This window comes from Peromyscus leucopus, chromosome 5 (assembly GCF_004664715.2).
Source record: "Peromyscus leucopus breed LL Stock chromosome 5, UCI_PerLeu_2.1, whole genome shotgun sequence".
Taxonomy (NCBI): Eukaryota; Metazoa; Chordata; class Mammalia; order Rodentia; family Cricetidae; genus Peromyscus; species Peromyscus leucopus.
In genome coordinates this window covers 93,992,879-94,064,967 of record NC_051067.1, presented here as the reverse complement: position 1 = coordinate 94,064,967, position 72,089 = coordinate 93,992,879, and the positions used below count along the sequence as shown (strand labels likewise).

General features: G+C 38.7%; 1 non-coding gene and 1 pseudogene across 1 annotated transcript; both read left to right on the top strand.

Annotated features, from left to right (window-relative positions):
- The first annotated feature begins 26,044 nt into the window (after positions 1–26,044).
- On the top strand, positions 26,045–26,151 carry LOC114709929. The gene has a single exon (XR_003736995.1). It is a non-coding gene; the product is annotated as a U6 spliceosomal RNA (small nuclear RNA).
- A 1,420-nt stretch (positions 26,152–27,571) lies between these two features.
- Positions 27,572–69,403, top strand: LOC114709920 (annotated as a pseudogene).
- The last annotated feature ends 2,686 nt before the right edge of the window (positions 69,404–72,089 follow it).

The following is a 72,089-nucleotide window of genomic DNA, read 5'->3' as shown; positions in this document are numbered from 1 at the left end:
GATCCTCTCCCCCAACCTTCCTTCCCCAACTCATCCCAGTATCCCAGCCTCAACACCAGCAGACATTAGCTAAGAATGTCTTCGCCACACCAGCTGAGCAGAACAGACACAGGTAAGCTCGCTGAACTCTCACCACTTCCCCCTCCCCTCCAAACCCAACCCCCAGTCTCACCCCTGTCTCTGCAGCAGAACACCTCCACTGCCTTCCTTCCCCTCTGCCCACATTGCTCCCACAGACCTTCCCCTCCTCCCCTCCTCTCTCCACATGTTGCTTCATCCCATCCCCAAACTCCAGCAGGTACTTCCCACTAACCCACCAACCACTCCTGCCAGGGCAGCAGGCAAAGCTGTCTGTAGATCTTCCCTTCTTGTTTTTTAGAAACAACACTAGTGCTATAGCAGACCTTCTGGGGTGACCTCTCCTCACTGTCTCCACCATTTCAAGGAGACAAAATAAGCAGGTCATGATTGAATAGTCAGATTCTTCCCTCCTATGAACTCCTTCAGACCCCAGCCTATCGTCATTCCTACATGTCAGCTCCCAATACCCAAAAGCACATTTTAACTAGAATCTCCAGTTTCCACAACTACGGGGTCCAAAGAAAATTTTCTACTAGGCAACACACAGCCATCATACTCTCTGAAAATCCAGAGAGGAAACAGGAACCAATGAACAAAATACCCACATAACAAAGACAAATCCAGACATATACTCATCCCAAACCCAGATGCCAGGATGGCAGCATAAACATAACAGTCAGGGAAACATTCCTCCACTAGAGCACAGCTACCCTATCACAGCAGGCCCTGGATATTCCAACATAGCTGAAGCACAAGAAAAAGACCTTAAAACTGACTATATAAAGATGATAGATGTTCTCAAGAAGGAAATGAATAAATCTCTTAAAGAAATTCAGTGAGATTCAGGCCAGGCGGCAGAGACAAGCAGACGCAGGTAGGCCTGCGGCGGGGGCCCGTAGAGGTAGACGGGCCCAGCAGCAGCCCGCTGAGGTAGACGTGCCCAGCGACGGCAGCCGACAGAGACATTCAGGCCCGGGCGGCAGCCGGCAGAGACATTCAGGCCCAGCGGCGGTCCACAGAGGTAGACAGGCCCGGCGGCGGAGACAAGCAGACGCAGGTAGGCCTGTGGCGGTGGCCTGTGGAGGTAGTCGGGCCCAGCAGCGGCCTGCTGAGGTAAATGGGCCCGGCGGCAAAGGCCGACAGGGACACTCAGTCCCGGCTGCAGCCTGCAGAGACATTCAGGCCAGGTGGCGGCCCCCAGAGGCAGACAGACCCAGCGGCAGCTGACAGGGACATACAGGCGGTGGACTGCAGAGGTAAACAGGCCCAGGGACGGAGACAAGCAGACGCAGCTTGGAACAGGGACACCCCTAACTCCAACATCTGGGGAAGAAGCTATCTCGGAGGGTCAGAACCAGAACGAATCTGAACACTCTGTCTGAGGACAACCCAGGGCCCAGCTGCTGATCCTGTGAAACCCAACAACTTGGAGGTGTTGGTGAGACTACCCTGCTCAGCTGAAACCCTTCTGGGAGAGGATTCAGATGCCTACAGTTTAAAGTCTGAAGAAACAAGATCAGCTGAGGAGTTGACAAATGAACAAAACGTAACCTGGGAACACAGAAGAAGGCGCTACCCAGACACCAAACCAGATCACCAGAATCATAAGTATATAATTCACCGATCGAAATCAACTGCCCCTGAAGAAATAGCCCAATAGCACCAATTTAACCAAGAACCACTACTAAACCAAGACTAAAAATTAGAGCAAGAGAGGCACTCTCAGACACAGACACCACCTGCACCTCACAGAGGAAGAGATGAGTAGACGCCAGTGTAAAAATACAGGCAACAACATAAAGACCTATATGGCAACATCAGAACCTAGTGATTCTACACCTGCAAGACCTAAACATACCATGACAGAAGAAACAGAAGAAATCAACCCTAAAAATGACATTAAGAAGATGATAGAGACCCTTAAAGAAGAAATAAAACATTCCCTCAATGAGGAAATAAAAACTTTCCTTAAAGAAGAATTGAAAAACTACCTTAAAGAGGAAATAAAAACTTTCCTTAAAGAGGAAATAAAAAACTCCCTTAAAGAGGAAATAAAAACTTCCCTTAAAGAGGAAATGAAAAACTCCATTAAAGAGGAAATAAAAAACTCCCTTAAAGAAATGGAAGAAAAAACGAACAAAAAATGGGAAGAAATCAAATCAAGCCAAGAAAAAGCAATTAAACAGATGAAAGAAACATTCCAAGATCTGAAAAATGAATTTGAGACAATAAAGAAAACACATGCTGAGGGATTGCTGGAAATAGAAATCCTGACAAAACGAACAGGAACTACAGAAACAAGCATAACCAACCGATTGCAAGAGATGGAACAGAGAATCTCTGATGCTGAAGACACGATAGAGAAAATAGATTCGTCAGTCAAAGAAAACAATAAAGACAAAAAAAGTCCTAACACAAAACGTCCAGGAAATTTGGGACACCATGAAAAGACCAAACCTAAGAATAATAGGGATAGAAGAAGGAGAAGAATACCAACTCAAAGGCACAGAAAATATATTCAACAAAATCATAGAAGAAAACTTTCCTAACCTAAAGAAAGAAATACCTGTGAAGATACAAGAAGCTTACAGAACACCGAATAGGCTGGATCCAAAAAAAAAGTCCTCTCGCCACATAATAATCAAAACACTAAACACACAGAATAAAGAAAAAATATTAAGAGCTGCAAAGGAAAAGGACCAAGTAACATATAAAGGCAAACCGATCAGAATAACACCAGACTACTCAATAGAGACTATGAAAGCTAGAAGATCATGGACAAACCTCATGCAGACACTAAGAGACCACGGATGCCAACCCAGACTATTATACCCAGCAAAACTCTCAATCACCATAGGCGGAGTAAACAAAATATTCCAGGATAAAACCAGATTTAATCAATACCTGTCCACAAACCCAGCCCTACAGAAAGCACTAGAAGGGAAAATTCAACCCAAAGAAGCTAAACACATCCATGAAAAATCAAGCAATAGATAATCCTACACCAACATACACCACAGAAGGACAACACAACACAACCAAAAAATAACAGGAATTAACAATCACTGGTCATTAATATCCATCAATATCAATGGTCTCAACTCACCTATAAAAAGACACAGGCTAACAGAATGGATAAGAAAACAGGACCCATCCATATGCTGCATACAAGAAACACACCTTAACTCCAAAGACAGACACTACCTCCGAGTAAAGGGCTGGGAAAAGGTTTTCCAAGCAAATGGACCTAAGAAACAAGCTGGTGTAGCTATCCTAATATCTAATAAAATAGACTTCAAACTAAAATCAATCAAAAGAGACCAGGATGGACATTACATATTCATCACGGGAAATCCACCAAGGTGAAGTCTCGATTCTAAACATTTATGCTCCAAATACAAAAGCACCCACATTCATAAAAGAAACACTACTAAAGTTTAAAACGCACATCAAACCCCACACATTAGTAGTGGGAGATTTTAACACACCACTCTCACCAAAAGATAGATCTACCAGACTGAAACTTAACAAAGAAATAAAGGACCTAACAGATGTTATGACTCAAATGGACCTAATAGATATCTACAGAATATTCCATCCTAACACAAAAGAATATATCTTCTTCTCAGCACCCCATGGAACCTTCTCAAAAATTGACCACATGCTTGGACACAAAACAAATCTCAACAGATACAAAAAAATTGGAATAACCTCCTGTATCTTATCAGACCACCATGCCTTAAAGTTAGAACTCAATAACAACAAAAATTATAGAAAACCCACAAACTCATGGAAACTGAATAATGCCCACCTGAAACATCAATGGTCAAGGAAGAAATAAAAACAGAAATTAAAGAGTTCCTAGAATTCAATGAAAATGAAAGTACAACATACCCAAACTTATGGGACACTATGAAAGCAGTGCTAAGAGGAAAATTCATAGCTCTAAATGCACACATAAAGAAGATGGAGCAATCCCATACCAATGAATTAACAGCACAACTGAAAGCTCTAGAACAAAAAGAAACAAACTCACCCAGGAGAAATAGACGCCAGGAAATAATCAAATTGAGGCTGAAATCAACGAAATAGAAAACAAGAGAACAATACAAAAAATCAATGAAACAAAGAGTTGGTTCTTTGAAAAAATCAACAAGATAGACAAACCACTAGCCAAATTAACCAAAAGGCAAAGAGAGAGCACCCAAATTCACAAAATCAGAAATGAAAAGGGAGACATAACAACAGACAATGAGGAAATCCAGAAAATCATCAGATCATACTTCAAAAACCTGTACTCCACAAAAATGGAAAACCAGGAAGAAATGGACAATTTTCTGGATAAATACCAAATACCAAAATTAAATCAAGACCAGATAAACCATTTAAATAGACCAATAACCCCTAAAGAAATAGAAACAGTCATCAAAAGTCTCCCAACTAAAAAAAGCCCAGGACCAGATGGTTTCAGTGCAGAATTCTACCAGACTTTCAAAGAAGAACTAATACCAATCCTCTTCAAAGTGTTCCACACAATAGAAACAGAAGGAACACTACCAAACTCTTTTTATGAGGCTACAATTACCCTGATACCCAAACCACACAAAGATGCAACAAAGAAAGAGAACTACAGACCAATCTCCCTCATGAACATTGATGCAAAAATACTCAACAAAATATTGGCAAACCGAATCCAAGAATACATCAAAACAATCATCCATCACGACCAAGTAGGATTCATCCCAGGGATGCAAGGATGGTTCAACATACGGAAATCAGTCAATGTAATACACTATATAAACAAACTGAAAGAAAAAAACCACATGATCATCTCCTTAGATGCTGAAAAAGCCTTTGACAAAATCCAACACCCCTTCATGATAAAGGTCTTAGAAAGAATAGGAATACAAGGAACATTTCTAAACATAATAAAAGCAATTTATAGCAAGCCAACAGCAAACATCAAATTAAATGGAGAGAAACTCAAAGCGATACCACTAAATTCAGGAACAAGACAAGGCTGTCCACTCTCCCCATATTTATTCAATATAGTACTAGAAGTTCTAGCTAGAGCAATAAGACAACAAAAGGAGATCAAAGGGATACAAATTGGCAAGGAAGAAGTCAAACTTTCACTATTTGCAGATGATATGATAGTATACATAAGTGACCCCAAAAACTCTACCAGGGAACTTCTACAGCTGATAAACTCCTTCAGTAAAGTGGCAGGATACAAGATCAACTCAAAAAAATCAGTAGCCCTCCTATACACAAATGATAAAAGGGCTGAGAAAGAAGTCAGAGAAACATCACCCTTTACAATAGCCACAAATAATATAAAATACCTTGGGATAACACTAACTAAACAAGTGAAAGACCTTTTTGATAAGAACTTTAAATCCCTAAAGAAAGAAATTGAAGAAGATATCAGAAAATGGAAGGATCTCCCATGCTCATGGGTAGGTAGGATTAACATAGTAAAAATGGCAATCTTACCAAAAGCAATCTATAGATTCAATGCAATCCCCATCAAAATCCCAACACAATTCTTCACAGACTTGGAAAGAAAAATACTCAACTTTATATGGAAAAACAAAAGACCCAGGATAGCTAAAAGAATCCTATACGATAAAGCAACCCTTGAGGCATCACCATCCTGGACCTCAAACTCTACTATAGAGCTATAGTAATAAAAACAGCTTGGTACTGGTATAAAAACGACATACGGACCAATGGAATCGAATTGAAGACCCTGACATTAATCCATGCACATATGAACACCTGGTTTTTGACAAAGGAGCCAAAACTATACAATGGAACAAAGAAAGTATCTTCAACAAATGGTGCTGGCATAACTGGATGTCAATATGTAAAAGATTACAAATAGATCCATATCTGTCACCATGCACAAAACTCAAGTCCAAGTGGATCAAAGACCTAAACATAAATCCAGTTACACTAAACTTAATAGAAAAGAAAATAGGAAGCACTCTTGAACGCATTGGCACTGGAGACCATTTCCTAAATAAAACACCGACAGCACAGACCCTGAGCACAACCATTAATAAATGGGACCTCTCAAAACTGAGAAGCTTTTGCAGGGCAAAAGACACAGTCAATAAGACAAAAAGACAGCCAACAGATTGGGAAAAGATCTTCACCAACCCCACATCTGACAGAGGATTGATCTCCACAATATATAAAGAACTCAAGAAACTAGACATCAAAGCACTGAACAGTCCAATTAAAAAATGGGCTAAAGAGCTAAACAGAGAATTCACAAAACAAGAACTACAAATGGCTGAAAGACATTTAAAGAAATGCTCAACATCCTTAATCATCAGAGAAATGCAAATCAAAACGACTCTGAGATACCACCTTACACCTGTTAGAATGGCTAAGATCAAAAACACCAATGACAACCAATGTTGGAGAGGATGTGGAGCAAAGGGAACACTCCTCCACTGTTGGTGGGAATGTAAACTTGTACAACCACTATGGAAATCAGTATGGCGGTTTCTCAGAAAATTAGGAATCGAACTACCTCAAGACCCAGCCATACCACTCTTGGCATATACCCAAAGAATGCTGATACATACCATAAAGATACATGCTCAGCTATGTTCATAGCAGCACTATTTGTAATAGCCAGAACCTGGAAACAACCTAGATGCCATCAATGGAAGAATGGATGAAAAAAATGTGGTACATATACACAATGGAGTACTACTCAGCAGAGAAAAACAATGAAAGCATGAAATTTGCAGGCAAATGGATGGAACTAGAAAAAATCATCCTGAGTGAGGTAACCCAAACCCAGAAAGACAGTTATGGTATGTACTCACTCATTGGTGGATTCTAGATATAAAATGAACAATCAGACCACAACCCATAGATCCATAAAGGCTATATATATATTGAAAAAAAATAGCCAAATGAATGGAAACACATGAACTATGAACCAAAGGCTGAGGGGCTCCCAGCTGGATCAGGCCCTCTGAATAGGTGAGACAGTTGATTGGCTTGATCAGTTTGGGAGGCATCTAGGCAGTGGGACCAAGTCCTGTGCTCATTGTATGAGTTGGCTGTTTGAAACCAGGAACTTATGCAGGGACACTTGGCTTAGTCTGGGAGGAAGGGACTGGACCTCCCTGGACTGAGTCTACCAAGTTGATCACAGTCCTCGGGGAGGACTTGTCCTGGAGGAGGTGGGAATGGAGGGTGGGCTGGGGGTATGGGGAGGGCGTGGGAGGGGGGAGAATAGGGGAACCCATGGCTGATATGTAGAACTGAATGGTATTGTAAAATAAAAAATATATATCACAAAAAAAAAAAAGAAATTCAGTGAGACACAGGTAATTAGAGGAAATCAATAAATCCCTTAAAGAAATCCAGGAAAACACAAACAGTGGAAGGAAACAAATAAAACTGTTCAAGACATGAAAATGGAAATAGAATTAATAAAGAAAATAAACAGTGGGAATTCTGGAAATGAAAAATTTAGAAATTTGAATAGGAACTATAAAGGTAAGCTTCACCAACAGAATATAAGAGATAGATGAAAGAATCTCAGGCATGGAAGCTGTGCTAGAAGAAATGGATACACCAGTCAAAGAAAATGTTAAATTTAAAAAACTCCTGACACAAAACGTCCAGGAAATCTGAGACACAATGAAAAGACCAAACCTAAGATTAATAGGAACAGAGGAAGGAGAAGAAACCCAGCTCAAAAACCCAAATAACATATTTAACAAAATAATAGAAGAAAAATTTCCCAACCTAAATAAGGACACACCTATAAAAGTACAAAAAGAGCTCCAAATAGATTGGAATATGAAAGTCCCCTCACCACATAACAATCAAAACACCAAACATAGAGGATATATGAATATTAGAAGCTGTAAGGGAACAGGACCAAGTAACATATAAAGGCAGACCTATTGGAATTATACATCTGACTTCTGTATGGAGTTGCTAAACACCAAAAAGCCTGAACAAATGTGCTGCAGGCTGTAAGAGACAGCAGACGCCAGCTCAGGCTACTGTATCCAGCGAAACTTTTAATCCCCATAGATGGAGAAAACAAAACATTCTATGATAAAGCCAAATTTAGACAATGTCTGTCCACAAATGCAGCCCAGCCGAAGGTACTATAAGGAAAACTCTAACCTAAGAAGGTTAACTACACCCATGAAAACACAGGGAATAAATAATCTCCAACTAGAAAAGTCAAAAGAGGGGAAGCAAGCCCCCTCCGCCAACAAATCAACAGGAATCAGCAATCATTGGTCATGGATATTTCTTCATATAAATGGTCTCAATTCCACAATAAAAAGATACAGATTAATAGAATGGATGCCAAAACAGAATCCATTCTTCTGCTGCATACAAGAAACACACATCAACATCAAGGATAGACATTACCTCAGGGTAAAGCATTGGGAAATTTTCCAAGCTAATGGACTTAGAAACAAGCTGGTGTAGTCATGCTAATATCTAACAAAATAAAATTCAAATGAAAATTAATCCAAAGAGATAGAGAAGGACATGATCTGTTCATCAAAGGAAAAATTCACCAAGATGACATTTTAATTCTTAACATCTATGCACCAAACACAAGGGTGCCTATGTTTGTAAAAGAAACACTACTATAGCTTAAATCACATATGGACACTTACACAATGGTAGTGAGAGATTCCAATACCCCACTCTCATCAATGGACAGGTCATCCAGACAAAAACTAAACACAGAAATACTAAAGCTAACAGACATAAAACAAATAGAACTAACAAACATTTGCAAAACATTCTACCCAAACACAAGAATATTCTTTCTTCTCAGCACCCCATGGAACTTTCTCCAAAACTGATCACATACAAGGTTACAAAGCAAGTCTCAACAGATATAAGAAAATTGAAATAACTCCTGCATCCTATCAGATCACCATGGTTTAAATCAGGATTTCAACAATAACAGAAACAACAGAAAGCCTATGAACTCATGGAAACTGAACAACTCTCTATTGAATGAAAACTCAAGACAGAAATAAGAAAGAAATCAAAGACTTTCTAGAAGTGAATGAAAATGAATGCACATCATGCCCAGACTCATGGAACACAATGAAGGTCTTTGGTTCTAAGACACAGTTTATAGCTCTAGCACCTACATAAAAAACTGGAGAGAGCTCATGGTAGCAACTTAACAGCACACCCGAAAACTCCAAAACAAAAAGAAGTAATCACACCTAAGAGGAGTAGATGGCAAGAAATAATCAAACTCAGGGCTGAAATCAATAAAATAGAAACAAAGAGAATACTACAAAGAATCAATTAAACAAAAAGTTAGTTGAGAAAATCAACAAGATAGACAAACCCTTATCCAAACTAACTAAAAGACACAGAGAATGTCCAAATTAACAAAATAAAAGTGAGAAGAGGGACATAACAACAGACACTGAGGGAATCTTGAGAATCATAAGGACATAATTTAGAAATTTATACTTCACTAAATTGGGAAATCTAAAAGAAATGATAATTTTCTCAATAGGTACTACTTACCAAACTTACATCAAGAGCAGATAAACAATTTAAGTAGACCTATAACTCCTAGTGAAATAAAAGCCACCATTAAAAGTCTCCCCTACCCTAAAAAAATCCCAGGGCCAGATAATGAATGATTGCACATAATTCCTACCAGGCTTTCAAAGAGTTAATGCCAATACATTTCAAATTATTCCACAAAATAGAAAGAGAAAGAATGTTGCCCAATTCATTTTTTGGAGGCCACAGTTACCCAAACCACATAAAGACCCAGAAAAGAAAGAAAATTACAGACCAGTTTCCCTTATGAAAATAGATGCAAAAATACTTAATAAAATACTTGCAAATTGAATTCAAGAACATGTAGCACAAATCTTAACAGGTCTTATTAATAAAATCAAACCTGGAGCCAGGTATTGGGGTGAATGCTGGAAGATCAGGGAAGCAGAACAATCCACAGCCACCTCACCTCGCCTGTTCCTCAGCTGGCCTTGTTTCCTCAGAATCGAAGCCTCTGAGTCCTCATCCAAATGGATCTCAGCTGAACTGCTACTCACAGCCTGAAAGCTTAACCAGGGTCTAGTTTCTCGTCCTCATGCCTTAAATACCTTTTTGCTTCCTGCCATCACTTCCTGGGATTAAAGGTTCTTGTTACCATGCCTGGCTGTTTCCAGTGTGGCCTTGAACTCACAGAGATCCAGAGATCCAGAGATCCTCTGGAATGCTAGGATTAAAGGCATGTGCTACCACTACCTAACCTCTATGTTTAATATTGTAGCAATTCTGTTCTCTGACCCCAAATAAATTTATTAGGGTGCACAATATTTTGGGGAACACAATATCAGCACAAGAACATGTCAGAAAAACCACCTACTATGATCTACATGACTCCAGAGATGCAGGGACAGTTCCACCTATGTAAATAGATAAATGTAGTCCACCATATAAACAAATGCCACAGGATTCTCTCATTAGATAGAGAAAAGGCCTTTGACAAAATCCAACACCCCTTCAGGATAAAAGTCTTGGAGAAATTAGGGATAAAAGGGACACATCTCACCAATCAAGGAGGTTTATAAGCCCATAGCCAACGTAACCTTAAATAGAGAGAAACTCAAAGCAATTCCACTAAAATCAGGAGTGACACATGGTTTTCCACACTCTCCAAACCTATTCAATATAGTACTTGATGTCTTGGAGCAAAAAGACAACTGAAGGAGATCAAGGGGATACAAATTGGAAAGGATGAAGTCAAAGTATTGCTATTTGCAGATGATATGATAGCATGTGCAAGTGACCCTAAAATTTCCACTGGAGAACTCCTACAGCTGATAAACACCTTCAGCAAAGTAGCTAGATACAAAATTCTCTCACAAAAATCAGTAGTCCTCCTATATATAAATGACAATCAGACTGAAAAAGAAATCAGGGAAACAACACCTTTCACAATAGCCTCAAATAATACAAAATGTCTTGGGGCACCTCTAACCAAGCAAGTAAAAGACTTATATGATAAAAAGTTTAAGTCTTTGAAGAAAGAAATTGCAGAATATATCAGAACATGGAAAGATCTCCCATGCTCATTGATCAGTAGGATTAACATAGTAAAAATTGCCATCCAGAAAATAGCTATGTATAGATTCAATGAAATCCCCATGAAAATTACAACACAATTCTTCACAGGCCTGGAAATGATTTTTCCTTAACTTATACAGAAAACAAAACACCTAGGATAGCTAAGACAATCCTGGATTTACTACAGAGCTATGTTCATAAAAAAAAAAAAAAACTACATATTATAGGCATTTAAAATATACAGTTTGATCAATGGAATTAATTGAAAACTAAGATGTAAATCCACACATTTATGGATACCTGATTTTTGATAAAGAAGCCAGAAATACATACTGGAAAAAAGACAGCATCTTAGAAAAAAAAAATGGTGCTGGTCAAACTGGAAGTGTACATAAAGAGGAATTAAAATAGATCAGTTGTAGGGGACCAGCCCTCACTATTATTTACCCCAGGAACTCTTGAGGATTGAGGGATAAGAGACTTAGTTAGAAATAGTGAGGAGAGAGACAGAGAGAAAACACAGGATAGACTCGGGTGTGCCTGGATCCTTATCCACCAACCCAGAACTTCATTCCAAAGGTCTATTAATAACAATGCCAAGGGGTGGAGCAAAAGACCTCCCCCTTGCTAGTTACAGTCACCTGGTACCCAGGCCCATGGTCCAATTAATCTCTTATGCTGTGCTGCTGGGTACAGCCACTAGGAAACCTAGTGGGCTCCAACAGTCCATACTCATCACACTGCAGAAAAAAGTTCAAATGGTCATATTCCTCAACATAAAACCAGGTACACTAAACCTAAGAGAAGAGAAAGTCAGGAATAACCTTGAAAGCATTGGGATAAACCTTACCCTGCACTATCACTTCTGTCCTTCTCAGCAAGCAAGCTACTTCCTGTCTGTTTGTCTTTTTTATAGACTTTCTATTCTGCCTTCTCATTGGTTGTAAACCCAACTACATAACTTCCTCGTCACTGCCTGTCTGTACAGACCTCCAGGTCTTCTATGGTTTGTATCGAGATTAAAGGCGTGTGTCTCCATGCTGGCTGTATCCTTAAACACACAGAGATCCGCTTAGCTCTGCCTCCCAAGAGCTGGGATTAAAGGCGTGCACCACCACCACCCAGCTTCTGCTATGGCTTGCTATTAGCTCTGACCCCCAGGCAACTTTATTTATTAACATACAAATAAAATCACATTTCAGTACAATTAAAATATCATCATATAACAGAGTTTTAATATCCAAAACATACAAAGAACTTAAGACACTAGATATCAAAAATCCATTAATACAATTTAAAATGGGGTACAGATCTAAACAGAGCATTCTCAAAACAGAAAACTCAAATGGCTGAGAAACATTTAAAGAAATGTTCAAAATCTATAGCCTTCAGGGAAATGCAAGTCAAAACTACTTTTGAGATTCCATCTTACCCCTGTCAGATGACTAAGATCAATAACACAAGTGACAGTTCAGGCTATGAAATTAGAGAATATTCATACATTGCTGGTAGGTGCACAAACTTGAATAGCCTCTATGGAAATTGATATGGTAGTTCCTCAGAAAGTTGGGAATCAATTTACCTCAAGATCCAGCTTTACCACTCTTGGGCTTATATTCAAAGGATATTCCATTCTACTACAAAGGTACTTGCTCAACTATGTTCACTGCTGTTCTATTCATAATAGTCAGGAATTGGAAGCAACCTAGATGTCCCTCAACAGAAGAATGGATAAAGAAAATTCAGTACAATTATACAATGGATTATTACTCAGCTCTTTAAAATAGTGACATTGTGAAATTTGCAGGCAAATGGGTGGAACTAGAAAAAAGTAATCCTGGGTGAGGTAACCCAGACCCAGAAAGATAAATATTAGGTATGTATTCCCTTATATGTGGATATTAGCCATTAAGTTAATGATAACCAAGCTACAATTCATAGACCCTGAGAAGTTAGGTGTGGAGGAAGGGCATGGGGGGACACATGGATCTCCCTGGAAGGGAGAAATAGAATAGATTTTATGGTGGAGTGGGGGCAAATTGGGATGGGAAAGGGAGGATAAGGGGGGGATGGGGAGGAGATATAGGGGTGAGGGAAAGAATTCAGGGAAAAACAGCTTGAATTGAGAGCCATTTGAGGGATGAAACCTCCCATTTTGCAGTGGAAACTTCCTAAAATATATAAAGTTGATCCTAATGAGGCTGCCTAATAGCGGGGTATATGGAGTCTCAACTGGCCATCTCTTGTCACTAATCAAGGCTTCCATTAGCACGACTGGGTTGTACTCAATTGAGTTGTTGGCTGAGGGGCTTCCATGGAAATCCCCAAACAATCCAGATGATTGCTAAGATAATGGGTTGCTTTCTGCATACTGACAGTGAGGCCCTGATGTGAGGACAACACCCACACAACTCACTGAAGATGGAGAAGTCAAGCTGGTGCCTACATAGGCCTTCACCACTGTAGTATAGTCTCTGTGGTGTGGGAATGTACTGTGAGGCTACAAAAAGAGAAACACAAACACCAAACCAGCAACAAAACCTATGACCTAGGGTCTGTCCTGCCTGCAAGATATGCTAGGGCAATGGTGGCACATAACTTGTAGGAGTAGCCAACCAATTTGTCTTAAGGCCCACTCCATAAGAAGGAACCCATAGGCCTAGGCTAAAACCAAAGCTACTGGTTGAAAAAAAGGTTCAATAAAAGCATTTCTAACAATATTCTGCTATATTCTTAGATCAGTGCCTTAATTCAGTCATCATCAGAGAAGCTTCATCCAACAGCAGATGGGAACAGGTACAGAGACCCACAGCCAGACATCATGAAGAGAGAATCTAAATGGGATGTCTCTAACAAATCCCTCCCCCAGAGCTCAGGGAGCACCAAGGAAGAGGAGGTGGAAAGAGTGTAAGAGCCAGAGGGGTGGAGGACACTAGGAGAAGAGTCCTTTGGAATGAGCCAAGCAAGCCTCACGTGAACTCAGGAGACTGATGCAGCAAGCACAGGGTGGACACAGGTCTGCACCGGGTCCTGTGTGTGTATCAGCTTAGTGTTTTTACCGGGCTCCAGAGTGTGTGAATGAGTGGGACTCTGATTCTTGTGCTTGCCTTTGGTGCTAGGTTGCCTTGTCCAGTCTCATTGTGATGGTTTTTGCTTTATCTTATTATATTTTATTTTGTCATGTTTGGTTGTTATCGTTTAGAAACTTTTTTTTTTCTAATGAGAGACAGAAAGGGAGTGGATCTGGAGAGGAAGGAGGTGGTAGGGATCTGGGAAGAGCAGAGGGAGGGGAAACTGTAGTCAGGATATATAGTGTATGAGAAAAGAATCTATTTTCAATAAAAAGAAAAATACTACCCCATAAATGAAGCAAATTATCATCTATTGGAATGTATGTAGCAATCAAGTCATTAACAGATATGGATTAACCTACCCTTTACATCCACAGATCAAAACACATGGAATGTGTGCATGGTCACATTGCTATTACTATGAAGCTAATAATCCAGCAGAAAAAGACACAAAATTAAAATGTAACAAAATCAAACATTACATAGTGCTTAAAAGTAATACATGCAATAGAAAAAAACGACCCTATATGTGGATTATGGTGGGACATTATTCATTTTGTTTCAAAGATGACAGCAAGTATACTTAGGGTAAGATATTTATTTCTTCAGTATTTGATAGGAGAGCATTCTAACTCATGGGAATCCAGGTCAAACAACTTGAGAAGGCAAAAGCATGCTAGTGAGTCTGGACACAATGAGGAGGCCTAGAAAACCAGAGCACTACACCAGGGAAGACAGAGGGAGCAGGCAGTGAGATAATTGTGTGACAGGATGAAGACAGACGGTGGAGTCTTTTGTTGAGAACGGGGTGCTGCACTTGAGTGACATGCATGACATTGCAGGATATTAAGCAGGGAGGAGGGGCATGATACAACTTCCCTTTTTAGAGTATCACTGTAGGTGTTCTGTAGAGCATGAATTCTGGGAGAATAATGGAGAGCTGGGGTGATAGAGTTAACAGAGTAGCAGATAGAGGATGATGTGGCTGCATGGGAGTATCTAGTCAGCACACTGAAGAGTGAGCATTGTGACACCCTATGAGGTTAAAGTTTTATTCAAACAAAATATATACACATGAGATAATTTTTTAAATACTGTGTAACACAATAAAACATGAAATGAAACTGGCTTTGTGTGTTATGTGTGTGGTAGGTTGGGAGGTAAATGAGTAAACATTTTATGTTCACTGATTTCAGATCTCAGCTTTATCATTAACTGGCTGAATGCTTGGGGTCAATAACATTGCCTCTCTGAACCTCATTTTCTCTCGATATAAAATATTGAGTTTAGCTCAGCTTATCTCTTAAATGCTTGCTGTATTAAATGTTCTACAATGCACAGTCTAAATTAAATCAAATAACAGATATTTATTGATTGTAGCTTATAAGTAACACATGGAGCTTATGGTTTTTATTAAAAATCTGTAGAAATAATGGATATCTCAAGAATAAGAGCATTTGCCAGGGACATTTTCATGCAGAAGGCCTACACATCTAAACAAATTTTACTAGCTTTTCAGACCACTATATGGTTATATAAAAATAACATTTTAGAATGTTACAGAGTTTTGGTATTTTTTCCAGTGTATGAGATGATATCAATGTAATTCATCTGTGGCATGGTTCTTAAGAATAGCACATCACAGACTTTGAACTTGATTTTATACATCATAAACATTTCATTGAAACTAGAATAAGTATGTTCATCTCAAAACAGCTTCAGAGTTCAATTGTTTCATAAAATATGTTTATATTCACTACTCACTAATCCATTGACTGTATATTGAAATTATACAACTTAAAAATTATTTCTAAAATTTTCCTTTGAAGGAAAGATGTCCATTACTTCTAGATTTAGTATGTAACATGGTAACAATATAAAGCACTTAGTATTACTTAACCTATAAAACAACTGAACTTAACCACAGAGTAAGTTTTCTACATTTTATGAACATAAATAACTCTTAACTTTATAAAGTATCTTATTAGATACCAATATTAATATTTACTGGTTCCAAAGGTGACCACATCTCATTTTTTAACTCTATTCTAATTTCATTAGTATTGACTGTATTTCATAATGAGTTTCTTGGGATGACTTTGCGTGTGGATTTAAGAAACTCAGTGTCTCACACCTTTGCAAGATGTTGAGAACATCCTCACTGGCTCAGTGCCACATGTGGATTTCCCATGCATTTTGTCAACTGCTTTTATTTTACAAGAGAGAAAGCTACTGGAGGAAATCAGTAACTTTAATCTGTTCTCTATTTCTCCGTATCTAGTTCTTAGAAAACGATAAATGCCTAATTTGTACTTGAAAAGATGTTTCTTATTAATGCTAATATACTTTCTAACGAGAATGTTAGACAATTTGTAATGAGTGAAATTTAAATTTGCGATCTGAGTTTTTAAAGTCTCTTAAACTGGCCACCCACTGAGCAGCATGGCCAGATAGCTAAGTGCATACATTGTAGCTGTAGTCCCAGAGGTCCAGCATTTCTGGAAAGAGCTTTGAATCTCTGGATAAAGATACACAATTGCTAGATGTGGCGGCTCATGTGATAACACCAAACTGAGGCAGGAGGATTCTTGTGGGCTGCAAGAATATATTATAGAAACTCAGCTGTGTATTAAAGCTATACCTTGACCAGCCAAGGGTCTGTCAAAAGGCAAACCATTTATTATGAATATTTGGTGTTATCCAGCTTTTAATATTTCAGCTGTCTTCTGCTATGAATTCTTGCATGCCCAAATATTCCCAGACTGTTTGGCAAACAGCTCAGCTCCTCGGACCTGCTGAATGCCTAAGTAACTCCCCCCAACCCCCATGCTGAGCCTAGGAGACAACCTGGCTAGAAATGCATAGCTTTGTTTCTTGTGCAAATAAAACTCAGACCATCCCCTTCCTCCATGCCTAGGAGCATGACAGAGAGACTGACTGAGGACAATAGGGCTTTTTACATAACCAGGTGCAGTAAGGACTGGAGCGGAATTACAGAGGCAAACACAGAACTGCATGGCCAGAGAGAAGAGAAGAAGAGTGAAGGGTAAGGCAGAAACAGAGGACACAGAACCACGTGGCCAGAGAAAAGAGAGGAAGACAGAGGTTCAGTAGTGGGTAAAGCAGATCTTTTGTAGAGTTTATCAGGGCCAGGAGTAAGGAGGTAGGAAGGATATAGATGGAGGACGAAAGGATAGAGGTGGAAGATCAGGTCAAAAGCATGGGAGTTTCCTAAAACTATGAGGACAGGATAACTGGGCACAGAGAGAAGCTGTATGTAAGGACAGGGCTGAAACTGTGTAGATAGAATTGGCTTAGAAGAATAAAGTGAATGGACTAAAGAACTCAGTGTATCTAGATTCATCCTGTGCCTTATCCCTTCTGGGCGCCCTGGGATAGTATAATATTAAGACTGATCCTTAATATTGTTAGTTATTTAGCTGTGTTGTGTTCTTACCCTGCAAGGAAACGTCATGAAACACGACAGAATCCGCTTATAAGAGTTTATTAGAAAATACAGGGATAGAGAGTGTGCAGGCCTGTGGGAGAGACACGTGCGTGAAGAGGGACTGGGAAACATGACGCTCCACTTTTAAAACCGGCTGGGGGCGTGGCCAGGTCATGTCACTGCTCCACGCATGTGCGTAGATCACATGGTCACGTTGCGCGCTTACGTGACCATGTAACGTCACGGACCCTGATCACGCGAGACCCCTTAGCCCGGAACTTGCTAGGCGGAGATATCTGGGCCCACCGGGTATCCTAGCTACGAGAGACACCTTGATCCGGAAATGGCTAGGCGGAAGTGTCCGCCTGGTAAATGCGACCGTGTTGTAAACCCTTCATTCCCGACTCTTTTCTTTTCTTTTAAAAAAGAAAAAATTGTGGTTGACTGGGTACGGGGGCGACATTTCTCTCAAAGACTGCTTCCAGCTGAATAGTGGGCGTTGGTTGACTCTTGGGGGGTGGGGGCGGGTTGAGTGGTATCTTGTGAAGTCCGGGAATGATGGTGGAGGTTCTGGAATGACGTTCTGCCATCTCCTGGTTCCGCGGCTGTCCATCCATATTGTAGCTGAAGGCCTCCCATTTAACAAGATACTGTTAACATAGAGAGAGCTTAGAGAGAAAGAAGCCGGTTTTAAAAGTGGAGCGCCATATTTCCCAGTCCCTCTTCACGCACGTGTCTCTCCCACAGGCCTGCACACTCTCTATCCCTGTATTTTCTAATAAACTCTTATAAGCGGATTCTGTCGTGTTTCGTGACGTTTCCTTGCAGGGTAAGAACACAACACAGCTAAATAACTAACAAATATTATACAAAAGAGGATCATTAGGAGTTCTAGGACAGGACCATCTTTGACTGTAGAATATAAATAACACCATGTCTTAGAAAAAAATTAACAACAAAACAAGAAAAATCAGCTATTGAATAGCAAATGTATTTATGCTGCTGCTGCTGCTGCTGTGTGTGTGTGTGGTGTGTGTGTGTGTGTGTGTGTGTGTGTGTGTGTGTGTGTGTGTGTATTTAGGGTAAATACATGATGATGTTTAGGGAAACTGTTCTGATATTTGACACTACAGTAATTTAGTGTTTTATTGTAGTGAAAAATTTTTTAACATTGCCATCTTATTTTTAACTAGCTCAAAACTCCCAATTATAGTATACAAAATGCAAACACTTGCTTTTGTTTTTATGAACATATTCAAATACACAAGCCTCCTGTAGCGAGCACATACTCCAGTTACTAGGGAGGAATAATCACTCTTGATTCAGACTTGGTATAACACTCATTTATTCACATAGTAAGATTACAAGCAATATTCATCCTGTCTTCCAAATGGAAGCAGGAGTACCTCTCCAGGTGTACAGGTCCGGACTCGCCACGTCTGTTCCTCTGGATCTTGGGTCAGCCTTCCTCAGGTCAGCCACGTCTGCACTGGGGACAGGATCTCATGTCTCTGGCAGAGATGAGTCTTCTCACACGAGGGCCTGACGAGCTCTGTTGGTCAGGTCTGAGGCTTCATCTTTTATATTCTTTCCTGGCTAGGTTTCTAGTCTTATCCCTACTTCCACACATAGCTTATAGCTTATCACTACTCCATTTGTGGTTTACTTACCTCATTCTATTGCTTATCATTCCTGACCAGGGTTGTTCACCCTAGGCCTTACATGTGTTCCTTATCCTCCAATTTTAATTTTTTTAGGGTATGGCATTTAAAAATCCTATGTTTCATCTAGATAAAATATAAAAATACTAGTCATCATATATGTATGTGAAGCTAATATATATTTCAACACTTAATCTCCTGGCTTGTTCATCTGGAGATTTTAAAGGCTGGTGATGTATCATTAACAAATGCTCATTTTATCTTACTGAAATTCTGATTTTTTTCATTAAAAATTGGCATATTTTTATAAATTATTAACAGATAATTGTGTGGGGGGGTGTATTGTGATGTGTGTTATGTATACATATACACCTGTGTATGTTGGTACACTTGCATGTGTGGGCATCAATGGAGATGGGGGCCAATGTCAAATGTCTTCCTCTATTGCTCTCTACTCTATTTTTGAGACAGTTTCTCAGTGAACCCGGATCCTTCATCTTAGCTAGACTGAGTGGCCCAAAAGTGCTGCCTTGGCCCTGGAGCTTGCCATTCACCCCTGCCCCCAATACTGGGGTCACAGACCTGCACCTTTGCCCTTGCCTCCTTATGTGAGTGCTGAGGATCTGAACTCAGCTCTTCATGCTTGCACAGAGCATGTCTTCATCCACAGAGATGTCTCTGTTCCCTGCTGCTGCTCTTGAAATACTGGCTCCAGGTAGCCCCAACTGGCCTGGAACTTATGACCCAAATCATGAGCCTCCTCCTTTAGTCTTCCAACGTGCTACAATTAGACATTGTAGACAACAACAATTCTTTAATTTACATGTATATAAGCAGTATATCTATATCTATATTATATATAGAGAGAGAGATATGAATAATATATGAAATAATATTTATATTTAAAAGCTGGAATAACTATCCCATTTTCTTGATTACAGATGTGACCATATTCTTATAGTGCTTTGAAAAACCAGAGAGACATTCCAAATTTTGTTACTAAAGAGTTGTAGTCAGTACTTTTCTCAAAATACCTGTTAAGTCTTTACTGGTACAATTTAAATAAATCTTCTCCTTGTTTCTCTTACATCTTTACTTTCTCTTTACTTAAAAAACAACAACAACAACAACAAAACACAACTCAATGACTTTGTCCTTAACAGCCTGGATCACTATAACAATCAAGTTTTTGTGAATCTGAGGAGGATCTGAAGTCCTCACTTCCTTGAGCTAGGATTTTGCTTCCTCAATGTGCCAGAGTTTTATCTTGCTAAACTTCTTGGTATGAATAGATCTCGTTTTCTACTCCTTTGTCCTCCTGTACAAACCTCTCCAACCCTTAGTATGATGTCAGATCCCTCAGATACTATTTCTCCAGAAGGACTGGTTATTTGAGCGGCCTATCAACCTCTATCTTTTAGAAAGCAGTTATGGAGCCGGGCGGTGGTGGCGCACGCCTTTAATCCCAGCACTCGGGAGGCAGAGGCAGGCGGATCTCTGTGAGTTCGAGGCCAGCCTGGGCTACCAAGTGAGCTCCAGGAAAGGCGCAAAACTACGCAGAGAAACCCTGTCTCGAAAAACCAAAAAAAAAAAAAAAAAAAAAAAAAAAAAAAAAGCAGTTATGGTGAGCACCGACCTAATCTTTTTTATTAAGAGATTTTCTATTCATTTTATACACCAACCACAGATCCCCCTGTCCTCCCTCCTCCTGCTCCCTAGCCTTACCCCCCAACCCACCCCCATTCTCACCTCCTCCAAGACAAGGTCTCCCATGGGGAGTCAGCAGAGCCTGGTACCTTCAGTTGAGACAGGTCCAAGCCCTTCCCCCCTGCACCAAGGCTGCACAAGGTGTCCCACCATAGTTACTGTGCTCCAAAAAACCCTTCTCATGCACCATGGATGGATCCCAATCCCACAGCCAAGGGGCCTCCAAACAGTTCAAGCTAAACAACGACCAACCTAATCTTTATCACGACTTTCCTTAATTTACACGTAGAGATGACATGAACCCATGACTGAGAGTCACTATAATTTAAAAGTGTAATTGTACTTTTTTGGATATAGTGTCATCAGAGCCTCAAATCCCAGATTTTCCATGATTTCCTTTAATAAACACTTCCTAGGAAACTTCCAGTCTTAGTGCTCTGGGGGTTCTTGGGGCACTGCAAGGCTTCCTCATCTGAAGCACTGTAAAGACCTAGACTTAACTTTACAGGCTCTATCTTAGGGAAAGGGCCACCATCTCAGACCACCTGCTGTATTCAGTTCCAGGATGGAAACAGAGCAGTATCCTCCTGCAGACATCCTGTCTGCTGTTTATACAGGAAAGAAAAGCTTAACAAGATCCAGCTACTCCTGCAGACATCCTGTCTGTGGTTTATGGCTCTTGAAGATATCTAGATAATCCTGCTAAGCAGTCCAGATAATCCTGTTCAGCAGGTTGTGGTTCCCCGCCAAAAGTCTAACCCAATGATTTCAAATGTAGTTTCATGCCCAAAGTCTAGACCAATAGTTTCAAAAAATCACCTTGCCCCTTCTGCCCAATCCCAAATTGCCAATTCCCAGCTTGTAGTTTTTCCCTATAAAAACTCTCTATACCTGGGCTCGTGACCACCACCACATTTCCTTCCATCTGCCTTGCAGTGGCCCAAGTTGAACCTGAACCTGAATAAAAAGACCCTTATGTGCTTGAATCAGAAACCGGCTCCTTGGTGGTCTCTGGGGGTTTCATGAAACGGGTACAACAGCACAGGGATTAGAACAAAGAAGGAAAGGGTCTCCTTTCTTTTCTTAGCTTTCCTCTTGAGTTCACTCTGAATAAATATGCTTCCTTCTCTGAAAGAGCAGTGCTGGGCATACCCTGCCCTTTAGAAAAAGTCAAATGCATACTTTCTGGTATGATTTCTCGTGTTTGTTCTGTAATTCTTGTCTTTTCAAGTATTTTAATGCTTCATGTTGAATATTTACAAACTTCCTTCAGTTTCAACCTACACACACCATGCAGGGGTCAAGGGATCAGTCTTCCTGAAAAAGAATGGTTTCATTAGAACTGGGTATCATGAATAGTTCTGGCAATGTGGTCTGCTCTTCCCCAAACCTAGCTTACTAAGCAACTGGATGGAAGCCCTATCAGAAGCCAAGACAAGCACTGAGCTCTCTTTATGGCATTTTCTCTGAGGGGACTTTGTTAATTAGAAAAGAAATGTCCCCTCAGTAGTCATCTACTCACTGTAGCCGGAATCTTAAAATTCTTATTAATAAAAACAAACTTGGAGCCAGGTATTGGGGTGAATGCTGGAAGATCAGAGAAGCAGAACAAACCACAGCTTCCTCACCTTGTCAATTCCTCAGCTGATCCTGTTTCCTCAGACTGGAAGCCTCTGTGTCCTCATCCAAATGGATCTCAGCTGAACTGTTGCTCAAAAGCCTAAAAACTTACCCAGTCTAGTTCCTGGTTTTCATGCCTTATATACCTTTCTGCTTTCTGCCTTCACTTCCTGGGATTAAAGGCATGTGTCACTATGCCTGGTTGTTTCGAGTGTGGCCTTGAACAAACAGAGATCCAGGCAGATCTCTGCCTCTAGAATGCTAGGATTAAAGGTGTGTGTGCCACCATTTCCTGGCCTCTATGTCTGCCTAGTGGCTCTTCTGTTCTCTGACCCCAGATAAATTTGTTAGGGTGCATGATATATTGGGGAACACAATACCACCACATTTCCCCTTTTTTGTCTAAAATTAAAAAAGCTTATAACTAATACAAGAAAAACTGTATCCAATAAGTATATGCAATATATACAGTCCAGAATTACATTAACAATGTCTAGTCCATTAACATTTGACAGATTCAGATAAAAACTCCATTATATATATATATATATGGTCCAGTCCAGTAACATTTGATAAACTCAGACAGAAAATTTCATTACTTATCTTATTTAAAACAAGTGGTTCCTTTTTAAAAAGTAAATTCAATAATTGACCTTTTTATCTTATCATATCCATATTCTCTTTTTTCTTTTCTTAATAAATTCAATAATCTACCTTTTGTCATTTTTATATCTTCCCCTTTTTCTTTTTAGAGTAAATTCAATGATTTACCCATTTATCCTATTATTTCTTTATCTTTTTTCTCAGAGTAGATTCAATGATCTACCTCATATCTATATTCTCCTTTTTCTTTTTTAAACAAAAACTCTGAATCTAATCTCCTTGTTCAGCTTTTTTTCTGACCATTAACAATTAACATCTTGTAACCAACCATCATAAACAATGACAATATCAATAACTTATAAAACAACCAAAACCTCCCATCCCACATCTTGGGAATGTGGATGTCATTTTCTTAAAATTACTTCCTGCTTTCTGTGGGTGAAGGCATCTTTAGGGAATCCTGAAAAGAAAATTTTTGGGGTTAATTGTCAAGTCCTGAGAGAGTTAGCTGTATCATTTGTCCTGTCTCTACATAATGGGAAAATACAGGGCTGTCTCAAGTCCTTGCTCGAGTAGTCATGAATTTGAATCATCTCAGCTAGCCATCTTGAAATTGTCCTGAGCAGTTTGTAGTCCAAAGTCAATCTTTCCATGGTGTTATTTAGCTTAATGGCTTTACCATAGTCCATGTGGAGTCATCTTTGTGGGGTCCCATCATCCTTTTGAAGATTTCGAAGTTGCTGTTAGGCATGGTCATGGTTCCCTGCAGATTTTATTTATTTATTTATTTATTTATTTATTTATTTATTTATTTATTTATTTATTTATGTGCCTCCTCTCTGGTTTGGAGCAATCACAGTCTGATAAATGTCTGTCTCTCAGAACCATGAACATTCTTCCCTAGAAGTGAATATCTTCACAGCAATTTCTCCCCACCATTTGTCTTGCCAAACTTTTCCAAACTAGACTTTGCCGATGCTTTCTTGTAACACGATGGTCCCGGAAATTCTTCTCTGAACAAGCAGCAGTAAATCCTTCATCCCAGGTAGCAGCATCACCGCAGTCACCAACACGATGAGAAGCAGCCAGCAACTCGGAGCAGCAGCACTGCCTCCATGGTCCCACCACCACTGTTTGTGGCTCGGCCACGGCCACAGCTTCTTCTTAGCAAGCCTCCCAGGGCCTCAAACTCAGGATCTTCCTGCCTCTTCCTCCTTTAGCAAATCCTACCAGCATGCTCCACCACAACCAACTGAAGGTATTTCGGGATGGGGGTGGGGTGGGGGTGGGGGCGGAAAGGCCACAGGCAAGCGGCTTTTTTGTGAATTTGTACCACGAATATTGGGCTCCACATGTAGCAAGAATCTTAAAAGGTCTTATTAATAAAAACAACTCACTGTGCTACTGTTTATACTGTAAAGAGGGCTCTAGTGTTTTCTACCTATACTCTCCATTTTTGTCCTCTGGTTTTTAGGTGTTACTGACTTAAGGCAACTTTCTGGATAAGAGAAGTGTTCCTTGGTTCTAAGACACCATGGCTCATAAACAAACTAGGATAAAAATTTTTGTAAGTTCAAGAATTTATGTAAGTTTCAAGGAACTGTTAGTATAATAAATAAATTGGGCAAGAAAATGAAAATGTTGCCCTGGTGCAATAGTTCAGTGAGTAAGAGCAGCAAGCTAATGGAGAATGCTTCCATGGTCAGATAAAAAAATTCCTCAGTATTTGCGGTAAAGCCTCAACACATACCAGTGTGTGCCAATGAATAAAAAATGGGTGCTGGCTGCATCTACCGCGGTCAGTTGTGCAGAAAACAATGTTACTTTTGTCAAAAATTAAGAGCACTCAGTCTTGTTATTTCCTCTATGTGATGGTTGGTTATAATTTCCAATACAAGGAAGCTAGCAAGATGATTGGCACAGCAAGTTATGGCCCATCCTATTTCACTTTTCCTAGACTTCAGATGGCTTTTGCCATTTTCTCCTACACTACACATGTCATCTCTTACTTGGCCATCATTTGAGCTAACCCAAGTGATTTTCTCAGGAGGGTAGCTCAGACTTTTAGATGTGAGGGTACAGAGCTTAATTAAAGCTCTAGGGATCAAGCTATTAATGTTTCAGTTAATTGTCCACAAGGTAAGAAATATGAAAATACTAAGGACAACTGTGAATGCATTTCTTGGGTTCTAGAGACATCGTCTAGATATGCTCTTTTGTGGCTACATCATATCCTCATGCCAGCCAGAGCCGATGCCACTGACAGTCTGCTGATACCTTTCTTCAGTTGCTAGTCTATTGAAACAATGAGATCAAAATAATCCAATAGTAGCTTTACAGTGTTTTTCTGTGAGCATACCCTACCTCGAGCATCGAGACCCAATTTTTGTGAGTCTGCTCCTTGATTCCAGACTATGGATTTTACTTTTCAATGATTTTATCATAAAACGGCTGTATCACAATACAATGCACGCCTTAAAGAACATGCCTGCAGTCTTGCAGGACACCACATTTAACCTGACATCACAGCTACATCTTCAAGCAATTATTTTAGTTGCTTCTTGTTTGGACAGTTTCAGATAATGTGGTATGTTAGGCATGGACAACTGTTCACTGTCACACCTCCTCCACAGAATTAGTCCAAGGTAATGTTGCCTAGGGTCTCTGGATGATGAATCTGATTTTTTTGTAAATTCTTGCAGTGTAGTGCTGACCAGGGCAATGAAAATAAGAAAGATGTGCTCGCTTCGGCAGCACATATACTAAAATTGGAACGATACAGAGAAGATTAGCATGGCCCCTGCGCAAGGATGACACGCAAATTCGTGAAGCGTTCCATATTTTTTAAAAAAAAATATGGAAAATAAGAAAGATTAATAAGAAAGAAAATAAGAAAGATTCTCAGTTACTGTCAATATCCTGAGTCTTTGCTCCTTCCAGGTAGAACAGTTCAGTGTGACCACTTTTCCACCAATTCATTCATTGCTTTCTATTAGGTTTTTGTGACCAGTGACAATTCACTTATGAAGGGGCAAGGATTCTTTTGGTCCACAGTTTTGGAGATTTCAGTGTACCACCCATTGACCCTGTTGCTTTGGGGCTTGTGCAAGGCAGCATGTCACAGTAGGAAGCATAGGGTTGAGCAAAACTGCTTGTCTCAAGGGACATAAAGAAAGAGGAAGTGATCACAGTCCTAAAGTTCTCCTTAAGGGTATCTCCCAGTGAATTAAAACTTCCCACTAGACACCCTTCTTACAGAATCCAACAATCACAGCATGGTGAGCTGAGGACCAAACCTTTAACACATGGACCTTTGGGGACATTCCTCTTCTAACTATCCTCTCAGGGAAAATGCTATAATGAGAGCTCAGTACTTGTAGCTTCTGATAGGGCTTTTATTCAGCTGCTTAGTAATCAGGTTTGGGAAAGAGCAGACTATGTTGCCAGAACTATTCATGATACCCTGTTCTGATAGAGCTGTTATTTTCATAGGCCTGTTATATAAATGTTGAAATGACCAGTTTTCTGGCATCCAAAAGAAATATCATCCTGCCCACCTGCTACCCTGAGCCTTCTCTTTACAGATTCTGTTCAGAAGTCATAGTTGGGAAATTCAGAGATTGTTAGATTAACCACAGGTCCAGCCACAGACATCTTTAGATATCTGTGTCTCTGGATTTCCATCATTCTTCACAAAACTCCTTTGGGCAACCAGACAACTGAACCATTCAATACTGTATGGGTCCATCCTATTCTCACAACATTGATGAAAGGTGTATAAAGCTTTCCCACTGGAATATTGTCTTTAACTGTTATTAATCTAAGCAGCCCTTAGGTGGGCTTTACTGCTCTGGTGCATTTACAGCCAGTTTTGTTTCTTATAAACATATGGGTCTAACTCATTTGTAAAACAATCCTGGTTTTGTTCCTACCATCTGGTCATAGGTAATCTTCAGCAAGCCACATTTGTTACTAAAAGGCACCTGTTCACATGACTTATATTTGTCTAACGATCAGATTAAAAACCATCTCAAATGTGCCATTTCTATTGTCTGACAAGTTGCTGCTATGTCCATCAATATTATGGTCTGATAGGTCAGATGACAACTGGTTCATTATAGAGAACTTCAGTTAGATAACGACTCTACTGAGGCATCTTGGGCATGTGAAGATTACTTCTCAAACATAACAAAAAAAAAAAAGACATTACCTTACTCCCAAAATCTAGAAAAATTTACAATTTTAATTAGATGGTTTGCTAGCAAATGACAACCTTCTGCACCACAAGTCCTCTTCTGAATAATATGGAGTCTTCCGTGCCTTTTGGCCAGATAGCAGAGTTGATGGTGCTGCAGTCTGTGTCTGCTTCAAGACCCCTTTCCCCCAGTTCTAAGTGCCTTGATAAATGGGTTGGTGAAAATTGTGGAACATATGTGCTGTCTCCAGAATCTAAAGTGAAGTAGTAAATACTAAACCTCTCAGTGTAAATTATGTAAAGGTGGTAGCATGGCAGAAGGCAATTATTCTTAGCCCTCAGATAGAGTCAGGAATGGATCCTGCAGCCCATGCCAGGTGACTGAAGATCACTTCAGAACCCTTTCCATCACAGAGCTAAAAATTATACTTGCCTGCTCAATAGTCACATGTTTCCAAAAGCCATGTTGGTGTTTCCAACATTTCTCAGCAGCTATATTTGGCTTCAAGACTACAGTTGACAGACATTTTCAGTGGTTGACTATCATCTATCACCATTCATCTATGTTTCAAGTGAAAATTGGTGAACATGATCAAATTATGACCAGAAGCACTTCTTACCCTGCTTCATTTATAATATTTGAAGTGGGCACTGATCTCGGGCATACTACCATAAATGTGTTTTTGTTTTTACTTAATGACTCTGGTTGGGTCTAAGAGGTTTATTTTTCCTGTAGTTGGGCTTTCTCTTTCTTTTTTTCCTGTGTATCACTATGCTTGTCAGTGTGCAGGTTAGATAACTGATCCCTGCAATCTCTAAGCTGTTGATGGTCTCCATACTAGTTCATCTCTGAGCAGGTTTGTGAAATTCACTTGTCAGTAAGCTTCCAGTACCCCGCAGTGCACTAGGGGAACATTTGAGTCATCTAGGTTAGGGATTTTAAACTTTTTTCCACTCCAGCTCTCTTCCTACCTCTTAAACAATCCTGAGCACATGGATATACAACATAAGTATACAAATCAAATGTTTACTGATAAAAATTCATAAGGTTTTTTTGAAACAATTTTTGATGTATATAAAAATTCACCCCATTTTAAAGGGTAAAACAATGAGGTAGATGTGCTTTTTTTTTTTTTTTTTTTTTTTTTTTTTGGTTTTTTGAGACAGGGTTTCTCTGTGTAGCTTTGCGCCTTTCCTGGAACTCACTTGGTAACCCAGGCTGGCCTTGAACTCACAAAGATCCTCCCGAGTGCTGGGATTAAAGGCGAGTGCCACCACTGCCCAGCTAAGATGTGCTTATTTTTACAGAAAGAGTTAAATCTTGACTAAATGGTTGATACTGCAAAATAAGGAAGATATAAAATTTTTACAGTTGCTTAGTGCTTTGATTTTTATAATCATTAATGCTAAGAATGCCTCTTCATATGAATACATAGTAAAAAATGGCTCAAGTATATTTAGGATGATTTCAGAAAATTTTGGAAATTCTCTTGTATACATAAACCAAAATTCACTGAATGATTATTAAATTAAAGTCATCAACCCAAATAACAATTTTTAAAATGAAACATTCTAACCCAATCCAAATCTATACCAACTTAACATATTTTGAGGAATGATGTAAGGAAATATTAAAAGTCTTTGTTTTTCATAATTAAACCATCAAGCTTCTGTAAGAACAGAAAACCTTGTGTCTTCATTAGAACACTATAATTTACAACGTATAACACTATCAAGTCTGAACTGAGGCCTCTCAAGCAGAATTTGTTGACTGGAGGTGTGACAGCATGCAGGGCACAAAACTGTATACCAAAATAGAGGCTGCAGTGAAGTCATGTAATGCAACACGGGAAAGAACTTCCAGACACACCTCAGATATATTATGTGTTTTGAATTAATTTTTGTTCATTGGATATTCAGAAAATTTTACTGTTGTTAAATATTTCACAAACCACCACATTCAGTTCCATGATCCTATATGGGATCGCCACCCACTGTGCTCTGGATACAAGCCTTGGCTACAACTCTGTCTACAACAATCTTTACGACAGAGTTTCTCTGATAAATGTCTTCATGTCCCTTTGTAAGAGGAAGAGAGTGTATGTGCTTATTATGATACACACTGCCTTTCCTTAAGTCAGTGATCTTTGTGTTCAGATTACTAATGTTTAAAGGCAGAAGCAGATGGATGTCCCAGACCAGAAAATGAATTTACCATTTCTCCCCTTTACTCCCCTTCAGAATTGATCATGTTTCATGCTGTTGTTATTATTCAACTTCTTACTGTACAATATTATGGGAGGTCAGAAATGATGTCTTTATTATCTACTCTTAAATTTTCAGCAACTAGGTCCAGTTTCTGGGACATATAGGAACTTAATAAATACCTGTTTATAATAGGTTTTTTTTTAGCTCATTAAAAAGATAGTTGTATGACATTATATTTTATAGAAACTTTTCTTGATTGCTCCTGTTTCACCATCACCTAGTGTTGTGTTTTATATGGAAAAGACACTTGATTAGTGTTAATTGACTCAAGAAGTGAAGACCTTCCATTGGGAATTATAAGAAACACTACATATTACCAACTCTAATGGAAGGTACCTAATGAGGATCACTACTATAGACATGTTTGTGCTCAGGGTTTAAAAGTCATTTTCAAGTCACCAATGTTATCTTTCTTCATAATTGCATGTTCAATGTAATGACATACAAGGAAAATGTTATATATTGTTATATATCATTAACTCCAAAATACAGAAATACCTGTTTAATAATATCTGTAGATATTGCTCTACTTAGTTGGGGCAAATAAATAATTTACATACTCAAAACTTGAAAAAAAATGATAGATTCCTATAAAAGCAATGAAAATCATTATCATCCCAAGATTCAGTGTATTTTAAAATAAGGGTTGAAGAGGCATCCTCAGGGAATTTTCTTCACAGGAAAGGCAAAGAATCCCCCCTATAAACTTTTCACTCCATAGAAGTAAATGTAAGCAGCTTCATGGCTGGAAAATATATTCTCCTTCCACTAGCTAAATATTTCCCTGTGACTTGGATCATCTTTTCCAAAATCTGTTATGACATCCTCTTGGGATGCAGCTCAGTGGTGCCTCTGCCCCTGCTCCTCCCTTCCCTCTGAGTTGCTTGTGTCCTTTAGTCTCCCACACCAGGAGACATATGGCTTGTTTCATCTAAAGACAATTCTTATCATGCAATTGAGAGGCCAGGACCTTGACTACAGATCATCTAGTGGGAAATGACACTTTTGAAAATACGAGTAAGTATCATGTTATGGGGTTATTAATGAAATTTGAGGAGAGGAAACAAGTATGGTTGCTGGGATAAGTTTTCAGGTTTTTGCTGTGCTGTATTCATTTCATCAGAAAGCAAATAATTCTGAGAAAGTTCTAGAACAGTAACATGGGCAACATCAGAAACAAAAGCCACATGATTGACAAAGTTCTAACACTTTCATATTTGGTGACTATAATGAATGAGGGAGTTGGTGTTCCTGAACTTAATGAAATGGGTGTCCACTGGAAAGATGTCGGTTCTTTCTTTCTTTTCATTTTACTATATTTTGCATAAGGCAAAGATCCCAGCAGCCTAACTGAGCAGCGTGCCTGCGGTCACAGACAGCAGAGTCCTTTTGCTAATATCACACTGATTCTGGAGTCAGTCTGAGTTTAATGGAGGTCTGCACGAAAACCTGATTCACATTCGCTGAATTTCCTATGAATTTCTGAAAAGCTGCCAGGTCTGGTATCAGTGGAAGAACTGTATGTTAAAAATAAAACACTATCTTTTATGAACACTGAACCAACCAAATACTTGTGTATTTTTTTCCTAATTTTGGATTAAATGCTCAGAATGGGAAAAAAAACAAATGGCATGCTTTTTCTGTGTTTAAGTACTGTTAATTTTCTTCATGAAAATTAGTAGAAGCATGTAGAATTTCTCCAGTACTTACACAAGGCTTTTTAAAATAAGATTCACCTTATCTAAAGATATTTAGAGTAAATACTCATACACATAAATTAGAATAAATAATATAAAATCTACAGAAAATATTACATTTCAGTTTGATGTTTATATTTATATTTTATTTTAAGTAATTGAAACCTTCCTGAGTTCCATATTATAATGCTTAGTCTGTACTTTATTAAAAATAGGTTCTTCTCCCATACAATGCGTCCTGGCCACAGTTTCCCCTCTCCATACCTCTCAGCTCTTCCCACCAACCTCCCCTCTACTCCAGATCCACTCCTTCCCTGTTTCCCTTCAGAAAGGAGCAGGCTTCAAGAGACAACACCCAAACATGACAAAACAAGATACAATAAGACAAGGGAAAAGCCCTCATATCGAGGCTGGACCGGGTAACCCAATTTGAGGAAGAATTCCAAGAGCAAGCATGTTCTTTCATATATTTCGAGTCCTACTGCCCTCTAAAAGCATTTAGGCAAATACCCAATAGCCTATGGTTTGCCTTGAATTTGGTAAATTAAAAATTTCAGAAAGTAATCCACTTGTCTGTATAGAGTAGGGCAGTAGAAATTGCTAGTGAGAAATAATTACTTTTAAAACATTGCTTCTATTTTTGCCTTTTGTTCTCTTTCTTACACACACACACACACACACACACACACACACACACACGTCTTTGAAGACACTAATTAGTACACTAGTCTATTTTCCTTTTCACCTGAAGTCATTGTGTGTCCACTTACATATATGAATGCTCATCATGATTAATTTATGTAGATATGAAAAATACAATCACAAGTTGATTTCCCATGACTCCTCCTCCTCGAATGCACACATTCAAACAGACTTGTATGTCCTTGTGTTTTATGCTGATGTGCTGTGGTGTGCGATGGCCTGTACAATTTTTTTCCTGCTCTAATTTTAACATCAACACCTGCTTGCATGTTTGCAGATCTCTGTCACCGCATTTACGTGTATATTGGCAATATAGAATAGAGGAGGAGGAAGGTAATAGTGACTGGAAAGATGGCTTCTAATTTATTAAGAAATCAATTAACTCATTTATCTTCCAATGTAAAACCATCATGAAATCACATATGTTTCCTTCTTAGATATATTCATTTTCTTTGAACAATGCTTATGTTGTTTTGTATGCTGTTGGCTAATTGCACAAGTAGAAGCAGTCTAGCTAATTTAAAATCTTATTTAGAATTCTATTTCTAAATACATAATATTCTTGCCATATAAAAAGCTTTTATCAACACATTGAATAAGTAGAGCTGAAACAGATTTAATTTAAAATTTTTGCATGTCCAAAAAATTATATGTTACACTTAAGAGATTCACATGGCATGTTTGCATTATATTTAAAAGTTCATTGAAAATTAAAAATACTAAGCTTAAAGTATTTCTTTTTAATATAAAATTATGCCTCAGAAATTCTACTAAAGGAAAATGTTTTACATTTATGTTATTACAGATGAAAACTCACAAACTATTTTCTAGGAAGATTGAGGAACCAAGGATGGATCCTCTAGCATAAACTACCAGAGAAAAATATTTGAATCCAAATGATTTTTTTTTTGCATTAAGAAGGAGCAAAGATGTGATTCTCATGTACTTCTATACCATATATATGGTATATATACTATATACTATATATTATACATAACATAATAATACTTGTGCACACTAATGGAAGCATAAAACAATCTCCAAAGACCCTTCTGCAAGATAAAATTCTCCACGTTTATTGATGATTATTCATTTCAGAAAGATATTCAGGCTCTCAAGATATAACATCATTGCTTAAATGAAACCCACACCATACTTGCAATGCAAATCAGTGACACACTTATTTGAAGTTCATGTTGGTTTGCCTTCTGAGTACCTTTCCCCAAATAATGGTTTGGAATCTTATAGTCTACAAGTGTGATCCATTTCAATATACATACCCAAATATGCTTGATCTCTGATCCTGAAATTGATAAGTTAAATAAAATACTCTGTGTTTCGGGAACAGAACCCAATATATATATATGAAAGAGGAAAAAAAAGATTGCTATTTGGTACAAGATACTAGGTATAGGAAAAGCTTATTTTGGTATTCTTACAGTTATTGTTTGATTTTGGGCTATAGACTATTCTTAATCTCTCATTCTCTCTCTGTCTTCGTGTGTGTGTGTGTGTGTGTGTGTGTGTGTGTGTCTATGCTTGTCTCTGTCAGATCTATATCTCTGATCCCATCTCTCTCTGTTGGAGACCAAAACCTGACCTTATACATACTTAACTAAACTCTACTTTGGACTGTATCCAATGCTCTATCATAGACTTTCAGTACAGGGGGTGCTATAGAATTATCTCATGTAACTTAGTTCCTCTTAAGTTATATCCCATTTTGTGTTCTTCAAGGAAATAATAAATGAGTACCTAAAAAGTATTTTACCACCTGTCATTACATATGTGGTATTTCTTCAACTGTCGAACACACATTAGTTACCAATAATACAATGAAACTCTGATATTAATTAGGGGGAGTTTATTTAGAAGATACAGTTCAAAGGACGAGATCCATAAGACTTTCCCTTAACTTTAGAGATCAGTTGTGAGTCTCAGGTTGCCCACTGATTCAGATTCATTAATTGTAAATAGAGGTTCCCATTATCTCCTCTTCAGGCTTGGTAATTTACTTGGTATCAGCAAGCAGAACTCAAGGAGAATTTTACAGCAGGCATCCAGTTAGATCAATAGGCACTTAAGCTCAGGACCAAAAGTGTCTGAGGGCAATATCTATCCTTGTTATATTGGGATATAGCAACTTCCAGCCATGGATATGGTCACCAACCCACTGTTGATAAACTCAATCTCTAATCTTCCTCTTACCCTAAGAAGTTAAGGACAGGGCTGAAAATGGCAAGTATCTATCTGAGCTTGATTTTTTTTTTTTTTTTTTGATTACCAGAAGAGGTTCATAAACTGCCCTGTTTAAGGCAGGAGCATCTATTATGCCCTCCCCTGTACTCCTCAGTATCCCTCCAAGTTTTCTTTAAATCCCTCTTGCATTCTCTAAATGTAGAATAAATCCAAAGTGACTCTTGTCAAAAATAAAAATAATACAATTTAGATGAACCCGGGTGCATGCATCTGAAAGACTAGCACTCAAGAGACTGAGGCAGGAGGATCATAAGTTCAAAGTCAATTTGAGGAATAAATATAGCTAGGCACAATCTAAATAAATAAATACCACTAAGTAAGGGCAAATTAAACAAATGCATTTTCTTGTAATAATTTTATCTTTTTTTTTCCAGAGCTGAGGACCGAACCCAGGGCCTTGCTCTTGCTAGGCAACTGCTCTACCACTGAGCTGAATCCCCAACCCCTGTAATAATTTTAAAGCATTATGTAAATGTGTGTGTATATATGTATGTATGTAATTTTCTTAACCTCATTTGTAACACCATATCAGAATAAAATACAAAGACTAGAATTAGTTCAAAGCATAAATGATGCTTTTGAAGGACTATACTTTTCTCAATTTATAATTAATTAATTAATGTTCCATATAAATCTATAGAGGCATTTTTGGCAGAAGTTATCCAGATCTCAATTTTTTTAAAAAAGCTACCCTTATATTATATTACAGCAACAAAATTCTGTTGTATTTATCAGAAGTTCAGTTTTCTGGAATAATGTAACACCAGGAGTTATTATTGCTTTGTTAAGGGTGTGGCATTTGTCTCCAGTCAAAGACTAAGTAAAGTTACCCTGGTCTCTAGTAAAGGCTTTGCTGTGTTGCAAACCTGCCTTTACTCCTTCTAACTTCATCTCCACCAAGGTTTTTAATTTGCATAAATGTAAGTTAATAAAAAATAAATTTCAAATTATGTATCAGTAGCTGACTTTAATTACATTAATTATTACCAGTTAAATCAAGTTTCTGCATCTGTACTGTTTTGAGTAACACCAAGTTCACCAACAAAGTGGCACAATGTCAGCATTTTGGGCAACTTTGTATCAGCCCTTAAACTCCCTTCTGATTTTACCTTACACTGCTCTCTCTAATAGTAATGGACAAACTTTCAAAGAAATTACAACATATATAGTAAAAGTTAAATGATAAACAGTTATTAGGGGATATTTCTTTAAATGTTTTAAGTATAGAAAACACATGATCGTTTGATCATAATCTTTAATAATATGCGCCTTATGTTTATATCAACAGGACTTATAAAATAAACATTTGGTGTCTAGAGAGGAAAAGTATGTTATACAATTGAAATTTGGTACAAATGGGGAAAGAAAAGGACTCCTACCTTGCAATGTTCTGCAACACAGGAAAGGGAACTTCCAATCCCTTTGTCTGAGGACAATAATTCTGATCCAAAAAAGTAACTGAAGACTAATCTCACTTAGAAATATAGATGAACATTCCTAAATAAAGCATTAGAACATAGAAGTCAGCAGTACACTGGAAGAATAATTCACTATGGCCAAGTGGGATTCCATCCAGGATCCAGAAACTGATTCAATATTTTAAAATGCATTAATAATATCTAGCATATTAATAAGTCAAAGGAGGAAAAAACAAATGATGTCTTCAACATATGTTGATGTGACATTTGAAAATTTAATTACCCATTGCTGATTCAAAAAGAAAACATCTTTAAAAATAAGAAGAGATAGACGTTTCATTTACATGAAAAATTCTGTATTTCAATTAAAAGATTTATGGTGAAGAGGGAGACACTGAATCCAAGAAATGCAACATTGGTTCCCAACTGCTATTGGAAATGTTCAAGACTAATGAAATGTGGGGGGCATTGGTACAACATGGGAGATGTCAGTACCTTATTTGTCCCATGGCATATACTAAGCACCTTCTAAGGGCCAGCCATGCTTCTTATGACGCAGTGGCAAGAGGGTGACTTGGCTAGACTCTCGAGGTTTACACTCAAGTGGGTCAAATGCAGATGGCGTTATGGCTACCTATCTGGAAGGGGAAAACACAACAGAGCAGAGTTGTCTTTTTCAAACGTAGCTGGGTATCAGTGTTCACTGATATCTGAGTTAACAATCAATTACTAAAGATTATTGAATTAAAATCATTTTTGTGAAAAAAGTTGAAAACATCACATAAGTTTTGATTAATAAACATAAAACGCCTCTTTCAAGGAAATGATTATAATGTTTAATCTCCATTGTTGATTGGATTGGGTCAGTGAGGGAACCTTTGGTATGCTGTCAGAGTTTCTGGAGAGAATTAACAAAGAGGAAGCCCTGTCTGTCTCAACGTGGGTAGCACAGATCCAGAGAACGTGAGTAGAGATGGAATAAAAAGAGGAAAGAAGAAAGTAAGCCAAGTGGCAGTCACATTCTTTTGATTGTTTTAACGATATTTTTCAAGTTTTTAGATATGTGTACTGTATTTGCATAATTTCCCCTCCTTCTTATCCTCATTACTCCTTCCACATCCCTTGTCCTCCCTCATCCTCATATCCATTCCTCTTTTTAAAATTATTATTGTTTTATAATCACTTAAATACAATCTACTGAGTCTATTTATTGCTGTTAATATATATTATATTATATTATATTATATTATATTATATTATATTATATTATATTATATTATATTATATTATATTATGTTATGTTCGTTCTGTTATGTTATATTAATTATATTATATTAATTATATCATATCATATCATATCATATCATATTATATTATATTATATTATATTATATTATATTGTATATCTAATTAAGGCTGTCCACTGGGTATTGGATAGCCAATTAGGGAGCTCATCTCTGGGAAAGACTGATTCTCCCACTTTTATTAGTCATTAGTTGCCAGTAGCTCTTCTATATCTAGCAGTATTACCTTATATCTGCTTACAATATATGGACATGTAAACAAGCAACCTGGTGTTCTTGATGCCACAGCCAGTGAACAGCCCCTACCCCCATGGCGAACTATATCCTAAAACTCTGAGCCTAAATAAGTCCTTCACCTCTTAAGATGCTTCTATGTGTTTGGGCAAAGCAAGGAGAAAAGTAATTAACAGAACAATGTGAGACATGAGAACAAATGTTTGAGTGGGGAAATCAGCCAGAGTTATATCCAAAATCCTAATATTGTCATTGTATACATTCTTAAATATTCCTACAATACGTGAAACCACAATATGAATCAAAACATATTTCTTAAAAGAGTTTCTAAATGTTATTTAGGTCTGTAAATATCTGTGGCTAGGTTGAGAAAAATACTTAAAAGAAAGAATAATCAGAAGAAAATATCCACTTCAGATTTTAAATCTTTTCTATGGATCTACAATAATTAAAACAATAACCCAGAAGAGGGATAGATAGGGGCTGGAGAGATGGCTCAGTGGTTAAGAGTACTGACTCCTCTTTCAGAGGACCCAGCTCATAGACCACGCATGAACATGGAAGCTCACAATAGTAATTCAAGTTCTAGGGATCCATTACTCTCTAATGGATCCATGTGCACTGCAATCATGTGGTACACATATACATGCAGGCAAACACTCATACATATATAACCGCTAAAATACAGCCAACAAAATTAATTAACCAGGGCTCCCAGGGGCTCACAGAGACTGAACTGGGGCTGAGCTAGGTCCTCTGCAAATATGTTATGGTTGTTTAGCTTCGTATTCTTGTTGAGACACCAACAAGTGGGAGTCAGGGTGTCTCTGACTCTTTTGCCTGCTGTTGGGACCCTTTTCCTCCTACTGGGTTGCCTTGTCTTGTCCAGCCTTGACATGAGGGTTTGTGCCTGGTCTTATTGCATCTTGTTATGCCATGTCAAGTTGATAGCCCTTGGAGATCTGCTCTTTACTGAAAAGAAACAAAGGAGGAGAGGACCAAGGGGAGAGGGAGACAGGAGAGGAGTTGAGGGAGAGGAAACTGTGGTTGGGATGTATTGTGTGAAAGAAGAATAGATAAAAATTAAAAAAAATTAAGAAGTAAAAGGAGAAATAATCCAATGATGGAAAATAATTAATAAAGATGTCAAAATATTTGTTGTCATTTACTATAAGATAAAGACAGCATGTCAAACCACTGTGGAAATGATGATTATTCAACCACTGATAGTCATTTAACATAAAATTAGGATACTTATAACTATAATGGATTCCAGGTAAAGGTTTAAATGTTTTTTTTTTAAATGCAGGCCTTTAATCCCAGAACTTGGGAGGCAGAGACAAGTGGATCTCTGTGAGTTTGAGGCCAACCAGGTCTACAGAGTGAGATCCAGGACAGGCATCAAAACTACATAGAGAAACCCTGTCTCGAGAAACCAAAAAAAAAAAAAAAAAAAAATGCAACCACAAATGCCTTTGGGTGAAACTCACTGATATAATGAAAATTTTGACCTAGGAAACATCTTTCCCTAAACACCCAAGTCATAAAAAAAGGATAAACCACTTTCTAAACTTGGATGGGAATGTATTCTTTCATGATATTAAAATCTTTCTTAGCAATTATCAAATTCACAATGCATTGTTACCAACTGGAATCACCAAGTTGTACAGTGGACCTTTTGAACTTATTTCTCCTTTAGTATCTCCCCACTTCTGTTGCCCACTCTGAGACCAACTAATATGCACTTTTCTTCTATGAGTTCAACAGTTTCGTACTTCACATATAGGTGAAATTACATATATTTATCCTTCTGTGCTTTGCTACCTTAATGTCCTCTATGCTGTGGTAAATGACAGAGTTTCTGTCCTTTTATGGTAATGATAGCCTTCAGTAAAAGGATACTTTATACATTAAAATGAACAAAGACACACAACTTATAAACACCTACTCCAAATAAAACATGTTTAGTTTCACTAAACAAAAATTAAATAACCAAGAGTTGTAATTTTTTTACCTCCCTTTGGAAAGAGTAAAAATGACATTAACTACTATGAGTAGTGCTGGGATTCTCACTTTCACTGTTTAGGGTATACATTAATTTAACATAAACATCTGGATAAAAACTGCAACATACCTGAATGTTCAAATATCAATGTATCATTCTTATGAATATGTGCTACAATTCAGTGTATATATGCCTGAATATAAAAATGTGCAAATTTTCTTTCAAAGACAGAAATTTGAAAAATATTAAATTTTCATCATTAGGGATTGTGAATAAATTTTGCTACAATCAATATTGCAAAGTAGTATGTGGTGGCTAAAAATAATGAGGTCTTTACAGCTTGTTTTCAAAAATGTACACAACAAACTGCTGAATGAAGGGTGACAATTTACTCTCTACTGCCTGATTACGTTGCTGTTCAGAGGAAGGGACATGTAGGGAGGAGAGAGTACACGTCTTCATTTATAGCCATCTCTAATGGGTCATGTTTACTAATTTCTTTTACTTCTTTATTATTAAGGATGGTTAATTGTTAAATAAAATTATCCATATCAATCAATGGTGCACTGTAAGGCTTTGGTTCATGTATATATTAAGTAATGTTTAAATCATAATCTAAAATCTCTAAGAAGGAATAAAATGTAGTAAATCCCATATTATTAGTAGTATAATACAAATACCTCAAAGATTTAATGATTCTTTTTTGAGAATGAATCCAACTATTGAACTCTGTTTTCCAACTATCTTTGAGAAAAGGGTTTTTTATTTTTCCATATATAGTGGAGTACTGAATTTCTAGCAAAAGTTAACTTTATGAACAAGTTAATAATGCACATTTTGAATTATTTATATGCACCTGAAGCTTTAAGACAGAGAGGGCAGCTCCATGTTTCTCTCCCGTTCAGAACATAATCCTCCCTCTGACTGTGGTCTTCTCCATATTAATGAGGTCCACAGAGCAGAAAAGATGTTAGTTAGATTTCAGGTCTTGAGTATTGCTGGGTGCTCTTATCTGTCACCTTCCACAGGCAGATCAGAGAAGAAAAGTGGATTCAGCTGACCAAAGTTTACTCATTCTTGGATTTGACCGTGACCTAGCAGAGGCAAGGACATATTTAGGGGCATTTGCAAGAAGAATTTTTGATTAAAAATGTCTTAAGTGCAAAGACACTTCTCACTGTAACCCCAAATCCTCCTCCTACCCTTTAGAGACAGTTTTGGTGTTTGGGAAAGATCCGAGATTTAATTCTGAAGTCCATTCTGGTCTTGGTTCCTATTCTGTTTACAAGTTGTCACCTGAATAGTTCTTTGTTGAAGCCTGGGCTGGAAATGAGATGGGTTGCAGGGAAGAGTGGTGGGCTGTGGTGACTCAGAGTTTATTTTGCTGAGTTTCCACAGCGGACGTGAACCCCAGTGATGACGGCAACAGAAGTGGGCACAGCTGACTCTGCTTCTTTATAGTTTTCCTGCCCTGCCCTGAACCTCACTGGGGCTCTCAATGGACCAGAAGGGCACCCAGGTCAACCACAGGTTCCTGTAAACAATTTGCTTTCCCTCTAACTACCACTATGGGTATGTGTGATAAGCCACAAGATGTCATTTGTCTAAACTGTGACTCAAATCCATCAGGTTGTGCTTTGTCTGTGTGCTGGACAGCTATCAGAAAAAAGGATTTTAAAAAATGTTTTCTAAATATTCAAATAGATCATTCATCACCATTCTGTCAACTGTTTGGCACATCAGTTGACTCCTGTGTGGCAGGAGTACATGGCTTTGAGTTATTTCCCTTCTAAACTTGTTGCCAGCACTTTGATAGACTAAGAACCATTACACCATGTCTCATCCATTCCCTGTATTTAAAAAAAACTCATTCTTCTTAGGGGAATGACCCTGTGTTCTACAGGCTGGAAGAAAAAGTGTACACTGTGCTTCAAAAATGGTCAAAATTTAGTAAAGACTGGCAGACAACAAGGAAGCTAAACAGACTTAAGCATCATGCATGGTTTAGCATTTTGCTATGTAACTTCTTTTTGTTTCTAGACTGGGAAGCTAACCCCTTGGTGGAATAGTGTCATTTTAGGATGAAAAAGAAAAACCCAGGCCAGATGGCAGAAATGCTATTTTTGTAGCACATGTTGTAGCCACACAGGACCCATGGCACTCTGACTCAACGCCTCCAGCTTTGGATAAATATTCAAATATTGCAAGGACTCCTTAAAGTGTATCTTGGGTGGCCTGAGAGCCTTAAGTGACAGAGGTGTGATGTACAATAACACTTGCTTGATCAAATTTCCTCTTTTCTTACCATTTCCTTACCTGGAAAAGTGACTTGTTTTAGTGCAGAGATCACTATGTGGATAAATCTCGAAGAAAGAATGATATGGCTGAGGCTCATATGTGCTTCATTTCTGATTACTGAAGATTCCCCTAGAATATTGAAACTTTTATATTGAAACAGAACCTACCAGGAAATGAGAATAGGCTCACTGGAAGAGTAACAAGCACGCCGCCTCCAGAATGGAGGTACACATAACTTTCTAGGGCCTTAATGGACTTTTACAAACAGCCACTGAAACAACAACAGAGTGTGACATCTAGAAGTCAGAATCCCAAAATCAAGGTGCTAGCAGGTATGCTTTCTCCAGATCATTGTCTCCTTGACTCATCTCGTGTGTGTGTGTGTGTGTGTGTGTGTGTGTGTGTGTGTGTGTGTGTGTGTTTCTGGTGTCTCTATCTATCAGAATATTAGTCTTCTGTTTATGTCTCCCTCCATTTTAACACCTTCATTTTAATGCACTCATCTCTTTAAAACACCTAATTTCCAAACACAGTTACATATTGTGGGTTGTGACTTCAGCATATGAATCTGGGGACTGGAGCACTTAAATAAAGAACAGGCATAGGGCACTTTAATAAAGAACAGTGGAAAGTCTGTACCAATAAAATTCATTTAAATAGAACACAGGGAGGACATAGTAACATCCAGGGACACTAAAGAGATGGAAGCTGCTGACTGAGAAGGAAATTCCTTGATTGGCAGTAATAATGGTTCCTCCACTAGTTGTGAACCTGGGGAATTTCTCCCCTTCTTGGAATCATGGTAGTTCTTTTATTAAGATAAAAATGGACACAGAAAAAAGCTACTATCATATGAAATCTAAAATCTACAGAAGTAGATATTGTTAAAAATATAATATAAAATTAAAGCATTTTTGTAGCCTAAACTTCTCAAGAAAGTTCCCTGAAGTAGGTAAAAGTTGAAGAAATATTTTGTAGAAAGAAGAAAGTCAGTAGAAAAAAAAAAAAAACGCATTGTCCATGGAGAATAGTCTGTATTTCTAGAAACTATAGTTTGTTGAGTGAAGGAAGATTAAACTCTCATTATCTGGATTTGTTTTTTAGTGCTAGGGATTGAACCCAGGGCATCATGTATGCTAGAGAAACAATTTTGCCTATAAATCCCCATCCCATGATTTCATTATTTGAATCAGCAGCTTAAAAAAAAAAGCAACAAAGAAAACCACAAAATTGTAAGGAACATTTACTGTATCTTTTATTTGTTTTAAAATAAATATCACAGTACAACATTTATATGAATGTATGAAAGCATGCAGAGCAAGCAGACTGTATCTGTTTATTTAATGTTTAGAAACTTCTACATTTCAACAGAAATGATATCCCATTTTTTTCTGAAGGCATTCAAGACTCATTTTCCCCCAGTGTATCTTAGGAGAGAAGTGGTGGGTTTTGTTGTTTATTTGTTGGTTTGGCTTTTTAAAAATTAAATATATTTAAATCCCAGCACTTGGGAGGCAGAGCCAGGCAGATCTCTGTGAGTTCAAGGCCAGCCTGATCTACAGAGCGAGATCCAGGACAGGAACCAAAAATACACAGAGAAACCCTGTCTTGGAAAAAAAATTATTTAGAGTGTGTGTGTGTGTGTTTGTGTGTGTGTGATGCTGTGTACATGGGAGTGAGAGGACAACCTGTCCTTATCTCCTTCCACCATGTGGTATCTGGGGATTAAACTCAAGTGGTCAGCCTTGGCAGTAGGTGGCTTTAACAACCAAGATGTCTTTCTAGACCTAGTTGGTTTTATTTTAATATAAGTCTCATGATGTAGCCAGGCTGGCCTTAAACTCACAATTTTATTGGCCCCACATTCCAAATGCTGGTATTATAGGTGTTTACCACCACATCAGGCTGAGAAGTATTTCTTAGGAACAAACTTCCTCTCTTTGGTCATGGTGGGCTTAGATAATCTTTTACTAGTTTGTGTCTCTACTAAAGTATGGATTCTAGATGAAAGAGAACAAGCATCCTGGATTGACAAAAAACCCTTGTTTCCTGTCTTTTGGAACTTGCTTGCCAGAGGCCTCTACTGGACCATGCCTGATGATGTTTCTCAACTTTTTCTTTCTTTTTAATCTTAGGCTTTTAGACAGTTGACTAGCTTCGTTACAAGGCTCTGACACTCCCATGTGTGCCTTTAAAAAGGGAGAAAACATCTGCTTAGTCAGCTACAGAGTCCTAAAAATTACTAGATAAAGTTTCATGTTTTTAAACAGTTAAAGAGAATCTATGCAGTTAGAAGGATGATATTTTAAATAACATAAGTAATTTACATGCAGCCCCTAGCATATGACCTGAACTTAATGAATGGTCATTGACTTATAATGATAGTCTAACTAAAACAGTAAAATTTTAAGGCCATGTAATTCCAAGTTGGTACTTTCACTATTTTCTTCTTAGAATTGTGTAGGGGAGAGAAACAACAACCAAACTATGCCCATTGGGATGCTGTTGTAATACACCAGACATGATCCAATTAGGATCAGGCCAATGACTGAAAAATACAGAAAGGAGGATATAAGACATTGAAAATTAGAAATATCAGTAGACAAATATCAAAAGGAAGATCCAACCTTACAGTGTGTGTGTGTGTGTGTGTGTGTGTGTGTGTGTGTGTGTGTGTGTTATAGGCCTTTCCCAAATGCTTAGGGAATGGAACAGTACATTGCTTTGTCTGCAAGACTATAGAGTAATAATTTTTACTCTTAGAACTTTTTGGGGAATTCTGCCCAAATTTTCTTTCTCTCAGTTTGACTCTCCTTTACCCCTAGTTAAATCCCAGCAAGCCACACAATAGAGGTCACAGTACTTTGTTCTCCACACTCAGCTTTTTCCATCTCTCCCTGTCGCCTTCAATATAGGTGTCTTTCTGAATACTTTGATACTTTCACTCATATAATACTCCCTTATTTCTACTTCTGCATCTCTATGAACACTTTGGAAATGGACTCAGAATAGCTCCCTAGATCTTGCTATAAAATAGGTGTGGTATAGTATTAGAAAAGCCTGACTTCAAGTCTCCTTGTTGAAATACCCTCACCACATTACAGAATTTCTCCCACCAGAGATAGACTCCACACCCCTATCCTCTGGACTTGGGCTGGTCTTAGACTTGCTCTGGTCTGTAAATGTGAAAGAAATGATAGTGTGAAACTTCCCCTTTTCAGCCTCAATAGCAAGTTGCCAATTGTGATTCAGAATTCTGACTAGTCAACACATGGGCAGTTCACACATGAACAGTGTCAGCTCACTGCAGACCTGGACCCAGATGAACCAGCTGTTAAACAGAGAACATGTGACTGACTCACAGACTCACAAGCTGAATGAAACCATGTTGAGGTGATGGTTCAGTGTGTATCAAAAGCTCAACAGAAAAATGGGATATTTGTGAAGTTAACTTCCATTTATTTCCATGGGAGTATCTACAATACTTTGAATCAAGTCTCATATCAATGTATTTCTGCTTAAAGGATGGATGATACAGTAGTAACCTACAAGTATTTCAAAGTCCTTATGATGTAAATAACTTAAGAAACTAGACATCAAAATAATGAAAAATTCAATTAAAAAATGGGCTATAGAGCTAAACAGAGAATTCTCAAAGGGAGAATTTCAAATGGCCGAAAGACATTTAAGGAATTGCTCACTGTCCTTAGTCATCAGGGAGATGCAAATCAAAACAACTCTGAGATACCATCTTACACCTGTCAGAATGGTTAAGATCAAAAGCACTGCCAACAGCTTATGTTGGAGATGATGTGGAGCAAGGGGAACACTACTCCACTGTTGGTGAGAGTGCAAATTTGTATAGCCACTTTGGAAATCAGTGTGGTGGCTTCTTAGAAAATTGGGAATCAATCTTCCTCAAGACCCAGCTATACCACTCTTGGGCATATACCCAAGAAATGCTCAGTCATACCACAGAGACACATGCTCCACTATGTTCATAGCAGTATTATTCATAACAGCCAGAACCTGGAAACAACCTAGATGCCCCTCAACTGAAGAATGGATTAAGAAAATGTGGTACATATACACAATGGAGTACTACTCAGCATAGAAAAAACGACATTATGAAATTTGCAGGCAAATTAATGGAACTAAAAAATATCATTCTGAGTAAAGTAACTCAGATGCAGAAGGACAAACATGGTATGTATTCACTCATAAGTGGATACTAGAAGTAAAGCAAAGGATAACCAGACAACAACCCATAACTCCAGAGAAGCTAGCTAACAAGGAAGATTCAAAGAGGGATGCATGGATCACACTGGGAAGGGGAAATAGATGAGATTTCCATGAGTGAACTGGAGGTGAGGGGTGGGCAATGAAGGGTAGGAGATGGGGGATGAGAACATAAGGGAATGGGATGGTCGAGTTGGAACAGGGATGAAGTGGGAAAGCAATAAGAGATACCATGATGGAGGGAGAGATCATGGGGATAGAGAGAAACCCAGTGCTAGGGAAGTTGCCAGGAATCCCCAAGGATGACTCCAGCTTGGACTACTAGAAATAGTGGAGAGGGTGACTGAACTGAACTGGCTTGCCCCAGTAATCAGATTTGTGAATACCCTAACTGTCATCACAGAGCTTTTCTCCAGTGACTGATGGAAGCAGATGCAGAGATCCATGGCCAAACACCAGGCAGAGCTCCAGAGTCCAATAAGAGAGAGAAGAGGGATTCTATGAGCAAGTGCATAAAGATCATGATGGGAAAACCTGCAGAGACGACCAAACCAAACTAGTGGGAACTCATGAAAGTTGGATCAACAGCTGTAGAGCCTGCATGGGACTGGACTAGGCCCTCTGCATGGTGAGACAATTGTGAAGCTTTATCTGCTTTGGGGGTCACCTGGCGGTAGAATCAGAATCCATGTCTAGTGCATGAGGGGGCTTTTTGGAGCCCACTATCCATAATGGAACACCTCCTGCAGCCTTGAGGCAGGGGGAAGGGCTTGGACTTGCCTCTACTGGATGTGCCTCCCCATGGGAGACCTTGCTTTCTTGTGGGGGGATGTGGGGGGTGAGGGTGGGGGAGGGAGGAGGGAAGGAGGGGATCTTTGACTGGTATGTAAAATGAATGAAAATTTTTTTCTTAATAAAAAAAGAAAATATACTCACATCTAGATTCTTTATTAATGGCCTTTGCACAAGTCCAAAACAGAAAGTTCAGAAGGTATGTTATTTTCATTTAACATCACCCTTTCCATTATCTCCTGTGGGTTAAGATATGAAAAGGATCTGGCAGGGAACAGGATCCAGAAAAATGTTCATTTTCTTGATGCTGTCAAGGAGAGAACACTGGCTTGGTGCCATTGCTGCTTTAGGGTCACAGCCAACCTGGGAATGAACAGCTGTTGTTATTCAGAAAAATTCAGACAATATTTTGGAAGACTTTATTCAGGAAAAATTAAGAAGAAAATGGAGAAAAACAAACTAAATGAAAACATTTTTCAAAAGGAATGCTGTATGTTTTGGGAAATGTTTAATATACCTTGTATGTAATATAATCCAGAAGAGTGAAGATCATAATGTGCCTAGTAAGACATTTATAAAGCACAAGGATATAATGAGAGTGTGGGATTTGGAGTCAAGAGAAGCAGGTGTGGTGGCCAAAGCAATCGCCCTTCCTCTGTGCCTTCATGCATACAGAAGGGGACGGCTTCCAGCTGTTTATGGATGTTTAGCACACACTATTTCCAAACACGTTTGTGCTTAGTATATACATATTTGCTCATAGATGCAATGTCATGCATCTTAGTTTTTCATTGTGCCCTCATATCCCTGAAGCAGTAGTTCTCAAGGGATTGTGTTCTGGTTTCAGGCAGTTCAGAGAACAGAACAAGTGGGCAGCTGTCAACAATTAATCTTGACATTCAAGAGACTTGAACATGTTTAAGATAATTCTACATTTCTCACTATTTAGAGTATTATTTGTATTTCAAATGATATTCTGCTAATATAAAATAGCTTCTTATTGTCAAAATGCCTGATGTATGTATGATAACTCAATGTTAATTTCTACTATTTTAAGTACTGAAAAGGATAACCTATAAGCAAAAATTTTATGGACTTCTTAATAGTTTTTAAGATGAAAATGAAAACATAGATGAAAAATATTTAAGGCCTTTGCTATAAAGAGAGTTGAGTTGCATATTATATTCACTTTGTAGACTGAGAATTAAAGTAATTAAAAATGAATTTGCTTGATGGATGACTTCTTGTATGCTGGTTTAGAATAACAAAATTTCAACTCAAAGTTCCTTTTATATTTTAATTTAATTTTTCCCCAATGAGCTATATGTTTGAAAAATCATTGCTCAAGTTTAAAATACAATAAAACACTTTTTTGTTTTTTATTACCATGTATTAATAGTACAAATTAATGAGTTTGTTATGAAAAGTATTCTTCCCAGTGTAGTTCTCTGAATTTTAACAAGGTATTGAGTCATGTAACTATTACCCAAATCAGAATAAAAATAGTTTCTTTACTTCAAAAAAAAAATGCCCCTATGCTAATGCCCAGTGGTTCTTTAGTCTGTTTTGTGTTGCAGTGACAAAGTAACTGACACTGGATAATCTGCAAAGCAAGAAGGTTTGTTTGGGCTTTCAACTGAAAGCTGGAACACCCAAACTGAAGAAACCATATCTGGTAAAGGCCTCAGTGTCACATGGTAAGTGTGATTTTAGGCTGATGTGTATCTGAAAGCTCTTTCAGGGGAGATGATGTGCATGTTTATAATAATACTTACAAGTACTAATTTCATCCCAGGATATATAAAACACTCCCAAGAAAGTACTGTTTCTTTCTGAAGAGTGGTACCCTCAATGAATTAATCACTTCTGAAAGATCCTACTCCATACCCTGAAGTGAAATAATCCTTTTGTACACCGTGAAAGTTTTGCTTTCATCGGTTTAGTAAAGAGCCAACTGGTCAATAGCTAGGCAGAAAGAGGTTAGGCAGGAGAGCCATGCTGGGAGAACACTGGGAAGAAGGAGGGCAGAGTTGCAAGCCAGACATAAAGAAAGCAAGACATGAATATGCTGTGCTGAAAAAGGTACTACCAAGTGATAGAGAATAGATAAGAAATATGGGGGTAATTTAAGTTGAAAGAGCTAGTTAATTACAAGTCTAAGCTATCAGCTGAGCACTAATAAATAATAATAACTCTCTGTGCGGTTATTTGGGACCCAGCAGTTTCAACAAAAAGCCTCACCTACAAATGGTGCCCAACAAAGGGCACTTACAAGCACATAAGGCCTAAGAAAGCTGTTTTAAAAAAGTTTGAAAAACAAAGCCAAATGTGGCTTTGGCTTCCTAGTTTCATGTCTCTCATGCCACCTGCAGTACCAAGACATGTCTTCTAGCCACTTCCTGCAGGCTTGAGTTGCCAGTGTGAGCCCCACCAGTACACCATGAGCTAAGCTGTGTGGCGGCTTAAGACTTTGCTCATGCAGACAGAAAAGGATACAGATATACAGTAAAGACAGATTCAGATCGAAAAAAAACAAAACAAAAGCAAACCTCTAAACTGGTTACAGTGTGTTTAAAAATGTACATAGGCTTGTGAGAGAAAAGAGAAAGAGTAGGGACAGTCATAGAAAAATAGTTTTAAAACAATAAAGTCTTTAAAGAAAGAATAAAATAGCTCTAGCACCTAGGCACAACCCATGCCCCTCACCCCCACACATTGCTGTCCCAGTTGCAGGTCAGAAGGGAAGATTCCTGTGGGCAGAGCTCCCCACCAACACCCTCCATTGAATGCTGCAATCTATAAGACCCACTACCTCCCCCAACCAGATCCATCCCCCCCCCCACGTGACCTCAGCAGCTCTGTGAGACACAGAATTCACCAGCTCCAATCGGACCAAGAGCTTTGAATGGACCAAGAATGCTGATTGGACCAGGAATAGTCCCCTGAGACACAGACACAGTAAGCACAGATTGGAGTAAGAATACTTTCCTCAGACACAGAAACCTCTTGCATTGACCGGAGGAAGAGATGGGTAGACACCAATGCAAAAATACATACAACACAAAGAGCAATATGGCATCACTAGAACCTAGTAGTTTTTCAACAGCAAGACCTGAACATCACAACATAGAAGATGCAAAAGAAAGCAACCTTAAAAATAACTTTATGAAGATGATAGAAGTCTTTAAAGAGGAAATGAAAAAAATGCCCTTAAAGAAATTGAGGAAAAGACAAACAAAAAAATTGGAAGAAATCAATAAATCCATTAGAGAAAACAAGGAAACCAAGAAAAAGAAATCAAACAGGTAAAGGAAACAGTTCAAAACCTGAAAATTGAAACAGAAGCAATGAAGAAGACAAAAATCAAGGGAATGTAGAAAATGGAAAATCTGAGTATATGAACAGGAACTATAGATGCAAGCATAACCAACAGAATACAAGAGATAGAAGAAAGAATTTCTGGCATGGAGGATATGATAGAGGAAATAGATTCTTCAGTAAAAGAAAACACTAAAGTGAAATAAGTCATAACACAAAACATCCAGGAAATCTGGGGGACCCTTAAAAGGCCAAACCTAAGAATAATAGGAATAGAAGAAGGAGAAGAATACCAAATGAAAGGCCCAAAAAATATTCAACAAAATCATAGAAGAAAACTTTCGTGACCTCGTCGTGCAATGGTAGCGCGTCTGACTCCAGAAAACGTTCCCAACCTAAAAAAGGAAATGCCTATGAAAATAGAAGCTAACAGAACACTAAAATAGAATAGATCCCACAAAAGTCCCCTTGCCACATAATAACCAAACCACTAAACATACAGAATAAAGAAAGAATATAAAGAGCAGCAAAGGAAAATGGCCAAGTGACTTATAAAGGCAGACCCATCAGAATCACATATGATTTCTCAATGGAGACTCTGAAATCAAGAAGGTATATATATATATATATATATATATATATATATATATAGAGAGAGAGAGAGAGAGAGAGAGAGAGAGAGACAGAGACAGAGACAGAGACAGAGAGACAGAGAGACAGAGAGACAGAGAGAGAGAGAGAGAGAGAGAGAGAGAGAAAGAAAGAGAGAGAGAGGATGCCAGCCCAGACTACTATATCCAGCAAAACTTTCAATCACCATAGATGGAGTGAACAAGACATTCCAAGACAAAAACAGATTTAAACAATACCTATCCACAAATCCAGCCCTACAGAAAGCACCAGAAGGAAAATGCCAACCTAAGGAAGTTAGAGGAACCTGTGAAAACAAAGGCAATAGATAACCCCACAGCAGCAAATCCCATAGAAGGGAAATACACACCCACTACCACTACAAGATAACAGGAATTAACAATCACTGGTCATTAATATCCCTTAATAAAATGGACTCAATTTGCCTATAAAAAGACACAGACTAGCAGAATGGATACTAAAACAGGATCCATCTTTCTTCTGCATATAAGAAACATATGTCAACTTCAAAGACAGACACACCTCAGAGTAAAAGGCTGGGAAAAGACTTTCCAATCAAATGGACTTAAGAAGCAAGCTCATGTACCTATCCTAATATCTAACAAAATAGACTTCAAACAGAAATCAATCAAAAGAGATCAGACAAGACATTGCATATTCATCACAGGAAAAAGTCCATCAAATGAAGTCTCATTTCTCAACATTTATGCCCCCAAATACAAGGGCACCCTCATATGTAAAAGAAACATTAATAAAGCTTAAATTGCACATCAAACCCCACACACTAATAGTCGAAGACTTCAACAACACCACTCTCACCAACAGACACGTCTACCAGAAAGAAATTTAACAAAAAAAAAAAAAAAAAAATAGGTGATCTAACAGATTTTATGTGTAGACAAATTTCTAAACAGTCTTATTAAATAAGAAACACAGAGCCGACTTCCCTTCTGGACCAGAGGTGAGTATCCGGGCCCAACCAGGACCCCATCCCTGGGTACCAGCCACTCCGGGAAGACCTGCCCAACTTGGCCCCAGGTTCTGGCCACTGGGCAGGTCCCCTTCTAGCCCCACCAGGAGGGATCCCCTTTTCCAAGCCCCCGGCAGCCCCTGCAATCTCCACGCCCTGCCCCCATGCCTACCTGTCTGAGACCCCAGCCACTTCCTGAGACTTAGAGACTGGCCCCCAGCTCCCATCCTGCCCCCGACTTCCCTTCTGGACCAGAGGTGAGTATCCGGGCCCAACCCGGACCCCATCCCTGGGCACTAGCCACTCTGGGAAGACCTGCCCAACTTGGCCCCAGGTTCTGGCCACCAGGCAGGTCCCTTCTAGCCCCACCGGGAGGGATCCCCTTCTCCAAGTCCCCCAGCAGCCCCTGTAATCTCCACGCCTGACCCCCACGCCCATCTGCCCGAGACCCCAGCTACCTCCTGAGACTTAGAGACCGGCCCCCAGCTCCCATCCTGCTCCTGACTTCCCTTCTGGACCAGAGACTTCCGGTCCAGATAAGAGCTTCCATCCTGCCCGGGAGTTCCCATTTGGACAAGAGAACTCCCTTTTGGACAAGAGAGAGAGACTTCCTGAATCTGCCAGCTCTTTCTGAAACAAGTACACTGATAAGACCAAGAAGGAACCACAAGGAGATGGGCAGACATCAAGGCAGAAGTACATACAACAAAATGAAGAGCAATACAGCATCACGAGAACCTAGCCCGCCTCCAACATCTAGACCTGAACATCAAAAATTGGAAGAAGCAGAAGAAAGTAGCCTTATGAGTAACATCATGAAGAAGGTAGAGGCTTGTGTAGAGGAAAAGACAAGAAAATTGGAAGAATGCTGTAAACAACTAGAGGAAAGGGCAAACAAATTAGAAGAAAACAATAAAGCCCTGCAAGAAAACAATAAAGTCCTGGAAGAAAACAATAAAGTCCTGTGAGAAAACAATAAAGTACTGGAAGAAAACAATAAAGTACTGAAAGAAAATCATGAAAAAGCAATGAAACAAACAAAGGAAACAGTCCAAGACCTGAAAAGGGAAATTGAAAAGATAAAGAAGACACAAACAGAGGGAATGCTGGAAATAGAAAACCTGAGTAAAAGATCGGGAACTTCAGATGCAAGTATAACCAACAGAATGCAAGAGATGGAAGAGAGGATTTCTGGCATTGAAGATACAGTAGAAGAAACAGTTTCATCAGTCGAAGAAACACTAAAGCCAACAAAGTCATGAACCAAAATGTCCAAGAAATTTGGGACACCATGAAAAGACCAAACCTACGAATTATAGGGATAGAAGAAGGTGAAGAATATCAACTCAAAGGCACAGAAAATATATTCAACAAAATTATAGAAGAAAACTTTCCCAACTTAAAGAAGGAAATGCCTATGAAGATACAAGAAGCCTATAGAACACCAAAAAGTCCCCTCAACACATAATAATTAAACAACTAAATGTACAGAATAAAGAAAGAATATTAAGAGCAGCCAAGGAAAAAGGCCAAGTGACCTATAAAGGTAAACCCATCAGAATAACACCCAATTTCTCAATGGAGACTTTGAAAGCCAGAAGGACCTGGACAGATGTAATGCAGACACTAAGAGACCATGGATGTCAGCCCAGACTAATATACCCAGCAAAACTTTCAATCATCATAGACGGAAGGAACAAGACATTCAAAGACAAAGCCAGATTTAATCAATACCTATCCACAAACCCAGCCCTACAGAAAGCACTAGAAGGAAAATTCCAACCGAGGAAGTCAGATACACACTCGAAAACACAGGCAATAGATAAAGCCACAACAGTAAACCCCAAAGAAGAGAAGTACACACACACTACCACCAAAAATAACAGGGATGAAGAATCACTGGTCATTAATATCCCTTAATATCAATGGACTTAATTCACCTATAAAAAGACATAGACTTACAGAATGGATACGAAAGCAGGACCCAACTTTCTGCTGCATACAAGAAACACATCTCAAATTCAAAGACAGACACTACCTAAGAATAAAAGGCTGGGAAAAGACTTTCCAATCAAATGGTCTTAAGAAACAAGCAGGGGTAGCCATCCTGATATCCAACAAAATAGACTTCAAACTAAAATCAATCAAAAGAGATCAAGAAGGACATTACATACTCATCACAGGAAAGATCCACCAAGATGAAGTTTCAATTCTGAACATTTATGCCCCAAACACAAGGGCACCCACATATGTAAAAGAAACATTACTAAAGCTTAAACCACATATAAAACCCCACACATTAATAGTGGGAGATCTCAACACCCCACCTTCACCACTGGACAGATCTCCCAAATTGAAACTTAACAGAGAAATAAAGGACTTAACTGATGTCATGACCCAATTGGACCTAATAGATATCTACAGAACATTCTATCCTAACAAGAAAGAATATACCTTCTTCTCAGCACCCCATGGAACTTTCTCTAAAATCGACCACATACTTGGCCACAAAGCAAATCTCAACAGATACAAAACAATTAGAATAACCTCCTGTGTTCTATCAGACCACCATGGTTTAAAGTTAGATTTCAACAACAACAAAAACTACAGAAAACCTACAATCTCATGGAAACTGAATAATGCTCAACTGAATCACCAATGGGTTAAGGAAGAAATAAAGAAAGAAATTAAAGACTTCCTAGAGATCAATGAAAATGAAGACACCACACACCCAAACTTATGGGACACTATGAAAGCATTATTAAGAGGGAAATTCATAGCACTAAATGCCCACATAGAGAAGTTGGAGAAATCCCACACTAGTGACTTAATAGCACACCTGAAAGCTCTAGAACAAGAAGAAGCAAAGTCTCCCAGGAAGAATAGATGCCAGGAAATTATCAAAGTGAGAGGTGAAATTAATAAATTAGAAACTAAGAGAATAATACAAAAAATTAATGAAACAAAGAGTTGGTTCTTTGAGAAAATCAACAAGATAGACAAGCCCTTATCCAAACTAACCAAAAGACAGAGAGAGAGAATCCAAATCAACAAAATCAGAAATGAAAAGGGGGACATAACAACAGACATTGAGGAAATCCAGAGAATTATAAGGTCATATTTCAAAAACCTCTACTCCACAAAACTGGAAAACCTAAAAGAAATGGACATTTTTCTGGATAGGTACCACATACCTAAGTTAAATCAAGACCAGATAAACTATTTAAATAGCCAATAACCCCTAAGGAAATAGAAACAGTCATTAAAAGTCTCCCAAACAAAAAAAGCCCAGGACCAGATGTTTTCAGCGCGGAATTCTACCAGATCTTCAAAGAAGAATTAATACCAATACTCTCTAAATTGTTCCACATAATAGAAACAGAAGGAACATTACCAAACTCCTTCTATGAGGCTACAATTACCCTGATTCCTAAACCAAACAAGGATGCAACAAAGAAAGAGAACTACAGACCTATCTCCCTCATGAACACTGATGCAAAAATACTCAATAAAATACTGGCAAACAGACTCCAAGAACACATCAGAACAATTATCCACCATGATCAAGTAGGCTTCATCCCAGGGATGCAAGGGTGGTTCACCATACGAAAGTCCATCAATGTAATACACCATATAAACAAACTCAAAGAAAAAACCACACGATCATCTCACTAGATGCAGAAAAGGCATTTGACAAAATCCAACACCCCTTCATGATAAAAGTCTTGGAGTGATCAGGAATACAGGGAACATACCTAAACATAATAAAGGCAATATATAGCAAGCCAACAGCCAACATCAAATTAAATGGAGAGAAACTCAAAGCATTTCCACTAAAATCAGGAACGAAGCAAGGCTGTCCACTCTTCCCATACTTATTCAATATAGTACTTGAAGTTCTAGCCAGAGCAATAAGACAACATAAGGAGATTAAGGGGATACAAATTGGAAAGGAAGAAGTCAAGCTTTTCCTATTTGCAGATGACATGATAGTATACTTGAGTGACCCCAAAGATTCCACCCAGGAATTGATAAAGCTTATAAACACCTTCAGCAACATAGCAGGATACAAGATCAACTCAAAAAAATCAGTAGCCCTCCTATATACAATGGGCGAAGAAGCTGAGAAGGCAATTAGAGATACATCACCCTTTACAATAGCCACAAATGACATAAAATACCTTGGGGTAACACTAACCAAGCAAGTGAAGGACCTATATGACAAGAACTTTAAGTCCCTGAAAAAAGAAATTGAAGAAGATGTCAGAAAATGGAAAGATCTCCCATGCTCATGGATAGGCAGGGTTAACATAGTAAAAATGGCAATCTTACCAAAAGCAATTTACAGATTCAATGCAATCCCCATCAAAATACCAACACAATTCTTCACAGACCTGGAAAGAATAATATTCAACTTCATATGGAAAAACAAAAAACCCAGGATAGCTAAAAGAAACCTGTACAATAAAATAACTTCTGGAGGCATCACAATCCCTGACTTCAAGCTCTACTATAGAGCTACAGTAATAAAAACAGCTTGGTATTGGCATAAAAACCGACATGTGGACCAATGGAATCGAATTGAAGACCCTGACATTAACTCACACACCTATGGACATATAATTTTTGACAAAGAAGCCAAAAGTGTACAATGGAAAAAAGAAAGCATCTTCAACAAATGGTGCTGGCATAACTGGATATCAACGTGTAGAAGGCTACAAATAGATCCATATCTGTCACCGTGCACAAAACTTAAGTCCAAGTGGATCAAAGACCTCAACATCAATCCAGCCACTCTGAACCTGCTAGAAGAAAAAGTAGGAAGTAGTCTTGAACGCATTGGCATAGGAGATCACTTCCTAAATATAACACCAGTAGCGCAGACACTGAGACAAACAATCAATCAATGGGACCTCTTGAAACTGAGAAGCTTTTGTAGAGCAAAGGATACGGTCAACAAGGCAAAGCGACAGCCTACAGAATGGGAAAAGATCTTCACCAACCCCACATGTGACAGAGGACTGATATCCAGAATATATAAGGAACTCAAGAAATTAGACATCAAAACGACCAACAGTCCAATTGAGAAATGGGCTTTAGAACTAAACAGAGAATTCTCACCAGAGGAAACCCAAATGGCTGAAAGACATTTAAGGAATTGCTCAACATCCCTAATCATCAGGGAAATGCAAATCAAAACAACTCTGAGATACCACCTTATGCCTGTCAGAGTGGCTAAGATCAAAAACACTGAAGACACTTTATGCTGGAGAGGATGTGGAACTCGGGGAACTCTCCTCCACTGCTGGTGGGAATGCAAGCTTGTACAACCACTTTGGAAATCAATATGGCACTTTCTTATAAAATTGGGAATCAATCTCCCCCAAGATCCAGCTATACCACTCCTGGGAATATACCCAAGAAATGCTCAATCATACCACAAGAGCACTTGCTCAGCTATGTTCATATCAGCATTGTTTGTAATAGCAAAAACCTGGAAACAACCTAGATGCCCTTCAACTGAAGAATGGATAAACAAATTGTGGCACATATACACAATGGAATACTACTCAGCAGAGAAAAACAATGACATCATGAGGTTTGCAGGCAAATGGATGGATCTAGAAAAAATCATCCTGAGTGAGGTAACCCAGACTCAGAAAGACAAATATGGTATGTACTCACTCATAGGAAGATGCTAGATGTGGAACAAGGATGACTGGACTGCTACTCACATCACCAGTGAGGCTACCTGGAAAACAGGACCCCAAAAAAGACACAGAGAAATAGATGAGATCTACATGAACAGCCTGGTCATGAGTGGGAGCAATGAAGGGCGACGGTCGAGGGAAAGAAAGTGGGAGATCCTAGCTGGATCAAGAAAAGAGAGGGAGAACAAGGAATAGGAGACCATGGTAAATGAAGACCACATGAGAAGGGGAGGAAGCAGAGAGCTAGGGAGGCCCACGGAGATCCACAAAGATACCCCCGCAAAAGACTGCTGGCAATGGTCGAGAGACGGCAGGAACTGACCTATTCTGGTGATGGGATGGCCAAACACCCTGATAGTTGTGCCATAAACCCCATCCAAGGACTGAGGAATCTGGATGCAGACATCCACGGCTGGGCCCCTGGTGGAGCACTGGGAGTCTAATTAGTGAGAAAGAGGAGGGTTTATATGAGCGAGAATTGTTGAATCCAAGGTTGGATAAAGCACAGGGACAAATAACCAAATGAATGGAAGCACACGAACTATGAACCAAAGGCTGAGGGGTCCCCAACTGGATCAGGCCCTCTGAATGGGTGAGACAGTCTTTTGGCTTGATCTGTGTGGGAGGCAGCTGTGCGGTGGTGCTGGGTCCTGTGCTCATTGCATGAGTTAGCTGTTTGAATCCTGGGACTTATGCAGGGACGCTTGGCTCGGTCTGGGAGGCGGGGACTGGACCTGCCTGAACTGAGTCTATCAGGTCAATCCCGGTCCTCGGGGGAGACCTTGATCTGGAGAAGGTGGGGATGGGGGGTAGGCAGGGGAGAGGGGGAGGGGGACGAGAGGGGGAGAACAGGGGAATCTGTGGCTATTATGTGGAACTGAATGGTGTTGTAAAATTAAAAAAAAATTAAAAAAAAAAGAAAAGAAACACAGAGCCAAATACAGAGATAATAGCCAAAGAGATCAAAGAACTAGCGAAGAAGAGCCATGACTACCTTATCTTATCACCTCGCCACCATTGCTTCCCCAGAGAGAGAGCTTCTTCTGTGTGACTTGTGTGTTTATTGCTTTCCTGTTCTACTTTCTCATTGGCTCTAAGCCCAGGCACATGACTTCCTTGTCACTGCCTGTCTATAGAGACCTCCAGGTCTCTATGGTTGGTACTGGGATTAAAGGCTTGTGTCACCACACTTGGTTGTGTCCTTGACCACACAGAGACTTTGCCTGCCATGTGATCAGATTAAGGACATGGGCTACCACCACCTGACTTCTGTTCCTGGCTTGCTATGACCTCTGATCTCCAGGCAAACTTTGTTTATTATCATACAAATAAAATCACATTTCAGCACAATTAAAATATCACCACAGTTATGATTCAAATGTATTTAATAGATATGTACAGAACATTCTACCCTAACATGAAAGAATATACCTTCTTTTCAGCACCCATGGAACCTTCTCTAAAATCGACCACATTCTCAGTCATAAAGCAAATCTCAACAAATGCAAAAAAAAAGGAATAACCTCCTGTGTTTTATCAGACCACCATGGCTTAGGCTTAAAGTTAAAATTCAACAACAACATAATTTACAGGAAGCCTACAACCTCATGGAAACTGAGTAATGCTCAACTGAGTCACCAATTGGGTCTAGGAATAAAGAAAGAAAGAAATTAAAGACTTCCTAGAATTCAGTGAAAATCAATGTACAACATACCCAAACTCATGCTATGAAAGCAGTGCTAAGAGGAAAATTCATAGCACTAAATGCCTACATAAAGAAGTTGGAAAAAATCTCACACTAGCAACTTAACAGCACACTTGAAAGCTCTATAACAGAAAGAAGTAAACCCACTCAGGAGGAATAGATGACAGGAAATAATCAAATTGGGGGCTTAAGTCAATAAAATAGAAACAAAGAGAACAATGCAAAGAATCAGTAAAACAAAGAGTTGGTTCTTTCGGAAAATCAACAAGGTAGACAAACCCCTATCCAAACTAACCAAAAGGCAGAAAGAGAACATCTAAATTAACAAAATCAGAAATGAAAAGGGAGACATAACAACAGACAATGAGAAAATCCAGAGAATCATCAAGTCATGCTTCAAAAACCTGTACTCTACAAAATTGGAAAATATAAAAGGAATGGCCAATTTTCCGGAAAGGTACCACATACCAAAATTAAATCAAGACCAGATAAACAGTTTAAATATACCTATAACCCCCAAGGAAGTAGAAATAGTCATTAAAATCTCCCAACCAAAAAAAAAAAAAAAAGCCCAGCACCAGATGATTTCAGTGAAGAATTCTATCAGAATTTCAAAGAAGAGCTAGTACCAATATTCTTCAAATTGTTCCACACAATAGAAACAGAAGAAACATTGCCAAACTCTTTTTATGAGGCTACAGTTACCTTGATACCAAAACCACACAAATATTCAACTAAGAAAGAGAATTACAGATCAATCTCTTGCATGAACATTGATGAAAAATACTCAATAAAATACTGGCAAATCCAAGAACGCATAAAAAAATTACCCACCATGACCAAGTAGACATCATCCCAGAGATGCAAGGATGGTTCAATTTACAAAACTCTGTCAGTGTAATACATCATACAAACAAACTGAAAGAAAAAAACTACATGATCATCTCATTAGATGCTAAAAAAGCCTTCCACAAAATCCAACACACCTTCATTATAAAGGTCTTAGAGAGATCAGGAATACCAGGAACATACCTGCTGTGGATAATGCTTTTGTACATTGGTTTAATAAAACACTGATTGGCCAGTAGCCAGGCAAGATGTATAGGTGGCATAAGCAGACAAGGAGAATTCTGGGAAGAGGAAGCCTGAGTCAGGAGATACCAGCCCACTGTCTAGGGAGAAGCATGTAATGGCACACAGGTAAAGCCATGGAACATATGGCAACATATAGATTAACAGAAATGGGCTGAGTTTAAGTGTCAGGGCTAGTCAATAGTAAGCCTGAGCTAATGGCTGAGCAGTTTTAATTAATATAAGCCTCTGTGTGTTTACTTGGGTCTGATCAGCTGCAGACTGGGTTGAACACAGGAAAACTCCAACTACAAATGATGCCCAATGTGGGGCATGAATTTCCACCTAAAACCTGAGTAAAGCTTTAAAAAAGGATTCTAAAATGGAGCCAAGAACAACTTCCAAGTTGTGTCTCTCATGTGAGTCATGATACAGAGACACCTTGGCATGGGGGCTTGAGCTACTCTATGGCAGGTTCGTGGCATGTGGGTTTGACCTGTAGCATGGCAGTTTCCCAACATGGTATACTGAGGCATCTCCAAGCTGCACATTACGCTGCATGGTAGATTTAGCCTTTCCTAATACAGACAAAAGAAGAGGTTTCTGGGGTACACACTGCTTTGATAGAAGCATAGAGCCAGTGCCTCCCAGAGTCTGTGGAGAGCATGGCTCCCAGAGCTTGCAGTGAATTATCTCTGTCATGTTGAAAAACTGAGATGGGTGGAGGCAGAAGCAGTACTGACCACAGCAGTTTAAAGCAATAGATCCACAATAAGGCAGATTCAGATGGAATAAAACTTTAAATGGTTTACAACGTGTGTAAAAATGTATGTATGCTTGGAAGAGAAAAGAAAATAAATATAGACCATTATATAAAGGAATAGTTTTAAAAAATAAAGTATTTAAAGACACAGTAAAGGTAATATAAAGAATAAGCCACATAAAGGTTGATATTACACAAAGAGTCTGGGTTATATTGTCTTTGGGATTTTTAACTGCAGAGAGTCATTTGATTGTAATTGCTGCTGAGTTAAATCAATATGTGTATTTTAAAGGTATCTTGATTTCAAAAGTTAAGTCTAAGGATATGTTGCTTTGGAAAAGAAATTTTCTGCTTTTGTTTCCACAAAAGATGAGAACCTGTGGATTGCTTCCAGGCTAATAAAGTTTGACCAGCCAAGACCCCCTAAAAGGTCTCCAATGATATATGGCCCAGATCATCCAACATCCAAAAAATGCAACTGGTGTAGACAATGCAGCCTTATAGATGACTCCAGTCAGGACTTGACCATAATTCTTAATTTTCTAAGGATCCCTATAAGACTACCAGCACCCCCTATCAGCAGGAAGTAGCCTAGAACACTATGCCCACATTCCTGGCCCCTAAAAATGGATCAGGGGAGTTTGTCTTTATTTAGGTTGTTGTTTACAAATTGTTATTGGTCATAGTCAATCTCTTTCTAAAAGAAGAAAGGGGGATATGATATGGAAATATAGGATATAGATATGATAGAATAAAGGGTGGATTGTTGAGCCTACTTTTAAAGAGCAACTTGCTTAAAATGTTTTACCTTGGTATAGATTTTAGTTTATTGATACAAATTTAAAGTTAATTTGTTATACTGTATATGTGTGTGTGTGTCTATCTATATATTTCTACTCTTGTTTAAGGTATTATATTTATGTAACTCATTTAAATTGTAATGGATAATTAAGAAATACAGATTAATAGTCATCTATGATAATCAAACGTATAGTCATGTTAGTTAAGTTTTCTAGGTATACATAGATATATTTCAATTAGGTAGGTAATCTTCAAATACTTCAAAGACCTACAGAAAATGGCATTTAAAATGTTTTAAAAACTTAGACTTTCTGGACAGTGAGACACATCTGCTCCTGGCAGCACCAATTTATTTCAAAGAGAAAGATGAGCATCGAAGACACTCTATATGGAGTTTACATTCTTTTTGGCAAACATAGTCATTTGGGCAAGAAACTGTTCTTGCCTGGACTGCTTGACAAAATGTCATATAAACTGGGCATGCAGGACCCAAAGAAAGATGACCACTGAACTGTGCAAGGTGAGATGGTCCTTTAGGTTCCTGCTTCACAGAAGAAACTGCCAGACATTCTACAGGACACAGAGAAAAAAGTGACTGAGAGACTAGGCCTATAGGCTGAAGATGGATGCCCCAATGTTACAGAGGAACTTTGGATGAATGTCCAGGCAGGCAGCTGTCTCTATCATTCTAGATGTTTGGAGGTTGCTTATAATGCATTTCCTATTTACTTAGGTAATATTATATCCTTCTGAGGTCTTTGATATAGTTGAAGACTAGATAGTTATAATTATAATTTTCCTTAGTTATGATAAAAAATAAGTTAAATATGAAACCTTAGACTCAAAAATATAGGATAAATAGAATATTTTGTTTGAATTTGCCAAATATAGACTAGATATTCTAACTGTAATTCTTGCTAGATAACTGTTTTGTTATATAGAATTTTACTATGTTAAAGTTAAAACATTGCTTTTTAATTAAACAGAAAAGGGGAAATGCTGTGAAATAATGCTTTTGTACACTGGCTTAATAAAATGCTGATTGACCAGTAGCCAGGCAGGAAGTATAGGCAGGATAAGCAGACAAGGAGAATTCTGGGAAGAGGAAGGCTGAGTCAGGAGATGCCAGCCTGCCGTCCAAGGAGAAGCGTGTAATGGCACACAGGTAAAGCCACAGAAAACATGGTGACATATAGATTAATACAAATGGGCTGAGTTTAAATGTAAGAGCTAGTCAGTAGTTTCCTGAGCTAATGGCCTAGCAGTTTTAATTAATATAAACCTCTGTGTGTTTACTTGGGTCTGAGTGGCTGCGGACGAGGTGGGACACAGGAAACTGCAACTGCACATACTTAAACATAACAAAGACAATTTACAGCAAGCCAGCAGCCAACATCCAATTAAATGGAGAGCATCTCAAAGTGATTCCATCAAAATCAGTAACAACACACAGCCACCCACTCTCCCCATATCTATTCAATATACTACTTGAAGTTCTAGCCAGAGCAATGAAACAACATAAAGAGATCAAGGGGATACACGTTGGAAAGGAAGAAGTCAAACTTTCGCTATTTGCAGATGACATGATAGTATATATAAGTATCCCAAAAATTCTACCAGGGAACTCCTACAGCTGATAAAAACCGTCAGAAATGTGGCAGGATGCAAGATTCACTCAAAAAAAAAAAAAAAAGCTTGCCTATATACTAATGATAAATGGGCTGAAAAAGAAATCAGAAAAACATAACCCTTTACAATAGCCACGAACAATATATAATACCTTGGGGTAACTCTAACTAAGCAAGTGAAAGATCTGAATGGCAAGAACTTTAAGTCTTTGAAGAAAGAAATTGAAGGAGATGTCAGAAAATGGAAAGATCTCCCATGTTCATGGATAGGTAGAACCAACATAATAAAAATGACAATCTTACCAAAAGCAATCTACAGATTCAATTCAATCTTCATCAAAATCCCAACACAATTCTTCAAAAACCTGGAAAGAACAATGCTCAAATTCATATGGAAAAACGAAAAATCCAGGAAAGCTACAACAATCATGTACAATAAAGCAACTTCTGGAGGCATCACTATCCCTGACCTCAAGCTCTACTATAAAACTATAGTAATAAAAACAGCTTGGTATTGACATAAAACTGACAGGTGGATCAAGGGAATTGAATTGAAGACCCTGGCATTAATCCACACAATTATGAACATCTGATTTTTGACAAAGAAGCCAAAAATGTACAATGGAAAAAAAGAAAGCATGTTCAACAAATGCTGTTAGCATAAGTGAATGTCAACATGTAGAATACTGCAAATAGATCCATATCTATGGCCATGCACAAAATTCAAGTTCAAGTGGATCAAAGACCTCAACATAAATCCAGTTACACTGAACCTGATAGAAGAGGAAGTAGGAAGTAACATTGAACACATTCACATAGGAGACCACTTCCTAAATACAACACCAGTAGCACAGATGCTGAGAGCAACAATTAATAACTGGGACCTTCTGAAACTGAGAAGCTTCTGTAAGGCAAAGTACACAGTAAATAAGACAAAATGACAGCCTACAGAATGGTAAAATATCCTCACCAACCCCACATCTGAAAGAGGGATGTTCTCCAAAATATATAAAGAACTCAAGAAATTAGACATCAAAACACCAAACAATACAATTTAAAAAACAATGGGCCACAGAGCTAAAAAGAGAATTCTCCACAGAAGAATCTCAAATGGCTGAAAGACATTTAAGGAATTGCTCAACATCCTTAGTCATCAGGGAAATGTAATTCAAAATGACTCTGAGATACCATCTTACACTTACCAGAATGGCTGAGATCAAAAATACTGATGACAGCTTATGTTGGAGAGGATGTACAGCAAGGACAATACTCCTTCACCGTTGGTGGGAATGAAAACTTGTACAGTCACTTTAAAAACCAGTATGGAGGTTTCTCAGAAAATTGGGAATCAATCTACCTTAAGACCCAATGATACCACTCTTGGGCATATGCCCAAGAAATGCTCAATCACACCACAAGGACACTTGCTCAACTATGTTCATAGCAGCATTATTCATAATAGCCAAAACCTGGAAACAACCTACATGCTCCTCAATTGAAGAATGGATAAAGAAAATGTAGTACATATACAAAATGGAGTACTATTTAGCAGTAAAAAAACAATGACATCATGAAATTTTCAGGCAAATAGATGGAACTAGAAAATGTCATCCTGAGTATTGTAACCCAGACTCAGAAGGACAAACATGGTATGTATTCAGTCATAAGTGGATACTAGGTGTAACTCAAAGGAAACCAGACTACAACCCACAGCTCCAAAGAAGCTAGCTAACAGAGAAGACACTAAGAGGAACACATGAATCTCCCTGGGAAGGGGAAATAGATGAGATCTCCTGAGTAAACTGGGCATAATTTGGGGCAATAGAGGGTAGGAGATGAGAGATGAGGACATAAGGGAATGGAATGATTGAGCTGAAACAGGAACAGAGTGAGAGACCAATGAAAGATATCTCTTGATAGAGGGAGTATCATGGGGATAGGGAGAAACCTGGTACTAGGGAAGTTCCTAGGGATCCCCAAGGATGACTCCAGCTTAGACTACTAGCAATAGTGGAGAGGGTATCTGAGCTGGCCTTACCAAGTAATCAGATTGGTGAATATCCTAACTGTCATCATAGAGCTTTCATCCAGTAACTGATGGAAGAAGATGTAAGATCCACAGCCAAACACCAGAGTAAGCTCCAGGAGTCCAGTGGAAGAGAAGAAAGATTCTATGAACAAGGGGCATCAAGACCATGATGGAGAAATCTACAGGGACAACTGAACCAAACTAGTGGGAATTCATTACTTTAGACCAACAGCTGTGTAGCTGCATGGGACTGGACTAGACCCTCTGTGTAAGTGATACTATTGTGTAGCTTGGTCTGTTTAAGGGGCCCCTGGAAGTGGATCAAGATCTATCCCTGGTACATGGGCTGACTTTTTGGAGCCCATTACCTATGATGGGACACCTTGCACCCCCTTCATACAGGGGGAGAGGCTTGGACCTGCCTCAGCTGAATGTACTAGGCTCTGCTGACTCCCCATGGGAGGCCTTACCTTTTCAGAGGGGATAGGGGATGGTTTGAAGGGGGGAAATCTGGGAGGGGGAAGCAGGAGGAGGGATGAGAGGGGAATCTGTGATTCATACGTAAAATGAATAAAAAAATTATTAATAAAGAAAAATAGAACAACTAAAAAATTTAAAAAAGAAAGAATAAAATAATATAAAGGGAAAAACCACATAGCTATGAAAAGTGCATGGAAAGTTTGGATCCTGTATGTTATTGTGTTGTCCTTTAATTTTTTGAATTCTAATGAGCAAACAACAGCTGCTAAGAGACATTGGCTTATGAAGGCTACTGGATTAAACCAACCTATATATTTTGAAAATATCTTGACTTCAAAATGGAATTCAAAATGTGTGTTGCTTTAAAGAAGAGGTTATGCTTTTGTTCTCACAAAAAACAAAAGGCTATTGATTCATCCAGGGTTGAAGAACATCATTTGTTTGAGGAAGACGCCTTGAAAATCCTGGCTACAGACATAAAGAAATAAACCTAGAAAAACTACAAGACATGTGACATATATTTGACCTACTCAAACATAAAAGAAGAAATTATTTTTTGCTAACTTGTATACAACACATATTCTATCCTCATATTAATGCAGATATGTATGTTACCTTTTAAAGTTTATGTATTTTCAGAGCAAGAGGACCAGACTCCTGTAGCATGAATCTTAACAGTTCTTAGTAATAAGATCAAACCCGGAGCCAGTTATTGGGGTGAACACTGGAAGATCAGAGAGACAGAACGAGCCACAGCTAGCCTCACCTGGCCAACTTCTCAGCTGGTCCTCTGTGTCCTCATATCCGAATGGCTCTCAGCTGAATTGCTGCTCAAAAGCCTGAATGCTTAACCAGCCAAATGCATAACCAGGTCAAATGCTTAACCAGGCCAAATGCTTAACCAGGCCAAATGCTTCTAGTTTCTGGTCCTCAGGCCTTATATACCTTTCTGCTTTCTACCATCACTCCCTGGGATTAAAGGCTTGCTTTCTGGGATTAAAGGTGTGATGAGTCACCATGCCTGTCTGTATCCTTGAACACATGGCTTTCCACCTCTGGAATGCTAGGATTAAAGGCGTGTGCTATCACTGCCTATCCTTTATGTTTAATATTGTGGCTGCTCTGTCTCTGACCCCAGATAAGTTTATTAGCATGCACAATATTTGGGGGAATACAATACCACAGACACCAATACAAATGGATGGCCCAAGTGATCCATTATCTTAGAGCTCCTCTGCTGCCATTTCCTCAGAGCTCTGCATCCAGAACAGCTTCAAGACTACTGGCCAAGATGGTCCAGCCTCACAGACTAATCCAGCCATGACTTGACCATAATTCCAATTTTTCTCAGGGTCCCCCAATGATGCCAGTGCCCTAGACAATGGGAAGCAGTCTAGAGAAATGGGTTATGGATGTTTGTCATCATTTAAGGGCAGTTGGTTACAAGTTATTATTAGTTATTATATTATTACAAGTTATTGCCATGGTCAGGAAAAAAGCTAAACAAAGTAGTTAAATTCAAAAATCTCTTTCTAAAGGAAAAAAGAAAGATATAATAAAGAAATGATGAGATAAAAGGATAATTTATTTAATCTACTTTAATCCAAAAAGCAACTATTAATCCCAAAATATTTTACATTGGTATGGATTTTAGTTCATTGACACAAATTTAGAGTTATTTTTGTTATACCGTATGTAAATTTCTACTCTTGTTTTGTATATTGTGCTTATGCAGCTCATTTAAAAATGTAATGTATAATTAAGAAATACAGGTTAGTAGTTAGTCACCTATAACAATCAAATTTGTAGTCAAATTAGGTATGTTTTCAAGGTTAAGCAAATATATTTAGATAGATAGGTGATCTTCAAAGACCTGCAGAATATGGCATTTAAAATGTTTTAATAGCATAGGGCTTTTCTTGACAGTGAGACATGTCTACTTCTGGCAGCATCAATTTACTTCAGAGAAGATGATGGGCATTAAAGAAGCTCCATAGCCTGGCGGTGGTGGCGCACGCCTTTAATCCCAGCACTCAGGAGGCAGAGCCAGGTGGATTTCTGTGAGTTCGAGGCCAGCCTGGACTACCAAGTGAGTCCCAGGAGAGGCACAAAGCTACACAGAGAAACCCTGTCTCGAAAAACCAAAAAAAAAAAAAAAAAAAAAAGAAGCTCCATATGGAGTTTGCTTTCACTGTGGCAAAAACTAGCCATTGGGCAAAGAAACTGCCCTTGCCTCAGTTGCTGAGAGTTACTGTCCAAACTGGACCAGCAGAATGCAAAAGAAAGCAACTGCCAAACTTTGTCAAGACAAAGTCTGTGAGGCTGGGGCCATCTTGGCCAGACAGTCTTTCAAAGTTCCCTGCTTCTCAGAAACGCTGTCAGCTATACTAGGCCTATAGGCAAAAGATAGATGCCCCAGTGATAGAGTAGCTTTGGGTAACTGTCCAGGCAGCCAGATGTCCCTGGTCATCAGGTAATATTATGTCCTTCTGGAGTCTTCGATGGAGTTAAAAACTAAATAGTTAAACTTATAGTTTTACTTAGTTATTAAACTCACAAAGATAAAATAGATAATAGAATATTTTCTCTAAATGTGCCAAATATTAATGAACTGGATATTGTAACTGTAATTCTTACTTGATAACTGTTTTGTTGTAAATAATTTTACTATGTTAAAAATAAGACCTTCCTTTTTTTTCCCTTTTATTTTATTTTACATTACCATTCAGTTCTACATATCAGCCATGGATTCCCTTGTTCTCCCCCCTCCTGCCCCCCTCCCTTTCCCCCCCCAGCCGACCCCCCATTCTCACCACCTCCAGGGCAAATCCTCACCCCCCTCCAGGACTGTGATCAACCTGGTAGACTCAGTCCAGGCAGGTCCAGTCCCCTCCTCCCAGACTGAGCCAAGTGTCCCTGCATAAGCCCCAGGTTTCAAACAGCCAACTCATGCAATGAGCACAGGACCCAGTACCACTGCCTAGATGCCTCCCAAACAGATCAAGCCAATCAACTAAGACCTTCCTTTTTAATTAGACAAAAAAAGGGGGAAATACTATGGGACAATCTTTTTTGTACACTGTGAGTATTTGTTGCTCTCATTTGTTTAATAAAGAGCCAGCTGGCCAATAGTGAGGCAGAAAGAGTTTAGGCAGGAGAGCCAGACTGAGAGAATACTGGGAAGAAGGAGGGCAGAGTTGCCAGCCAGACATAGAGGCAGCAAGAGATGAACATGCTGTGCTGAAAAAAAGGATCACCACGTGGTACAGTGTAGAGGGTCGCAGCAGTTCAAGGAGTGGCAAAGGCAGAGCCCTAGCCACGCTCCTCGAGGCTGTCGGCCAAGCCTGCCCCTGCCAATGTGGATGTGGAGCTGAAGAAGGCCGTGGGAAAGGATAAATCATCAGACAAAAAAGTGCAAACAAAAGGGAAGAGGGGAGCAAAGGGCAAACAGGTTGAGGTGGCTGACCAGCAAACCACAGATGTGCCTGCAGAACATGGAGAGGGTGAAAACCAGAGTCCAGCCTCTGAAGTAGAAGAGAAAGAAGCCAAGTCTGACTAACCATCCATTGTGTCTGTCAGTGTCCCCGCCTCTCTTCTTGTACAATCCAGAGGAATATTTTATCAACTATTTTGTAAATGTGAGTTTTTTAGTAGCTCTAGGAACATTTTTAAAAGGTGGGAGGAAGTCCCACCTCATCCCATTTTTTAAGTGTAAATGATTTTTTAAAAAGGTTAAATCACTTGCTGGTTGTTTATTTTTGGTACAACCAGAAAATAGCAGGATATTGAATCAGGAGAGGCTGTGACTGTCTTGGGGGTCACCATAACATTCCGTAGAGGGGCCTAGTTTTATATCCTACAACACAAAGCATACTAAATGGTAATTTGGAGCCTTGGTTGTGCATTTGTGTCTGGAATATTTTAAGTTATTTCTGGTCTCGTGTTTCTAGTAGAACTGTATCCTAAAAAACCACTCCTCGGTCCTTGCCCTGTCAGAACTGTCTCTGGTCACGGCAGTCCATATTCCTAACAATTGTGATAATGTACTGTGAAAGATTGAAATTTTGAATATATACTGTACGTGACATAAAATTGTAAGTCAGTGGAATTAAGGATTGATTGTTATGTGAGATCTTAGAGAAAACTTGCCAAGCTTAGGCTGGAACATCACTGGAATAAGTTCAAAGAGAAACAACACATTGCTCTTTGGGGTACGTGAACACAATGCATGACTCTTAGAGTTTGGGTCCATGTTTTGGGAATTGAGATGTCTGTGTACCCAACTAATAAAGTCTCAGTTGTGAAAGAGTAAAAAAAAAAGAAAGAAAGAAAAAGAAATGTGGGTTAATTTAAGTTGAAAGAGCTAGTTAGTAACAAGCCTACAACATCAGCTGAGCTTATATAATTAATAATAAGTCTCTGTGTGGTTATTTGGGGGAAGTGGCAGTCCCCCCCCAAAAAAAAAAAAACTCCATCTACAATATCCCTCAGTATTGTCACATTGGAAACCAATCCACTAGTCCTATGACTCATTGGGCCCAAATTATATCAAAACTATAGAGGTGGATCACATAGGATGTATCTTCTTAAACTATTTACCCATAGTGCAGCTGATATCTGGAAAGTGTGTCTTGAGAGTCTGCTCCTCTTTATCGTGAGTACGATTCTATTCCAGAATGCCTTGTTACATGTTTTCACATTCATTCATTGAAGGATATTTTGCCTGTTTCCAATTTGAGGTCTTTACTCACAGCAAGCATATAAACATCTCTGTACAGATTCAGAAATGTCTATAAGTTTTCAGTTCTTTGGAATAAATATCTCAAAATGAAATTTCTGCATTCTCTAGAACCTTAAGAGAGTGGCTGACTGTTTTCAGAGTGGCTGTAACATTTTTAATCCTCAAAAACATTTTATAAAGATCTAACTTCTCCTGTTTTCTCTAGCTTTTGGTGATAGTAGTGCTTTGTTCTAGTAGCGAACCAGATGTGTTGTCACATTTCAGCATGCCTTTGCTTTAAGATCTCCAGGATGTAGAACATACTCTAATGTACCTGTTTCATGTGTGCATCTTCGGTGAAGTCTTGAGTCGCTTCTTCTACCCGTTTTGAAAACTGAGTGTTTTTATTGTTGAGATACTCAGAATGCAAATAATATCCCACACATGAGACTGACATATTTTTCCCAGTCTATAGCTTACCTTTTCTTTTCTTTTTTTTCTTTTTGGTTTTTTTTGAGACAGGGTTTCTCTGTGTAATTTTGGTGCCTGTCCTGGATCTTGCTCTGTAGACCAGGCTGGCCTTGAACTCACAGAGATCCACCTGCCTCTGCCTCCTGAGTGCTGGGATTAAAGGCATGTGCCACCACTGCCTGGCTTGTAGCTTACCTTTTCATTCTCTCAAAAATATGGCTAAGTTTTGCAACTTGATAAAGTCTGTTCATTAGGTTTTTTTTTTTTTTTCTTGGACTACTTATATTTCTGCTATCAGGCTTGAGAAAGCTTGTTTAACCTATACACATAATTTTCTTCTAAAAATATCTTCATTTGGCTGGGGAGATAGCTCAGCCAAAGGTTTACAACCAAAATATCAAGAGTTTGGTTCCCAGAACCAATGCCAAGGCCTACCCTACCCCAGCTTCCAAGTCAAAAATAATAAGAATGAAAATATTGTCATGTTTGACATTTACATCTTTGATCTACTATATATTCATTTCATATATGATTGATGTTGAAATCCTCTTATTTTTCCTTTGACATACAACTCTCTTCAGTCACTCTTGTTGAAAAAGACTATTGTATCAACAGACTTCCTTTGTAATTAACTCATCATCTGTGTGCACATCCCTTCTGTTCTACTTACCTGAGTATCATCCACTTATATTAATAACTACTTAGTTTTCATTATAACTCTGAAAATTGAGTAGTGTGATTTTTCTCATTTTCTACAGTGTATTTCTATCTGTACAATCATATTGTGTGGAGAGAAGTTTTATGTCTTTAAAACACCTTTTGATTTTTCCTTTCTTATTGCACTGTCTGGGACTTCTGGTTTAATAGTGATGTGACTTATAGCAGCAGAAACTCTTTCCTTTTGGGGTAAAGCAGCAGAAAGTGTGACAGTGTGCCCTATGCCCACTATCAAGTTGTAAAAATTCCCTTGAGTCCTGATTTTCTGAGAGTTTATCATGAAAAACTTGGAATGTTGCCAAGTGTGTTTTCTTAATCTGTGCTCATGTTCTTTTTT